The sequence below is a fragment of the Hippoglossus hippoglossus genome, chromosome 22 (assembly GCF_009819705.1).
Source record: "Hippoglossus hippoglossus isolate fHipHip1 chromosome 22, fHipHip1.pri, whole genome shotgun sequence".
Lineage (NCBI taxonomy): Eukaryota > Metazoa > Chordata > Actinopteri > Pleuronectiformes > Pleuronectidae > Hippoglossus > Hippoglossus hippoglossus.
The window spans coordinates 14,191,588-14,252,535 of NC_047172.1; the positions used below are offsets into that span (position 1 = coordinate 14,191,588).

Below are 60,948 nucleotides of genomic sequence, written 5' to 3' on the forward strand. Positions count from 1 at the left end.
GGCAGGGCCGCTTGGCTGAGCTCTGCCACTCCAGCAGTTCTGCCAAATAATATCAGCTGATATCAGCGATCAATACCGCCCCCAACCAGAAGAGTGTCAAATAAGATATATCCAAAAGAGGAACAAAAATCAATACGGGAACTCCTCCCGGTGCAGAAACAGCATTTAGCAATAGTGTCCACAGAGCAGTGCTTTTATAAGTCATGTGTCAGCTCCTACATATGTTATCAGAGATCTATAGCAATCTCTGTATCCATATGCATGAAGCTGTGGCAACACCTGGGCGTGGGACAGTCACCGGGCCTCTGCTGTCCCAGCTGCAGCCACGTCAGCCCGAGAAGAGGGACGGGCCCGCCGGTCTAGCAGATGGCAGAGTGGGCTTTGAAAAGCCATGGCCCTGAACGAGCCCCAGGCAGCCCCAGAGGCCAGCGCTCAGCCAAAGCTCCACATGAAGCAAGCCAGGAAGGACATTAAGTGGATAATAGTTAATAGTGAACCAGGTCATTTACTATCATGTGCGTACTTTATGGAGCACGACCGCCACTCCTGTGTGCAGAGGGGGCTGTGGCTGAGCGCAGGTTTAACTTTTAGATGCAGATAAAACTGCTAAATGATCACGCACAGCCATTTGCATACTGTCACACTCTTGGATAAACATTGTGCAATACCTCAGGTGATTTAATAGCTTGTTGTTAGCTTGATGAGAAAGCACATTAGCGGGCATGTTGTTCTTTCGGTCATATGACTGGCCTCATAATAAGGCCTCACTCATTTCAACATTTTCCATCCTGGAAGTTATTGCCCCTCTCCCTCGCAGGGCCCAGCGCCATGTGATGTGTCTCTCCACTATGGTTAAGTATAGATGAAGAGATAGCCTCTTTAATATCCAGGAGCTCATTTCACAGTGGCTGGCAGGTCACAGCATGATGACAGCTAAACAAGCCAGCCTACAGGATGGAACATAAGTCACACAGAGCACGAGGGCCGAGGCCTTCCCCTTTCCTGCAGCGCACAGAGGACGCAAAACACTCAAGACAGATTGTTATTAAGATGCAGTTAGTGGGGAAAACATACATGCATTTGTGATTGCCTCTGGTAAACATGTTGAAATGAAGATTCATTCAATTGCTTAAAACAATGGGCATGCAGGTCCGAAATGCAAATGGCCTCCACCAGCCGATGTGCTTTCTTCAGTCGGAATGCTTTGTCTTCTTCAGCCCCAGTGATGGACTTTGTCAGTGGCAGATGCAAAGCAGCCATATCTGGGGCTACATAATAGGATTCCCTTGTCTGCATTGTATTTTCTCTGAAAAGTGAATTAGGATATCTCTTTTCGTCACAAAGTGAAATAATGTATCCAACGGATGCATTTAAAACCCTTTAACCACTTTGTGCTGCACTCATAATTGGATTTTAACAGCAGGTTCCTTCAAACATGCAGCCATCACCATCTCCAATATTGGATTTTTCATATACTTCTACTCATGAAGCCCTGTGTTTTTTTATTTCCCTTGCTGTTGAAATGACATGGATTTTAATCAGCCAATGCACAAAATGTCTGACTGCACTGGAGTCATTAAACCTGCGTGCATCTCTGCAGACACATGCACACATTCTACTGACTAGCCTATTAGGGAGATGGAAGATTATGGCCTAAATGAAGCCATTAGTTACGCAAACCTAATGATCATCTTATTTTCATGTATAATTCTGATCCATTTCCCTCGCTCAAGGCAAATATTTCTTCCCTCAAATGATTTTGCTGGAACTGAGCAAAAACAACAGCAGCATCAACAACAAAAACAACATCAGGAGCCTTAATGAAAGCAGCGGAGGCACAGGCACTCAGGCGATTGCATCCATTACCCCTCTCTACTATATGGACCCCTTCTTAGGGATTACCCCTGGTTCCAGAGAGGTTGATTATTAGATGCTCGCAAAGGTTTCGTTTGAATCGCCCCAGTTAAACGAGAAATTGCAGGCTGAGGAGAGAGGCTAATAACAGTTATTAACCCCGTGCGGGCGGCGGTATAAAAGAGCGCCACAATAACGAGGTGCACCACCAAGGTTTGAGGCGCAGCGCAGCTAGCACACCCCCGAGGAGAAGCTAACTTATTAAAATAATGAATTAGCCGACCAGATTACTGCAGCCTGCGGCAAAGGCAATTATCCCCCTCCAAATCCCTGGACAGGGCTCCCTAGCGCCACCATAAAACAAGTGCTCAGAAAGCAGGAGCCCTCCGCTCCACACAAATGAATAGGCTGTTAATTAGGATCTCTCCCGCTGCGGGTAGCCTTCCCACCGCCATAACAGAAACCACTTCCACAACAGGGAGGAGGGGAGGGAGGAATGGAGGGGGAGACTAAATGAGTATATGATAGCAAAAGATAGTGAAATATGGAAAGAGTGAGAGGGAGTGAGAAAAAGTGAGACTGCAAAGAGTTTAAATGTGGGGAAAAAACGGATTGAATGACAACACAAGAGCTGGAAAGATTAGCAGACACACAGAGTTAGTGGCAGTGAGCTCTGTGTGAGGCCTCATCGGAAACGAGCTCGGAGCATTCAGTCCCTGCCCAGTGCTGCACGAGCTGCTAAACACTTGTACTCGGTCAGGTCCTGAGAGTTGATATGGCCACAGGGTCAGCGCCCTTCATCAGTAACTAATCTGCTGCGTTCAGTAGGTCTCACAAACCCAAACTTAATAGTTGACATTCAATTTCTAATATTAGAGTAAAACTCTTCCTTGTGAAGCATAGGGGTTGTCAGTCCAGAGTTGGTCAAGGATGGAAGTGAAGTAGGCCAATGGCCACCCTGAAAAAAAAAGCCCCCATACTGTACACCATGACATATATACAGCCCCTAATGGTTATAAATACTAAAGAATCACATGGTTGACATCATGAACCAAATCTGGCCACCTTCTTCTGTCACCTTCCAACTCCACATTAGTAGAAATTACAAAGTTTTGAAGGCTGGACTCACCTTGTCCTGCATAGCTCGACTCACATATAGCAGCACAGTCAAAGTGGAAACTGTGCCAAAGGGATCACTGCTGCACACATTGTAGTTCAGCCACACATTTAGTTTTATTCCTTCGTGCACTTCAGTTGTAAAGTCAGTGTGCAAGAGTCATTTATAGACTCAGGCTTGATCAGAATTCAGTTTTTCACCACGGGTCCAGACAAAGGTGTAGTCTATATTCAGAGGGGGGGTGTTAGCCCTGGCACCTCAAAGTAAGAAGGTTAACGGTTGGAATCCCAGCTTGGCTTCCACAGTCAGAAGACATTCAGATTGGGTTTCGGTTGATCAGAGTGTGAGTGTCTATAGGTGTGAATGTGACTGGGAATGCCCTGTGATACACTGGTGTACCACGCCTCTTGCCCAATGTCAGATGGGATTGGCTCCAATCCGCAACACCCAAAGGATAACTGGTGTAGATAATGGTTGGATGGATGTTAATTCAATCCCCAGATAGCATACGGATGGGAATATGAGCCTAAAGTGGCCCACTTGTAAAATTACAAATGTGGCCCAAATATCCCAAAACAAATGTGGGCATTTTTTGGCAAACATGCGATGCTCTGGAATTGGGATGTGAACTTAAAATAGTCCATGTGGTAAATGGTGAAAATGGCGCAAATATCACAAAACCGATACGGCCCACTTTTGGCACCTTTGGTTGACATGCAGTATTGCTATGGTGGCCCAGATCTGGCAAACAGGAGCGGACCGCACAAGTGCCGTTATTCCATTTGGTATGTGGACTGGATGTGGGCCAATTCTGGGCCAAAACAATTATGCTATATTGCTCCGAAAAAACTATTAACTCCCTTTGGATTTTTTATGTTTTCAAGCAGTTTAGTAGGAAAGAACATTGGGTTGTTATATAAATATGATCTTCCATGTCAGTTCCTGGGCATATTCCACCACCAGCTTTATTCAGAAAACTCTGCTGTATTTACACTACAGTGAGGTGAGTTGGTATTTCCAGCATGTATGTTTACAGTTCAAAACTGAAACATTATGTATTAATGGTTTGCAAAGCATACTCTTTATAGAGTGACTGGCTCCCAAGAGGACGATTTTATAGTCACACAGATATGCAGGGCACGAAACAAGACATTATGCCGGTGTACTGTATGAATATGCCTGCAAGCATTGACATGAATGCAATTTCATGTAATTTGAATGCCTTTCATGAGGCAAGGACTCTTTTGAACTGTCTTAAAAAGCTCATCCACCACGGTAGCTGCCAGTGGCCCTGGGTACAGAGGAGTCATGTCGACAGGCCCAATTAATGATGGGGCGTCTGAGAGTGAATGAATGAGGAGCTTTGAGAGGATTCCTCCACCTTAAATCCCCCTGTGCTGCTGCTCCCAGACTGCCTGTGAAGAACAATCAAACGGCAGCAACCCCCTCCTATTTATCACTTTAAGACATTAGCCAGACATGGGCCTGAATATTAACCAGCTCCTTTTCCAGGAGAGTTCCACACCAAAGGCTGCGTGTGGCAACATACATTTTTAATCACAGGGGAAAACGAGGCCTCTCAATCGCTCTCATCTATTACTGTGTGCTTAACGCTGCTCTTTTTTTTTTTCTTTCTCCGGGGCTCTCAAAACAGGAAACAAGCTATCATCGCTGTTGCTCTCTCCTTGTCGTTTCAGCTTAATTTTTAAAAATATATTAAACATTTATTAAACCTGCATTGATCAGAATTGTATACCCAGTTTCATTTAGAGGTATCTTGATGGATCACAGTGCATCCTTATCTGCGTCAAATTGTTTGTAAAGCGTAATCTAAGTCTGTCGGGGGCTATCTCGACCATGTTGACAGAGTTCATTTCAATGGGTTGACTGTGTGTCTTCCTGTGTAGGACAACCGGGCTGAGGCAGCGGAGCGTGAGCCGAGCTTCCACAGCTTAATTGGAGTCATGTTCTCCAGAGCCTGGAGCTGCTCCTCTCCCTGCTCTGGCCTCTCTGCTGCTGGGCCTGTGGTGGGAGCAGGAAGGGTAGGGCGCGGGTGCCAGGCAAGCGGGGAGATGATCTGCTCACCCCATCCTCTCCCTCTGGGCCCCTCCCACTGTGACACATGGCACCCTGGTAACAAGGTCACTCCACTGCTGTGGCACCACAGGGGTATGGCTGGCCTTATTATCAGGAGAGAAGACATTATTAAGAGGAATCTAAAGGAGAGTCTGATTTCCAATCACATTTATTCACGCAAGACGACAAGGTTCTCCATATCCAGGAGCGTTCTTCCTAAGTTTGTTAAGGGTAAAAATTCAATTTAAAGACATTAGATATGCAAATGGATACTATGAGAAAACCTTAAACATATTTTACCCCTTGATAAAATCATAATGGATCATAAAAGTATGTCTGTGTAAGAACAGTGCATTTTTCACATTTGGTTGCCGTATAATAAAATCTTTTTTAATCATTATTCACTCTATACTCGATATCCCATGATCGCAAAACTAAAACACAATATTAGAAATTCTCAATTGAAGCCTTGTGTCTTCTGAGTTTGACACGACAAGCGTTGCACATCTGGTTTTGTCGATTTTCTGTCAGTCTTCTCTGCAGATCCTCTCATGACTCTCTCAGGTTGGTTGGAGTCCGTCCCTGGACAGACATTTCCAGGTCCCTCCAGAGCTGTCCAATTGAGTTCAAGTTAGTGTTCTGGCTGGGTCACTTGAGGACACTGAGTTAAACTACTCCTGCACTGATTGGCTGTGAGCTTATGGTCACTTTCCTGTTCATCATTGAACCTTCAACTCAGTCTCAGTCTGAGGGTCTGTGGACCAGGTTTTCATCAAGGCTATCTCCAGACATGCCGCTCAGAATGGAGACCTTGGTTTCACTAGTCCAGAGAATCTTGTTTCTCACAGTTTATTGCTTTCATGTGCTTTCATGTGTCTTTCACTGAATAGAGATATCTGACCACTATGCCTTGAAGCCCAGATCGGTGTAGTGATGGTTGTCCTTCTGGAAAGCTGCCTGCAGAGATGCACTGAAGTCCAGACATTTTCCTGGACTTTTCTGGAGGGGTTGTATGTGAGTCCAGAACCATGTGAATCAGGCATTTTTCTGAAATTTTCCTGCCAGCCCTAAAAACCCATATGAGAATGCAGTAGGTAACTGTCCTGAAATTCACAGGGAGCCAGTTGGCGTGTTGATTTCTAATGCAAAACTGAAAGAAAAAAAAACAAAGAATACAAATGAAAAAGAGGAGCCATACATGCAGAAGATGCAGACGAAGATGTCGACTTATAAAGACAAAAATATTCAGGAGCCTTTCAAGAACCGACGCCAATGTCGATGTGCTGTAAACAAAAACACATATTCCTCTAGAAATGTTCCTGTTGTCGTGAACGGGGAGAATCTCCTGCTGCTTTCTTCATACGTGAAAGGCAAACTCTGGAAAATATTCTAACCCAATTTTCTGGGCATTTTCCTGACTTCCTGTCTGAAAGCAGCTGAAGTTTTCCCATCCACACACATCATCTCTGAGGCTAAGCCGGAGTCACCATCTGGTTTTTGCTCACCCCAAGCATAATGCAGACATGACATTTGGATTATGTATGTATTGTGTGATTTTAATAACATAACATCCTTGTTAAAGAACTAATGCCCAATAAGCACAATACTGCAGATCTCTTCAAAGCGTGAATGATTGTTCTATAAAGGCTGTTTTACGGTTAGAAGAGAAGTAATGCACTTTGCCTCGTGGTTAACAACTTAAAAAGCCTTATTAGCAGATTTTCTTCCATGGTCTATTCTTCATTTGTTTAGGTAATCACTTATTATTCACTCTTTAGTGAGGAAATTACAGAAAGCGGTTAAATGAGGTACACCATGCATGGGCTGGCACTGCTCTGCCACCATTTATCAATCTCAATCTCCCTCAGTGGGAGAAAGTGAAAACTGAGGAAAGTCATTTTGTGCCCAATGAAAGTTTTCCTCAGGAAATTTTTCCTTCCATTAAGAATCAAATTAAGCACTGGACCAGTGCTTTTCAAAATGCCCACCCCCTCAAAACACACACACATGCACACACACACACACACACGTCTAATTTGTGATTTATTATGTTGCTGATGTGGAAGGAACATTGGTGTGCTGTTGAGTGAGAAGTGGTTTATCCACTCTACACTTTGTACAGTAGTCTGACTGTGTGTGTGTGTGCATGCGTGTGTGTGTGTCACAGAGGGGGGGTTAAGCAGCGCATGCAACCATCATTCACTGCTGTGGGTCAGCCGTGACACGTGACAGCAGGTGACCAGTGTCAGACAGGAAAGGTCACCGGCCTGCAGTCTGCTTGGCTCTCCCAGTTTACACAGATTAAAGAGTCCTGCAGACAACCAGGCTCAAATTTGACTCTAAGAGACAGATTATGTTCTTCTCATGCCGTTAGGGAACTGTTGTGGGCCGAGCAGAGATATTTGGACCGGCTGAATGCGCAAGCTCACTTAGCTGGGTTTCGCCTGATGTGTTTTCTCGGTCCAGCTCTCCTCTGTCTGTGTTTCACCGTCTTCACTGTCCCCTTTTCTCCAGAACTTAGCCAGCGTTTTTCTCCCTGGCTCACGGGTCTGTATGGACCCTGATGACAGTGAAGTCTGGAGGCAATGGTTTTGAACATCTTTCAATGCTGGCCACTCCCTGTGGGATGCCTGTGACTTGAAGGCACCACCTTATTTGTCTAATGTGCGGTGATGCACATTTGACATTCACCTGTGCATGCTTGTGTGTGTGTTTGTCTGTGTGTGTGTGTGTGTTTGCGTGGACCTTATTTTTGTGTTCACAGGTCCATTAGTGAAATAGATTAAATGCATTGTTCCTTTTTCATCTGTGCATCGCCTCAGGGGTGTTTTTTCCTTGATTGCATTACAATCACAGTAAGCATTTCCTCATTAGTGGTGAGCATGTTTTAATTTCTTATTTTAGCCTGGGAATTTCACACATTCACATGCATGAATTGGTGTGAGCACAAGTCGTATGACCACAGTTCTTTTTTTAAAATCATTTTAGGTCAAATGTTTTGTTTTAATTTTTTAAAGGGAGGATAAAATCTGCCGGATGAAGATTAGCTATGAAGTTTAACGTGGGAAAACCTTTATACCAACCCCTCTATTGTGGGGAAAAAAGGGCATTGATAGGAAAGCAGATAGAGCTGATCAATAAGAAGTGCAGTTTTCTCCCTAGGCCTTCTTTCATATCTCTCTCTTGTTTGTGTTTTGAAGGGGTCGGGGGTTGGGTCTGGTAAAAGTGGTGGCGTGGGCGGGCTTCTGCCCCTTTATCAATCAGGATTTTAATTACACACGTCTAGGGCGACAGCTAGATTAGAAACCAATCGACGCTATCGGCCACAAAATCTAATTACTGTTTATTGACAGATAAGGGCAGGCCCCCTTCACTTTTCCAAATAAGATAAACCTCCCCCCTCGTACACAATGAAGAGCAGCTCATACTGTCCATGAAAGACTCTATGATAAGTAAACCCCCGTCAGAGAATTCCTCCATGCTTATGGAGAGACGTTAGCTCTATGGACTTCTCTGTTGACACAGGATCAGAGCGAGGGGGCCAAATGGGACCCCCCTTTTAAACTGTATAAGCTCTGTAATAGTAGAAGCAGTGGTGGATCTAGGAATCTGAATCAGGGGCCATAAAGGGGCCACAATTTACACAGGGTCCAATTATATGTCAAACATCCATACATAATTCCTGATTCAGTGAGGTGGACATTTAAGTAATTCCTTCAAAAAAGCTTGGACAGTAAAAAGCTTTAAATACATTCTCATATTTATTATTAGTATTGTTGGTAAGTGATTAGTTTATTTAAAAAAAAAAGAGGATTGACAGGATGTGGGCACTTCAAGGGCCAATCAGATTTCAGCTGGGGCCAATGCCCCCCTGGCCCCACCCCTTGATCTGCCCTTGCGTAGAAGCTTTTTGTTAATACAGCCAATCAGACCTGATATTTATTCAACACTTATTGCAGAAATTGTAGCGCTTGTCTCTGTAACCTTTAACCTCCTGTTTCATAAACTCTAGTTACTCCTTTTCTGGTTAGTAACCCATAAATAAGCAGGGTTTTAATGATGAGTAATGAGTGACCCTTGACCCCACACAGGTGATACATCCCCTCTTTTGTTGACACCTCTCCCCAGAGGACGCTCCATCCTCTCCGTGCTCAACGTCTTCCTCTCTCCCGCCTAAGAACCCCCCCCCGCCACACGCTCACCCTCGCCCGACGCCATCCACCGCTTTGCAGCCTCCGTCACCGTGCAATGCACTTTGCCTTTAAAGCCGAGAATCTGCCTCAGGTAAATATGGAGTAAATGATTGGATTATTGTTCTTTCATTTGGCTGTGTAGTAATGGCTGGATTATAAACATTGCAGAGTATAGATTTCCTGTCAGATCCTATGAATCAGACATCCTTATCTCATTTCCAGACTGCCGCTCCACCCAGCGCTGCCATCTCCCAGCCAGGGAGTCTGTGAGAGCGTGTGGAAGCCATGGACGTGTGTATACACACACACACACACACAAACACACACACACAAACATAAACAGACAGACAACAAGACAAGCACTCACAGTTCCACACACACACACACACACACACACACACACACACATAGATGTAGAGAGAGAGAGAGAGAGAGAGAGAGACAGAGGGACTGTTGTCACCCAGCATAGCACAGGCACTCCAAAGTCCATTCGAAGATTTCAAAAACCACTTAGGCCCCCTGTCCATATTTGTTAAGCAAGTAAATCTAAGGGCCACGGTGCACTGAATTCAAAGAGAGAGGAGAGACAGCAAAGTAGAGAGCATGAGAGAGACGGAGAGGGGGAAAGGGAGAAAGATGTCTCCTAAATGAAATTTCGGTGAGGGTGGGATGGAGGGCGGTTGACAGCAGGTGGAGGGAGAGGGGCCTCAGACCCTCTGATCGGGTTTGAATCGTGCAAAGAAAAATGTTTGGGTTTGAATTATGCAGCATTTGTGAGCAGGACTGGAGATTGATGCCTGATTCCTCTGATGCCGGGACGTCATATATCAGTGGTTGTGTTTGATATGTTTCCTGTTTTTTACTCTCCCGCTCCACTCTCTCTCTGCCTCTTCACTAAATTTCTTTTCACTGGATTACCAGCATTGTAATTGGGTTAGGGACCAGCAACCGCTGCACAGACATGCTTTTGTGGGGAATCCATCAAAACTCGCTGCACAAACTGTGGAAAGTCATGAAAACAACACACGCTAAACTGGTATTAGGGACCATGTTTACCCGTATGTAATTTATTCTTAAATTAAAAACACACACATGTGAATCAGAGTTTGAGGTTTTTATTATTTCTGAATGAAAAGTGCTTGAGCTTGATGGTTCCAGCCCGGTGCACAGGTCATTTCACCATCAAAGTAGTAAGGCAAGAGAAATCTGCTCTTATAAGCCACAGCGTTGTCGGCCATTATCATAATTTATGTGATGGTGACATTCAGAAAACCATAAGACATCTGAGAGGGATCATCAGTGGATTTCAATATTCAAATGTAGGAAGGTGTTTTTGTGGCTCATACATGCACTGACAGTGAATTACCTCCACCAAGGACGTTATGTTTGCCTGTTACTGAGCAGATTACATAAAAACTACTGGAAGGAATTACTACTTGGTGGAAGGATGTGTTATGGGTCAGGGAAGAACCCATTAAATGTTGGTGGGGATCGGGATCACAGGTGAATCCAGGATTTTTGTTCCACTTTTTGAACCATGCTTTTTTCAACATTTTCCTTGACTGTAATTGATATTTAAAAAAAAAGAAAACCAGGCATATTTAGAGAACCGATATCTATGAGTGTGTGAAATTTGGTGCAGCTTGATTGACTTTAAGGGGACTGTAGGGCCTTGGTGGAGGTGTGTGCTCTACCCAGTGCCCTTTATAGTTTTCAGATCTGTTGGAACTAGAGTATCGACTAATCAACAATTTTAGTTGATAGTTTTTCTGCCGGCTATTTTCTTGATTAGCTGACTCATCGTTTTGTGAAAATAGTGAAAAATGTCTTATAATTTCCAAACCAGCATTGTTCAAATTGCTTGTTTTATCTGATCAACAGCCGGATATTTGGTTTACGATGATTAAAAAAAAAAAAACTTAGAAGCAACAACTCAGGAATATTTTGCACTTTTCCTTAATCAGAAGTGCATAAAGTAAAAAAACGTAAGTGTAGAATCTGAAACAAAGTTGTACGTCTCCATAAATCCACTCTCCTGCTTATTAGCAATCATAGTTCCAGGCTATATCTCAGTGACATTGCACATTAGAGCCTTCCATCTCATGGCTCCCACGTTTACGAGAGGATTGTTTATGTTAGCCAATAAAAATTCACAGGTGAATTCTTAAACCTGGGCGATATTCTCCTTCACGTCACAGTCTGGATAATCTTCCTGTGGGCTGCTGGGAGCCGCTCGCTGGTAGTTAATACACCTAACAGAGGGAACTGAACAGCACCGCTGTTGTCATTCCTTCGTGCAGAAGCACTGTGCCATTACATTTATAGATTTTCCCTCTGATGGGATAATTTGGTCTTTATATCTCCCACAAATGAAGTGATCCTCGGTGCTCCTCGCGCAGCTCAAAGTGCAGGTCCCGTTCTCAAATACAGTTAATTGCATTCGAAAAGAATCAATGATACTTTCACGGTGACAATATCATTCTTTTAATGTCACTTAATTTCCTCAGTGAAATGATTACATCAATAGCCTGGAACCCATTTCTATCTTTCAGCATGAATTAATCTATTAAGGACAATAATTACACGTTTGTAATGGATAGGGTTTTTTTTTTTGTGCTCACAAGTAAATGCAGCTGAGTCTCCATTGTGCGGCCGACTGCTGCTGGCACTGTCCTGACTGTCATTCATTCAGTTTATGAATTACACTATCACCCGGGGAAATAAATAAATAAAAGGTGCCTGTGCTGCAGCTCCTTGGTGGCCTTGTTGTGAGAGAGCCCTCCCTCTAGTGGAGGTGATAGAGCTGGTTGCTGCTGTCAGCTCTGCCTCTCAGCTGAGGCAGGGCAGGCAGAGATGGAACATTGAATGTGTGGAAGATAAACTCTTATGAGACAGAGCAGAACTAAATATACATATATATCAACAACTTAATTGTGTTCAACCTGCTACTGCTGGGAAAATGTGAATTTAAATGTTACATGTTGATGTGGAGATGTGATTTTCTTTTGCCATGACACTGACAAAATAGGGCCAGGATATCCCCAGGGGTCATGCATGAGGAGGGGACCACCAACAAGTGTGATTAGCATGTATAACAGGCATCGATCATGCTTCACTCTAACATGGTGACTGCATCCACAGGATGATTTCCACATGAACTGAAAAGCAGATCCGGTGGAGTTGGTGAAGTTTGTGAACTCCTGTGTTACGTGATACAGTGATCTGTGCTGCAGACGCGACGCTGCCCATTGTCCTGTTATTTATTCATCAACAGTGGAAACCAGGCGACTGCTGCAGGAGTTCAGCCCTTTAGTTTGTCTCCAACACTCACCTCTCACACAGGAACACGTTCCCAGCTGACGGACGCATCCAGAGGCAAAGTAAACCGCATTCAGAGCCTCTAATGGAGCTCAATAGACTTGTGTAGGAAATAAAGGACATGCAGCTTGAACTGATATCGAGAGTTTCCTCTTTGGAGTTCCTTTATTAGCCTGACAGAAAATAATAAAGTCGAAAAATTACCAAAAAATTATTTACGCACGAAATTCGATGTTATTTTATAATTCATTGAAGTCATAACAAGCCAAAGTTGTTTTTTGTATCAGGCTTCTATTCACTCCCCTCTTCGAATCACTCTTGACCCCGCTCACCCGGGTCCTGCAGCCGGTGGAGGTGTTTGCTTTACGCACAGGGCGCGCGCCGGAGGAGGAGTTGACAGTGGGGCTGCGGGTGTGTGACAGTGGAGCGGCGCGCTCAGACGCACAGAGACGCACCAGGAACACCACTGACACCACTGACACCACCGACAGCACCACCACCAAGTCCACCACCAGCAGCAGCAGCCACAACCTGGAGACACCACCGCCTCACACCGCTGTGCTCAGCCGGGGATGTGACATGACTTGTCCGAGTGAGTACACCACGCATCCATCATCACCCCCTCACACGCTCCACGCACATTTTACATGTTGTCGCTGTTTTTAAACGAAGCTTTTACGCACCTGTAGCTGTACTTTAATATTGCGTACATGTGCACGCGGTTCAGCTCCGACCGAGGCATGTGCGATTGTGCACGCGGACGTGCAACTCTGTACATCTTCCTGTGGGAATAGTGACTGAATTACGTGATCGATCTGACCATTACTGTTTGCATGAAAAGGTTAAATGTGGCCCACGGAGTTTTAAGGCCCGCGTCTGTTTATTCTCAGAGAAATTCTCAGGTTGAAGTAAATATTAAAAGTGTAAATGTGAAGATGCTGTGTGAGGAGCTCGCTCAAATTCTCTCAGGCCAAACATGTTTACATCCTCAGACCTCAGTTACATTCAGGATAAAATCATTCAAAGCACTATTATCTTCATTAAAACATCAGTAATCTGAGGTTTCCTGTCGCTCAGCTGCCTCAGAATTAGTTAAACTTCATCTTCATGTAAATCCTGGTTGGTGTGTGTCTTTAGTTTCACCAGTCTCACATATAAACAATGTTCAAATCTCTGCAGGTGGTATCCGCTTGTAGCTACTTTACTTTTAAAGTGACTATTTTCTTCTATTTTATAAAGTCAATTCACTATTTCAAGTTTTCTAATTGCACCACAGGACATTTAAACACACGCATGCACGTGCAGTGTGAATAAAATGCAGATACATTTAAAGCCACAAAACCAGAAATGTCAAATCATTAAAACAACCTAAAAGTGATAATTAACGTGTGACAGTAAAGCTGGATCAACACAGACTTTTTCTTTCTGGTCGTCATGTTGCACTAACTTTGTCACGCCACGTGTGATCGAGTGTTGGCCCAGCGCAGCCCTATTCTTTATTTGTATCAGATCACTTCCTGTCAAATCAACTGTCACACGCCGTGATTTTTTTTTTTCTTTTCATAACTGAGCTGATAAGGAACAACGATAACAGCAGCAGCAGCAGCAGCAGCAGCAGTGTGGTCTTTCATAGCTCACAAACATCTACATGGTGTGTGTCAGAGGAAATCCTGCACGGGGGAGGCCGAAGGAAAGAATATGCAGAAATGTGATTTATCAAGTGCGAGCAGTTATCAACATGGAGGGACGTGTAGAGGAGAGATACTGCAGGTGTCATGAGAGAGTATCACCTCTTTTAGGTGTGTTGCTGCATTGTTGGATCAGCTGTTACTATGACTAGATGACACGATTCACAGTAAATAAGGGATTATTTAATTGAAGTATTGAAATATTTTAAAAAGTTTGGGTTCTTATAACTCCAATAAATAGCTTTGAATTTGAATTAGTATTTATACTGACGTTTACTCATATTTGTAATCGAGAACAATATAAAGTACGGCGTATACATATTTTTTCTTCTTTCCATTTGCTCCACCTTCTGCGCAGTGTTGATTTGAAGTCTGAGAGCCGGGCTTGATAGTTGATTTAACTCCTCTTTAAGGAATTAACCTGACAGGTGTTTGAGTCAGATTCTCATTTATTTAGTCGTTTGTTTTTGCCTGAGAAAAGAGAGCAGATGCTGTGTGATCTGTGCCACAGTGGAGGCACTATTGCTGCACATCAATAGGCCTGTGATGATCAATAGGGATTGCGTGATGTTTTTGCATTGATTATAGAAACGTGAGCCCATGAATGGAACCGGATTCCTCTCCGGGGGTTATACAGTTCCTGTTCAGCAGAGAAAACTGGAGAGCAGCACAGCGACATATATAACACACCGGGCTTTTTTTTCCCTTCTCCTTGCATTACTCTGCTGGTAGACCTCAACTCCTCCTCACTCACTCATGTTTTTTAGCCAAGTGGCTGATGAGGACGGTTGTCAGGCACCTCGTGAGTTTCTGAGAAGTGGGCAAGCCGCTGTTCCCCCACCGCTCGACTCAGCCAAGTGTCGGCCATTGTCGGGCCGCTGGTTTCTCCAGTAAGATGCCATGGTAAGCTCCGCTCTTATAATGTGGGGATACAGTAACACGGAGACCCTCACTGACTGTGAAATGGTATCTGCATTCTCGGCATTCTTACTGGGCTTGATCAACAGTGAAACACAGGCGCTTCTAAAGCCGGGGTTAGAGGAAGACAGGGCTGGATTTTCCGCTGCTTTAGAGGCATGATGGGCTTCCAGAATTTGAGTTATGGCTTGAGATCATCTCTCACAGGTGGTGAAAGGTTCACAATGGTCCCTCACATGTAGCACGCGCAAATGGAGCTAGTGACACAGCTCAATAAATACATTTACTGTCCTCGATGCTCTGAAAGCTATTGGTTTTCTTCTCTCTTTTTTTTTTTCCTGAAAGTGAAGTGCTGCAGATGAGTGCTTGCAGGAGAGGCTGGTGTCGGATTTTACTTTATGACGTGTTTTTATAACAGCACAGGAAACATTTTGCTATCTTTAAATACATATTGTGGAGTTTTTTTCCCCTCTTTTTAAAAATCTTTATTGTCAAGTTGTGGGATGTCAGCTGCTTGGTGAAGTTCTCTGCTGTTATTTGTGTGAAGTAAAATTGCTTTGGATTTCCACAGGCTTTAATACAAACAGCATATTAATGCAAGTTTACAAAGAAAGATGTGACTGAGTGCATTTCTTTCTAAAATAAAAAAAATACAATGTCCCTCACAAGTAGACACAGAGAAAATATTTATTTAACTTTCTTATTATTTTACAAAAGCTGGCATTGACAGATTCCCAATGATAATCTTTGTTTAAATTAGAGTTTAAATATTTTTTGCATCCACAATTGTACATTTGATTTTTATTTAATTGAGATGTGAAACTTTGTGTGCTCACTCTTCTCCCAGCTGCATCGCTGCATGTTGTTCATGTGATAGGTTGTTTTGTCTGTGTGTGTTAGCCGTGTGTCTGTGTGTGTGTGCGCGTGCGTGCGTGCGTGTTTTTGTGCGTTGCATGTTTGGATCCCTCCTCCCTGGTGCTCCGCCGGCCCCTCTGTCGCTTTAAGTCCTGCCCCTCGGAGCCAGCCAACAGCAGCTGTTCCATATTCATCAAGCCCTTGAGTCTTAAAGAGCCCCATCCCGACCATGGAAAGAGTCATTCTTCTCGCTCGCACTCTCATGCTCTCTCCATCTTAGCGCTCATCCCGCTGCCTGCCTGCCTGCCTGCCTGCCTGCCTGCGCTGCTCTCTCTCTCTCTCTTTCTCTCTCTCTCGCTCTCTCTCCCTCTCACCCCCCTTTACCTCTCTGTCTATCTGTCCCTCCCCCCTCTTCACTCTCTCCCTCTCTCCCTCCGTCATACACACGCATTCACTTACAGACACTCAGACACACACTTTTTCCTCTCTTACCCACGCATATATACATAAACACACACGCTCACACACATGCTTACGCACACGCGCGCCCACTCAATCCATCAGACTCCAGCATACCTGTGCAGGCTGGGGGGGTGCGGTGCCGGAGGGGCTGTTGGGCAGCGTTCTTGTCTCTGAGGGTGCTCTGCTGTCATTTGGGAGAAGAAGCCGGTCTCAATTGTTTTCTCTTTCCTCTTCCTCTCATTCCTGGAATGCTAAAACTGGACTGATGGACATTTCAGAACTTTGTCTTCCAGACCCTCTCAGCTATCATAACCAGTAGGTGCAACTCCTTTTCCTTCCTTCACTCCTCATTTTAACCGCTCTGTTGCAATGTACTTTTGTTCCTTCTTCTTCTTCCCCGTCTTTCCTCTTCTCTTCTCTTAATCCCTTTTTTAATCCTCACCTGCTCCTCTTATTCTTGTTTTGTGTTCCTTGAACCCTACCAGTCTAGTCACTTAACTTTTCCCCGTCTTAGCAGTGTGTACTTTTCTTTTTCTGTCTTCCTCGTTCATTCACCCTCTCACTTTCTTAAACTTTCTCCTGATCATTGTTTTAAGGGCTTTTGAATCATGTAGGTCTTTAACAGTACAGAGCAACAGGGCAGGTGCTACTGTGAGTGTGTGTGTGTGTGTGTGTGTGTAGGTTTATTTTGTGAATCCATCATGTACGCCAGTCTTTACAAATCTTATTCACAGCATGGCAGATTGATTTAGTGTGTAATTTTCTTTTTACCTAAAGAATTTTTGGGGTATCTGTCTGGTCGTGTTAGGGGCTTGTTTGCTGATGGCTTTGTTCCTATAGAGGTGGCCGCCTGGGGAGAAGGGGAATCATATTTTAAGGAGATGAGATTAATGGGAGTCCGTGGAATTGGAGAGGATGAATTACACACTGTGATATGTGCAGCCAGGGAAAGACAAATAAAAGGAGCCTCTAGCCTCAGCAGGTCTGTCCCAAGCAGACAGCGGCGCGCGAGGCTGCTGGGACAGTCTGGGCTTACGCCACACTACAACGTGATAAATCCATCAATACCTTATATTTGTTTTAACAGAAATTATATCAAAGTTGTGAGAAAAATTTAATTTGTATTCTTATTGAAAGCTGTTTGAATGTATTTACTTCAACGCCTGTAATGTGTGTATTTTCATACACGTATTAATGTATGAAAAACCAAGACTTTAACACAAGGCTTGTGTTGCAATACAAGGATATTTTATTATATCGGTCTTTGATGTTTTATATAGATATTAATGATAAAGTGTTATGAATGCCGAAATTCTGAAAACCAGTCAGATGTATTTAGATAATTAAATATTTTCATCCACTGAAGGGTTTGCTTAGAAATGTCTAGAAATTTGTTCCATATTACACACTTAATACTTTTTTACATAAATGACAAATTGTGTACTTTCAACTAGTCTTTTCATGTTTTCAATATTATCCAATTCCGTCATAATTAAGCAATTTTAAAGAAATAGAGCCAGTGAAAATAATTCAGTGTAAAGTTGTTGAGCTGAATTCTGCATGTGTGTATTGTTTTACTGCACCGCCTTGTTCACAGAACTTCTTTACATTGAGCTTTAATCACTGCCAATATAAAAGAATCATCATCTAAACATTTTAATATTTTAGACCTACATGTAAGAATCTCCTTTGTGTCTTTGTCTAATATGTATTTACAAGTTTTACTTTTCTCTCAGTTGCTCCTTAATATAAATTTATACAAACAGCAGAAACAAAGTGGAGATCACTGCAACACGTCAGGTGCATAAGTTCAAGTGTGTTTATATTTTTCAGTGTAACATATCTTTAAATTTAAAGACAAACTTTATATTTATATTTAATTCTTAGCTATAAGCAGTTATTTGCACCACCCCAAGCATTTATGTAAAATAAACACAATAATCGTTTGGTTTTAGGATAAATTAAGCTATTTCATTTTCCAGTTATTTCCCCTGCAAATGCAGTTTCCATCAAATACAGAATCATATTAATTAAAATGAGGAGAAAGGCATTTAAACATTGACACATTCTCTGTGTTGTAAAATCATTTGTTTAAAACATGTTTCAGTTTGAGTTGACATTTCTACATAGTAATTTCTTCAGTAATATATTTCAATTAATGCTCTGCTAATATTAGTCACTTGTTACCCAAATAATACAGTTTTAATATTATAATTGTATTATAATTTCTAAACCCCCCTAACATTTATATTGCAATGGAAACAAGTAAAATGTAAAATAACAATGAAAAGAGCTCTGTCCTATGTGTTCAATGTGTAACTTATAATTAAATGTATTGTGTTTTTATTTCTGGTCAAATGTGGATCTGGGGGAATATTTTTCCCACCTCCTAAACAAAAAATCTCTCATAACAGCTTATGTAGAAATGATCACAGTGAATTAGTGTTTCCTGTTTACTCGGTAACTACCAGTTATTTGTGGGATTCCTCCGGCCTTGGCCCGGGTGTGCTGCTCACTTTGCCTCAGCAGTGGCTCTCCTCTGCTGATTGTGCAGCAGTGTTTGCAGCCATTCAGGGCTGGACGTGGCCGTGATGCTCGGGTGAGAGGATTATGAAGACTGTACGTGCTCCGTGTAATTAGCACAGCGCTGTTGTGGAATCGTCACTGTGTAAACTCCGCAGACTGACCTGAGGGCATCGCTACAGTCTGGGAATCCGACTGAAACAGAATAGAGAGACACACTCGCCTTGTCTCTTTGCAAACGGACAGTATTTAGAAATGCGTGTGCATGGAAGTGATTACCAAAGAGACACTGTGTTTGCTCAAATTTCGTACATTACCATTTATATGTGCCCCATTGCAACTCGCCTTTTTATTTACTCCTCGGCTCATGGAGCCAGACGAGTCGTTCACTGTACGAGTTTGACAAGCTTATTGTTCATCTTGTGTTGCAGTAGCTGTTTGTGCCACTCAGAAGTGAGCCACTGCTGAGGACTGTCAGTTCAGATTCCTCCGTGCTCGCTTGAAAACACACACACACACTCATGCGCGCGGTCTGAGCGGCAGCGAATTGAGATGTGACTTGTTTCTTCTCCTAAATGTTCCATCAACAACCTTAAAGCCCCGGGCAGAGCCACTGCTGTAAACTCACCACCCCACCCAGTTTCCCCTTCGTGAAATAAGGGCTTTAATGTATTTCTTTTCAGAGAAGGAGAAAGAAGTTATCGCACAATGATGAATTAGATTTCAATTTATTTGACTTCATTCCCAGCTTGCTGCATTAGAGGCCTGAAAACACCCCATCCAGCAGTCCGTCCGCCTGATTCTTATTAGGTTTCAGAAAACAAGGCGAGGGAATTGCATTAGTGTATCTTAAGTTAAAAGCTCTTTGCTCTTTGACCAAGTGTTTCATTGTTATTGGGTTAATCAGATTTTTGCTGTCTTCATGGAGATGCTATCGCAGGCTAGAGGCAGTGGTGGGTAACCAAAGCAGCCGCGCACAGACACTATCCAGATGGGATCAGCTTACGGTAATTTGGTTTCAGAATACATTACCAGAAGAGGCTCCTGGCCGAGAATGGCCACCCCCGCTACGAGCCAGGAGCCGGTGGCCTCTGTGGCTGCAGTGACCGGCCAAACCACCTGTCCCACTCCCACATACATCTCCCATGAGCTTTCAGGAGGTGTTGGGATGTGTGGCACTTTACTGAAGAAAACCAAATGTTTTGAAATTCTATTATATCTGTCATCCAATTCTAAATCCCTCTTCCTTATACCAACAGGGCTTTGTTGTCCAATTCATTAGAGAGATTCCTGAGTCCACTGGCCACGCTGGAGCCCTCTCATTTCTGGTATCTAGTATCATTACTTTCACTGTAAATATGTCACTCAGCTCAGGCTGAGCGGGGGGGAGGGGGGGAGGGGGGAGCATGTTGTCCCTCTCCAGGCCAAATGGGGGATGCAGAGTATATTGACACTCTCTGGATGTTCACTATTCTGTGGCTGCAGAGCTTTCAGGGTTCATGCTTGTTGTTAGCACTGAGGCTGAGCTGCCACATCAGACCCCGCCCCCGGGTGATTTATCACCCAGGTCAATAATTGGGGGAAAAAAGAAAAAGAAAAGCATGCAATATTAATTATATCATCAATTCATCTGAAATTCTGTGTATAAAATCTGTGTTGAAATAGTCACATTGCAAGTATGTTTCTGTTCATAACATCCAACATGGCACAAGTATCATTGCAGAAAATTTTAGAAGATTTTACTGTTAAAACATTCTGTCCTGAGACGCCATCGGATGTTTGGCCTCAGCTACCGAACCTATTCCACGGCATCCACCTGCACAGAACAACCACCGACCGTCACCGCACACGCGCGTCCCTCCCGATTCCTTGTCCATGTTAACCTTGGACACCTCCACCGCAGTGTGAGAATCTGTTTAAAAATAACCAGGTCCATTAGTCAAGAAGGATAATGCTAGCCTACGTGGGCTCTCATGCCCTTGTGGCAGCAGAGTGCTATCACTGACACGGTGCGTCAGCACTTCTTCCTGTTGCTCCACATTGAAGGGCTCCTCTTCATTTACACACACACACGTACACACACATGCATACACACACACACACCATAGAGCATAGAAGTTCAGAAAAATAACTGAGTCAAGAAAAGAGCTGTTATCATGATAATGCACTTGACAAAAAGCTGTAAACTGTAGTGGAGAAGTAAATGAGTTTCAAGAAGTCATCAAACTGAGAACTCTAAAAGTAAAGTTGGATGTGTTTACTGAATCGTTCGTGTTTCATAACCATTATTATTTTTGTGACGTCTATTCTGACTCATAAAATCTCTTTGGAGTAAATTTCTGGTCCATTAGTTCACACTCGGTAAGAAAATGGGATGTAGGTGGGTAACTATATGGGTGTTTATCAGTGAAGGCTATTGGTATTGAGCGGCCAGTTGTTTGAAGGTTATGTTTCGGAGCAGTAATTGAAATGCAAAATAACATTAGGATCGATGGTTAGCTTTGTTTATTTATGAAATCAATATTGAAACCCTCCGTCACCGTGGCAGCTCTGATTCCCACTGACAGCTTCACCAAGTCTCGTCTGCGTGGCACCGCTCAGCCTCGCACTCATTACAGCTTTCACACCAAGCTTTGTTTAAAAATGAAATAAATCATCACTCCTTGTGGGAAGCTGCGATCTAGTGTTTCAGGCTTGTATGTTTAAACACACAATCTGTAGTTTATAAAAAAAGATGTGTGCAAAGACTTAGCGAGAGAGAGAACAGGCGAAAGGCAGAGAGATAGTACTACGATTGCTCTCCCCTGATTTGCCCAAGGGAAGTAGATGTGACCAATAACAGCCATTAACATAGGCGTGTGCACAAAGCCAGCCATCACAGGCCTAGTTCCTCTTTGCTGAACAGCCGTCTCTATTGACGTTTCTCTCGATCCATGTCTAATATGCACCGCTCGTATGACAGAAATAACCCCAAATTACATTTTACATGACACAAACACTAAATCTTGTGCTTTAGAATATTTTTTTTCTAGGAATCATAACGTGAATCATAACTCACGTGGAATTTGCATTTCAAGACTTCACTTAATTCTTGCTTTACACACGATACAAGATAGGCTTTTGAGTCCGTTTTAATTCAGGATCAATATTTTAACGTGCTTGGTTCCAAATCCTCCAGCAATTCGACTACGACAGTTAAATACAATATATGTTAAGACATAAATAGGAGAAATGGCTTGGCTCTGACTCTCCATTACAGAAAACGATTAGAGAAAATGCTCATTAGACACTAACTGCGCTTGTCTCATTTCTTCTATTGGGGATGTTTCACTTAACTACTATAGTAGCCTCATCAGATTTTGTTAGTTCAAAGAGAGTGTGTGTGTGTGTGTGTGTGTGTGTGTGTGTGTGTGTGTGTGTGTGTGTGTGTGTGTGTGTGTGTGTGTGTGTGTGTGTGTGTGTGTGTGTGTGTGTGTGTGTGTGTGTGTGTGTGTGTGTGTCAGCGCATGCCTTCCTGCTTCCCTGCCTTTAAACTATACAACTTATTGCTTAGGTGCGTGTTTGTTGGTCACATTAAAAACGCCTCCTTATGAGTGCCCCCCCCTACAGCACTAAGTGAGATGGAATGGTCACATCGAGTGGCTGCTTGTTGAACCTGCCACTTGGAGCCTCCCTCCCTCCCTCGCTTCCTCCCTCCCCCGCTTCCTCCCAGTGCGTCCGCTGACACCAGACGTTGTGTGAACATGTATGTTTAGATGCCCCCCCCCCTCTCCCCAACCCCCCCGCCACCCTGAAAGGAGATGCATTAATTCAGGAAATACTCCCAAAGTTTAATTATTCCTGAATGGTGTGGTGGTGGATACCAGCGTATAAATCAGTTAGGCCCACCCGCCTTTTTATTACCAGCACTATTTATGGCAAATGCTGGAAGAGATGAGCCTGTAAAAAGCCGGAGGCTACGGCTGTGACTGTGTTAGACGGCGTCGGAGCAATAGTGTTTTCAGCAACGTCAATTCATTTTGCTGCCGCTTGAGTAATGTGTCTAAAACAACATTTTAAATGTGGGAAATGAAGTCCGATTTTGAACTTGATGATCATGCTGTATCATGCATGTTATTTTAAACTCAGCGCTGTGCCCTGATCAAACACTGAGTGTGAGCCTGCACCAATATTTACACACGTGATTGTGTTTGAATTATCCCGGACACCTGATAAACCTGCTAATTTTGGCCTGTTAATTCAGACTTTTATATATATATTTGTGTGTGTGTGTGTTTGTCTGTTTATATTTGGCTCTTCCTCATGATGAAGAGGATAATTTATGGAGCTCTTTGTTTTAAGCAGGTAGAGTCACCCCCCCCCCCCCTAAACAAGACCAGCCTATCAGAAGAAGATTAATGAAGTAATTTCATGCATGGCTCTATGTCTCCGTCCCCCTGTACGCACAGTCACTGTGTCTAAACCTGTGATTTACACTGGACTGTGTTAAATAGCCTTAACCCTTTATAATAATATGTCTCTCTTTGTTGTGATACACACACACTGCAAAAAAAACACAATCAGGAATATCCTTCCTCTGACCAGTCTCTTGGATCTTTGAGAGATCCTGAACATTTCTAGTGAACATTTTTTTTTTTTTTTTTTGCTCACGTTTCCTATTTTATAATCTCTCCGTGTTTATTTTACACAAGAAACCTACTGAGAGTATGTGAGAGGTGTTGATATCTGCTGGTTTTCCACATCATTTATGGCAGCTAAACAAAACTTCACCTGAAAAACCTTAAAAAAACAAAACCTTTATGAATTATTCCTGCAGTGTTAAACTGTGATGGTCAGTTAACATTGATAAGTTTTAATAAACAATGAATACTGACTTTTTAACCATTCAAATACCATAAGTAATGTTTAAAGTAAAAAGTTAAACCGTCAGAAATTTTATTTTTTGAAAACCTTATCTCTGTCCGTTTTGGACAGAGAAAGAACAGACACAGGGACAACAGACAGGGTCGTCAAAGGGTAAATAAAATGCCTAATGTAAAATAAGAAAAGAGGTGAAGCTAGGTTACATTGCATCATCGAGACTTGTGAGTCCTGTGCGTTCATGATTGTCTCTTGAAATCCTAGAGGTCCTTGTGTTTCCACACATTCGTCTCCATTCCGTTGGTCTTAGTGCGGACGACGATACTACAACATTTTCCAAGAAACAACAAGAAATTAGAACATTTTGAACTAAAAACATCCACCACCTGTGCCTCGGGTTTCAGGAGAATGTATTGTGATATCGGCGCCAGTATCACTAATGTATCACACAGCACCAGGTTGTGTCTGATGTCATTACGCACACCGGTCGTCTTAATGTCACAAGCTCTGCAGGAGAATTTTAAGACACTAAAATGTCTATAATCAGAAACACTTTTTTTCTCCCAGCACTGGACTATAATTACTTTTTCTACTTATCACGAGCCATTGTAAATTCGTGTTGTTAAATTATACCATGGTCTTACCTCATAATGGATGTAATGGAAACTAATCTTTTCTAATGAAAAGGCCGAATTAGAAATTTGATCCCAAATGTGCTGCTCGACAGGCTGGACTTATCACCGAAGCTCTTTTTTTACATATACAGTGGGATGAGCTGTCCAGTTCTGCAGGGAGCTTCCCCACTGGGTCTGTGGGAGATTAACTCTTTACGCTCTGCAGTCGGAAATTTAAGGCGTTTTCAGACACGAACTCTGGAAAATTTCCCACACAATTGGGTCCGGAGTTTCTCTGGAGTTTGCCCTTCACACCTGAATAACGCAGCAGGAGATTCTCAGCACAGACACGTTCACAACACCACAGAAGCGCAGTTTACAGTACATCAACACTGGCGTCGACCCTTATCACAAAAAGCTCTCTGTCGCGTGTCAGAAACACCATCAACCCTCCCACTTGCTTGCGGTGAATCCTCCGGAGGATCTCCTGCGGTTTTCTCACATGTGCTCATTCTGGCATTTTCTACTGGGGGGTGGCAGGGGAAACTCCGGAGAAAGTCCTGCAGCCGCTCACTCACATTTGCGTTCTCACATACAGCCCCTCCGGAGAATGTCCGAAGATTATCCAGAGTTCACTGCAGGTCTGAAAGCAGCTTCTCACATCCCCCACTGACGGTAGCTCTATCATGAGCCATTTGTCTCTCCCAACATCCTGAACTCAGCCCCTTTATAAGAACTGGATCTGCCCAGTGCGGCCCAGACAGTTTACGTCAGACAAACAGCAGCGCCTGTATCACAAGAGGCCCTCGCTTTCCTTCCAGCAGCATCTCCAGCACAGGAAGGAGCGGGGGGGGGCGAGATCAATAGATGTGATCTGCTTCTTGGCCAGCGCTATCTTGTGGTGCCGCTGGAGCACGGGCTCATGTTGTTGTAGTGGAGTGAGCTCATGGCTTTATAAAGACTTCAGTGACATCGCTGTGGTGCAGCTAAATATAATCCTCTTCTGGAGACTGAAAAACTTAATTGCCCGAGCCGCAGAGCAGCGCGGTCGCCCCCCCAGTGGTAACCCTGCACGAGCCCCTAGCCTATGGACTATTGATCCGGGGCTCTCGCTCTCCATCGGTACGATAAACACGCTCTGTCTGTCTCCCCTCTCTCCGCCCCCGCATGTATCACTTACTTTCTCTTTTCCTGTTTTTCTGTCTCCTCAACTTCCCTTTTGTTTGCCTCCATAGATCTGCACGTCATAAATCTCTGTCAGCTTCTCCTGAGTGTCTCGCATATCCGTTAATAAAGAGGCGCCTCCCCTGCCTTCAGGTCCACCCCCTCTGCTCCGTCCTCTCGCTGCCAGAGCAGGACTAATGAATGAGAAACTCCAAAATTAGGGGCCTCTCCCTCGTAGATTAGAATGGGTCCCCATGGAGTGCCGGGCTTGCCTCCAACCAAACCACAGCCGTCAACCAACCCCCCCCTACACAGACACACATACACCATATTTTCATATTCTGTCTGCAACACAAACTCAGACCTATGAGCTCATAAGTCCATGCAGCGTTCGTACAGACACACATACATTTTGCCCCAAGAGTCTTTTGGCCCCAGAGTCCCCTGATGGTCATTAACCTGGAAACCGTTGGACACAGAGGAGTCCTCCACATTTCAAGTGTGTTTTGGAATCTCCATTTCCCTACTTTCTCCCAAGGGCCACCCCAACTCCCCTCCCTGAGCTCCCAGTGCCTTTTCATTTACATTATCCCCTGTGAGAACCCACACCGAGCACCCTTGGTGGCGTACAATCATCGGTGTATTACTTAGTTTGGGCTGTGCACATTTTCAGCATGCGTCTCCTCCGCTCTCCCAAATATGAGTCCCTGGCTGCGTGTCGGAGCAGTAAGAGGTGGCAGTGGCCCCTGGAGGAGAGGTCAGCGTGGCAGCTGCCAGTGGTTTGTGGCTGTGGCGGCGAGGCTGAGCCGGGCTGAGAGGAGGTCTGTCAGGAGCTAATTGAGTTCGTCCTACCAGCGCTGACTCTGGGGCCAGTGGCTTATCAGGCCACATCGCCTGGGGCCCTCCAGACAGATCTGCCCCTACTGGGGCATCTGATATCACCATCACCCTGCCTGCCTGCAGATGTCAACCCCCACTCCCACCGCCCCTTTTCCCCTTCCACTTGCCCAGTCTGATCAGGTAGCAGGGATGTGACACTCGGGGATGAGGTTAGCAAATGTTAGAAAATGATGTTTTTTGGCATCTGGTGGCCTTGAGAGGTAAAAGGACATCAGGAATTTACTCAGTGTTTGAGCTCAGCGGCTATGTAGGTTTGTGAAATACACATAAAAAAGGGAGCGCACCGTAGAGAACAGCTAAGGCTCCCCTCAAGCAGGAAGCTCTCAGCAGGAAAACGTACAAATTGGCTCAATTAGATCCTGAATGTTCCGCATTCTTATACGACACAGTCACATGACGATCAGAGTCTTGCTGGCAGGCGAGGGAAGTCTCGAGACGCGAGGAAAGCGCTCTCCTCCTCGGTTCTCCCCTCAAAGTCGAGGAACAGCAAGTGTGAGATGAGCTGCCAGATCATTAGTCCAGCTAATCCTGGTCACAGCAGCACCGGTGGAATGATATTAGGGATCTGAAATGCTGTTAGGAGGGCTGGTCGGAATCAGATTAAAACCAAACTGTGCGGTGTGCCTTTGTGGGCCCATAACCCACTACTCAGCATGAATTTTGATCGGTACAAAGGGAACAAAAGGAGGAGGAACAGAGAGGGGGAGTAAAGGAGGGAGCGAGGGGAGGGATACTGTATCTTAGACGAGCGCTGCTCCTTTGGTCGGCCAGGCAGCAGAATTTGAAAAGCTCTTACCTTGAGGAAGGAAGTGCGACAGAGAGAACTATAGATTTTACAGCGTCAAGTCTCAGTTAGTTCAGCAGACCCTTTCCGGTCTGCTCTGTCTGTGTAGCACACAAGCTAATTAGCACCTGCCCCACATATTGAATTATTTATCAGGACCATTGCTGCTGTCAAACTATTTAATGTTCGTAATTCATTTTCTTATACAATTGTATTTATAGATTTAAATTGGACCTGTCCCATTAGAGATTACGAATATTTATAGAAATATTTTTGATTAATACGGCAGGTTCAAGTGGTTAGTATTCCCTCAGTATCATTAATCAATATATGCAGCCTTGTTAAAAACATAAGCATAGCAGTGGTATGATGTGTCATAGCAGAATGAGTTAAGGGGATTCTAGCCAGCACATGTATTATAAATGACCACATTGAGCTGGAGGAGAAACAGTTAAGACACTTATGCAATTATGCTAAGTGTCACCCTGAGGATGGCCTTTGAACCGGGGTTAAGCTTACTCTGAATTTGTGAAATAAAAGCTAAATGGAGCCATCTTGTGCTCCTGCGTTTTAATATATAGCCTTTAATAAGCCAAGTGCAGGTGCCCTATCGCACAGGTGCACATATCCATCTGAAACCGAGAACATAAAGCAGATGAACACAGAGCCGCGCGTTAATTTATGGGGATGCAATCTGCATTCATTATCACGAGCGGCAAGTTCTATTTCAGAGAGGCATGAAATTGATTCACTTTTTCAATTTTCTGTCTGCAAGGACATTTAAGAGTACAAGTGGGTCATTTTTTAAAACAGCAAATCTGACTAAAGTCCCACAATGTCATCGCTAATAGTCACATATTTTACGTTTTGTTTGAATTGAGAGGAACTGAAGGATAAGTGTGTCGGACGGCGTTTTTTGTCCCGCGGAGTGGTAGTTGTGTATCAGTTTTATATAGCGGAGGCTTTATATCGTAAGAAGAATTCCAGGAGTACTCAGGCAAAGGGCTTATTCCACAAGGTCAACGGTTTTAACAGGGGGCATTTTTTATTATTTATTTTAGCAGTTAACCTTTTTGTGAATTTCCAGAAGTGGTAGGCACCTGGAGCTCCGATGAATATACATGACAGCAGGGAAGGAAACGCGGGAATGAGATTTAATTTGACACGCTGACCCCCATCTCCACGGGCCTGGAAGCCAGGGTGAGAAAATAAGGTTGACCCACTGACCCCTGGGCCTGAACCCCTCCGTCACCCACCCTCACAATTAAATCAGCCTCAGAGAGCAGGAGGTAGTGCGGCAGACCAATAGGGGACACAGCGGAGGCCTCTCGTCCCCGGTTTCCTCTGAAGCACGCTGAGACAGGCAGCTATCGCCCAGCCCGATAGATCCAGAGAGGGGACATCCCCCCTCTCTCAGAGCTGACGGTAAACTGACATGTCAAATATGTAAACATTACCATTAGTTGGCAATATGCTAATGGAACTAATGTGCTAAGGCATAACTTGGGCTGTCTAGCTGCCACTCACTGGGAGCCCGCGTGTCTGTATTTGCATAAGCCATGCAAGGCTCAATTTTGTTAATGCAGGCAAGTGCAGGTGACCTTTCACCCCTTCCCTGGTACCCAATGCAAAGGGGTGTGTGTGTATGTAAGTGTGTGACCTCGCCTTGACCCAAGGAGGTCACCGTGTCCACACGGCATCCCCAATACATCGAGTTATCCATCTCCTCAGTCCACCGCTTCGCTTCACTTTATTTACAGACAGGAAAATGAGCTGGACGTGTCCAGGCTAAGTTTTTCTGCCCCTCGTCGCAATTTCAAGTTAAAGGTTACAGAGCAAGAATGAAATAGATTTATATGGAAGGCTTCAGAGTGCATTTTGTGGCCACAGCCAAACGGCTGCACTTTAGTCTGCACGCGTTACAGCATCGGATTGCATGTACTCCAAAATACAGTTATTAGGCAGACAGTGAAAAAGTCAATATCTTGCCATCCTGATTCCTTTTGGTTGACTGCTGACTCAAGGAGACAAGCCAAGGTCCACCTTGCTCTCTAAACTATGGAGATGCCCCCATGGTGATGCGCTCTTTGTGTCTGCACCTTGTGTGTGTGTGTGTTTGTTATATTTGAGTGCTCCCTCTCTCTTCTTCTTCCCTCTATCCCTCCCGCACTCACATTTTCTCTCGCTTTGCTTTCTCTCTGCCTGTGTGTGTGGATGTGTGTGACTGTGTGTGTGTGGATGTGTGTATTTGTACACTGAAGCACGTTTGCAGCTGCCATGGTGTGTGGCTAATGAGGCACTTACAGTAGGACCCTCCCCCCTGGTTCACTTGTTTATGAGGAAGGTTAGGAACAGAAAATTGGAAAGACTTAAATATAGATACAGGACAATAGTAGATGTGAAATACGTTTAAATCTGATTATTAATAAATTATTACCGCTTGGCCAAACGAAACCTGTGTAAACTCTGCCATCTTTTCTACAGTAGAAGTTGCATATTTATATTCAGAAACACACTTTATTTGATTGTATTTGAAAAAGATTTAAGCATGAAATCAAAGTGTTTGAGATCTACTCTAGAAGAACAGTTGAACTGTGTAGCTGAATATAAAGTATAAGTATGTTCAAATACATCTTATTTTAAAACCTAGAACATTTAACATAATGTCTAGTTAAAGGAAAGGAGCATTTGTGTTGTAACTGTTGTTGGCTGCCACATAAAAACGTTTTTCTGTCACTCACCTGATTGATGAGATTCATTTGTACGATTTGAAGACCTCTGCTAATCCTCCTCCTCGTCTCCTCCTCCCTCTCCCCTCTCCCCTCTGTGTCTCACCCCTTACCTCACCCAGGCTGCTGAATAGAATGGCCGCTGATGACCGGCACCTACCCTCCAGCTGTGGGTCTTACATCAAGACGGAGCCGTCCAGTCCCTCCTCGGTCATCGACACGGTCAGCCACCACAGCCCCAGTGGCAACTCGGACGCCAGCGGCGGCTATGTCAGCACTATGAATAACCACTCCAACGGCCTGGACTCTCCACCTATGTTCACCCCCAGCGGACTCGGGGCTGGCACCTGCCGCAAGCGCTATGACGACTGCTCCAGCACCATCATGGAGGACTCGTCCATAAAGTGCGAATACATGTTGAACTCCCTCCCCAAGAGGCTGTGCCTGGTCTGTGGAGATATAGCCTCGGGGTATCACTATGGGGTGGCCTCCTGTGAGGCCTGCAAAGCCTTTTTTAAAAGGACAATACAAGGTATTTTCCCCTCCTCTCACCACCTCCCAACAAACACTCAATACCAGTTATTCAAATCCCATGTCGCCGCATCACCAGACACAAAAACAGCCTCGGTACAAGCCACCTTTGGCCCCACAACACTGGAACGATTCACTATGTAAAAAAATCATTGGAGTGTGCAAGATGTTTTCTCTGCTCCTGAGACCAGAAACATCATAAAAAAAATCTTGTACTTGTATTTCCGTACAATGAATAAATCTAATATGAAAGGAACATTAAAAACATGCAAAACTTATCTATTATCAAAATAACTGCATTTTAAAAAGATCTGTTTCACGCTGACTTAAACGAAAACAGAAACCAAGGAATAATATGACATGGACAGACGACTAGTGAGTTATGATGACATCATCTGTCGTGGTTGCGGTGTCCTGATAGACATGACATCATCACTCAGAGGTCAGATTTTGTGGAGTGTAGGGACTGTTTGGGGGGGCTTAGAGAATGTTGCTTTATTATCCCTGTCCTGTCTATATGTGTGTGTGTGTGTGTGCACGCCTGGGGACTATGGGTGCGATGGCTATCTGCGAGTCATGATGTATCACAGCTTCTCATTAGAGAGGCAATGAAAGGCCCCCCCGCTGTGAAACTGTGCACTCCGCTCCAGATTAATCAGGAAGACGGAGATTTTGTTGAGCCTTGAAAAAAAAAATCCTCACAACAGTCACAGCTGCTCAGGTCCAAGCCCTGCTGGTGGAGCACATGCAAAAAAAAAAACTAGATAAAATAGGTAAGATGAGCCAGAGGGTCGGGTTACGGTGAAATGAGATGAGTAAGGTGGAAGAAAAAAGTAGGAACTTGATATTGTAACCGAGTGAGTATCCGCTGCTTTCAGTATATTTTTAATCAACACTATAATTTTATTGGAGAGCAGAGTGTCCGTCTAGATGTGAGGTGTTGATTTTGGACGTTGCAGCCATATCAGCTTTAGACAGTCTATGTACCTTTTGCAGGCAAACAAAAGCATTAGGCCAAAATCCTCGCCTGTTTACCCATGCTGCATCAGCAATCCTGTCTATTGACAAAAGATGAACATTTTCTCTCAAGTAACATAACTGGGCTTTTGTCCGCTGACTAAAGTACACTGACGGCAAATAATGGAACAGAAAAGAGGGCACCGGGGGAAGAAAGAGGCGTCTCTTAAGTGGAGCAATGGCCCAAAACAATTAAGAGCGAAGGTACATGGAGGGAAAAAAATGAAAGCTCCTCTTTTCTCCCCCCTCACTTTGCATTGTCGATTTGAAATCCCTCTCTTTCTCTTCTTGGAGGGCTGCCTGTAATGAGCTAATCTGCCGTCGTTTGTCCGAGCCACAGGAGTTTTGTCAATAACAATCAGCGTTTGGAAAGTGTAATTAAGGCCGAGGCTTTTCATTAGGAAGAAGGGAGGGGGCCGTCTCCAGGGACAGGCATGCCAATTAGAAACTCAGGCACGCGTCGCCGGGTAATTTCAGGGAAAGGAGGGAAGAAAAAAAAACAGGACTTCTTTAGATTGGAGAGGGACCCTGCTGCTCTTTCAGAGGAGAGGAGGAGAGGCTTAATGGCATAATAATCAGACAGGGGTCCCAAGCAGAGGAGGCAGGAGGACGGAGGGACTTTTTTTTTGGGGGGGGGGGGGGGGAGTGGAAGCCTTCCGAAATGATAAAAAGAAACGCACGCTGGATCGCTGGAGGAAAATGGAGGAGGTAAATAGCGGGGATGTATAGCCCTTGAAAGAATGAGAGGGTGCCGCTGATGAGAACTGATTAATTAAAGGAATAACGAGGCAGCTCAAGGGTGGAGTGTGAGACGACCCTCCCTAATGAGGAGAAAACAAAGGAGCTGTCTTTTCCAGCCCTTTATCACATTGTTCCATAGCACTTAGGGCAAACTAAGCCCAGTTAATGTTAACCATGGACATGACACATTTGTTATCACCTTGAGTAACTGTGCCTTTTCCTCTCGTAGCAGCAAATTCTCAATAGGAAAATTTGTATTTGTTTTTTAAAGATATCATTTGTTTTTTGTATCTAAAATATATTTTACAATTTAAGGCATTTATTATCTGAAGCCCCGTTTCCACTGGGCAAAAACCCACATGTAGCTTTTATCTGCACTCCCGGGTCAGATGACTCTGCAGTAGACACAGGATTTAAAAGGCTCCGATCGGCAAGTGATGGAAAACGTGACACCCAGGTGAATGCGCTAATTTGGCAAGACAGCGAGGCGAGAGAGTTTACGGTGCATTCGTGACATCGAACATGACTCACTGGGGGAAAAAAACTGAAGGCAAACTCCTCTACCGGCAATGGGAATGGAGTCATTTGTCTTTTTTAGCAGGTTACCTGTGTTAAATAACCCTCTCTGTAAAAGAGTGGAGCGTAATCGTCGTTGTCTTTGCACCCGCTTCGATTCCCTCTCCGGCCACACGTCCTCAGATAATCCCTCCACATTTTTCCATAGAATCCATCTTGTGTCACCTGCTCAGCCATTGAAAAGCCCCCTGAACTCTTTCGTGGACACGGTTACATTAGTCAAGGCCGGGTCCAAATTAATGTCTACCTGGATCTCCATCTGTCCCAGAAACACCCCCACCCTTTTTCTGCAGTGCTCCCTAATCACCCACCTATCCTCCCCATCACTGTCCTCACGTGGCCCACCAATCAAAATCATAAATCTCTTATTGAACCGTGTTTTTCTTCTCGTTTTGAACCCGAGTGTAAAATTGCCCCGAAAAACCAACTGAACTCGGTGGCCCTCTTTTTATATGAAGTAATAGACCTTGACAGTAAGCCTGTAAAAGTCAGTTTAGATTTTGATGAGAAATACCTGCCATTTTACTGTAATTTACTTACAAGACCTGACTTTCCCCCTCTGTGCCCTGGCATGGGTCCTGAAAAGCCATAAAATAGATTGAGACAGATACTTATCAAGAGAAGAAGGAGGGAAATCTTTTTCTTCTGCCTTCACTCCGTAATGTTATTGGTAACCATACCGTAACCTCTCTAAAGACGGATCAACCCGAGAATGGCCCTCGGGTTAAAGGGGTTCACGCCAGTATGCTTCATTTCTGAAAGTGAAACACACACAATGCTATTACTCTCTGAGCTACGAGTCCAGACATCATTTCTGAACGGTAAAATGAAACGTTTCAGTCTATTGTAACCAGAAATCCCTTTTTAAATCACTGCGTACATGTCCCTCTGTATCGAGACGTACATTAGATAGATCGTTTCTTATCCTGTTCAGAGGCACAAGCACACGGTTCAGTTTAGTTCAGTTCTCTCAGTTAAGTTCATTCCAGGAAGGAAAAAAATCATTAAATATGTAACTTTAAATAACTTTAATTACATTTTTATTTAACAAGAACATTAAAGGGCTAATCGGTAATTACCCAAATAAATTGCAGGCGTATTTAGCATGTAGCATAAATGAAATGAAAACTTTGACATATTGACGACCGACCATAAATGAAATTATAGGCTTGTTACTCCAAACATTACTGATGCAAACAAACATTTAACAGGATCAGATAATAAACTAAAGTAAATTTAGCTCTTCTGTGGTGTCAATCAGATCAGAGCAAATTCTAATCCAACGAAGTGGGACTTACTCTATGTATATGAACACTAAATCTCTCTCATATATATATATATATATATATATATATATATATATGTGTAGCGTTGACAAATGAGGTAGCCCTCCCCTCACTCTGCATTGAGCTATGAGAAGCCCCCTCTGACAGAACACCAGACGCACAGGGGGCTCGACAGGACAGGTGGACACAGTAGCACAGCGGTGTGTGAGTTTGTTGTGTGTGTCTGCCATGTGCAATAACAATGGGCTGACTCCTGTCTCAGTTAGCCACCAGGTGTGGTGTAGAGAACCCCCCCCCCCCCACCACCGCCCATAAACAAAACATCCTCAGGGACGCACAGGGTCAACTGCGGTCAAAACCACAACATAACACACACGTGCAGTCGCGATTTGCTGGGTTTTTGAAATGATATACCATAGGGATTTAAGTTAAAACAAAACAAAAATTTAATTCTCAATCAAACTCCATGTTTTATAAATATATTTAGTCCTTTACATCCTGCTGATTGGTTCGTGAATAATGTGAACACTAACCAAAAAGGCCTCCATGAATTGATTCCATCGCAGGGGCCGCTGCTGATTATCCCTCCCGCCAGCATATGGGAAATGGGTTAGGATTATTATGGTCTGGTTCTGCTACGACAACAGAGAGAGCAGACAGAGGAAAGACAATCAGGGCTCATCAGCCGACTCCCTCACACCTTTATTTACCCCAATCCCGACGAGATGAGGAGAATTAGCATAATGATTTCTAACCCAGATATAAGGAGGAATTTCTAATTATTTATAACATCTTGGGAGCCTCCGCTTGATCTGTCCAATAATGTTAACATAATTGCATAAGTTGTCAAAGGGTGTTGGAGGGCTAGTGGAGGGACGCCGGTGGAATATTACGCAGCCCTGTGTTTCTCCGTACAGGAAGATGGAGTGAGGGTCAGAGAAGTGGAGCAGCTGCAGGATGTTGGTGTGCTGTGTGGATTTGTGTCTGTCAGACTGAAAAATGAAAAAATACAAACGGACATGTTGCATGTGTGCGTTTCGGGAAATATATTGTTTTACCTGCATGTATTTGAGTGGAAGGAGAAAAAGCTGTATTTTGGGAATTATGATGATTAAATTACCTTTTTACATGGCTCAATAATCCGTTTCTGTCAGATACCGACAAAGGCATAAACCCGGGGTTCAAAGAAAAGTTTAGAAAAATACCAATGTCAAATGCTTTAAAGCTGAAAGCCCTTTCAGGAGGAGGAGGCTGAAGGAACCATTACACTGAAACCCTTTATTGAAAACCCCCCGAATACAGTAAAATGCAGGGAGTCGCACAGAAGCGGAGGAGGTGCCTCACACATCCTGTCCCTCTACAGCTAATGCTAGAGTAGAGCAGAACCGACTCTTTTATTGTGCAGCAATGAAACTCTTTCATTGCTCCGTCCTGGAATCAGACGCTGCACTTGAATAATGCATTAGGCCTCTTGCCTGTACACTATGTAAATAGTCAACAATGGGCAACAGTGGTAACAACAGGTTTGGGTCTGCTGCAGTATTATGTAAAGTGGTCGGGGGCAGCGTGCGTGTGGCTCTCCAGCCCGCTATTGAGTCCGCGGCAGGCCCCTCTGAGCGCAGGGGGACACGTCCTGCGCCCCGGGGCCCGGAGGGGACACGCGCAGAATTAATGAGGCCAATTTAGTGCTGGACCAGGATGGGGTCTACTTATGGGTCCTGGAGGACTATAGGAGCTTTGCCTCCAACCACCCCCCCACCCCCCCACCCCCCCACCCCCCTCCACCACCAAACTTTACCTCTTACCCCAGCTCCTCCTCCTGCTGTAGCCCCCAGGAAGGTTCTGTACTCGCTGGAGGACGCCCGAGCCACCTTCACACCGCAGAAATGGATTCTTTAGGAATCCGGATGATTAACAAGTGGCCGTGCTTGGTTAGCAAAAGATGATTTATTGTAGAGCATGCGATGGCAAACAGAGTACACACTGGTGTTTGTTAAACCACCGGCAGGGCCCAATTTAGCACTGGGTTCCCTTTAGTGCCAGAAAAATTGCCTCTACACAACCAATATTTAAAAATGTTCACAACATTTTGCTTTGAATTTTACTGCTCTAGGCCCTCATCGAATTTTGCGGGTGCTAACCTGGTTTTCTTCTTCTTCTTCTTGTTCTCAGGTAACATAGAATACAGCTGTCCCGCCACAAACGAGTGTGAGATCACGAAACGAAGACGCAAATCATGTCAGGCCTGTCGCTTCATGAAATGCCTCAAAGTGGGGATGCTCAAAGAAGGTAAGAAGAGTAAGAACATTTTTTATTATTCCTGCATCCACAAGATACACATAACAGCACTGTATGTATTATATATATTATTTTTGGTATAAAAAACACATTTATGCAAAAACAAAACCTCCATTCATGTGATAAGGGGAATAGTGGAATACTACGACATCACACACTCATGATGCTTTTATTTCCGAGCGAGAGATTTGCACGCAGACACCGGTTCTCGGCCGCTCTGTCCTCCCCCTCCTACCTACACAGCAGTAAATAATTTGCAGTTGAGCTGGGGACAGAAATATGCTGAATAGGTTGATCCCGCGGTCTGAGTAATAGAAATGTAACAGTATTCCGCCTGGAAGGGCTCAGGCCGGGTCCCTGAGCACACACAGTCTCAGCTCTCCCCGGCATATTGATCCACTAAATGTTTTCCGAACATCTCAGCTCTCTTCCTGTGGATGCTTTTTTTCCCCTTTTTAAGTCACACCAGCAGGGAATTCAGCGACAATTAAACATGCTTCCGATGGATTTGTCTGGCTGGGGCTCACACCCCCCACCACCCACCCTTCCTATATTGCAGACTTAGACGGAGCTCCCTGAGACCCCGAGGCTCGGCTGCTCTTCTGGGGGGGGGGGGGGGGGGGGCACCTATCCGTTCCCTCTTATCCCATTGTATTAGTGAGTGTGCTCTCACCTGCCTCTCTTTCACTCTCTGTAGCTCTTCCTCACTTGTTGGTGGCTCCAAGAAGCGCCAGACAAATGAATAATGAAAGATATGTGGCTCGGGGGGGTGAAGTGACAGTGTTGTATTTATTCAAGCCTCCTCTGGGAGCAGCTTAGGGATTCTGTAAGGAAAGATGTTATTCTTTTTTTTTTTTCTTCCTTTCCTCAAGTGCTGATGAGTGTGGGTCAGGTGGTGCTTCTGCAAAGTGTGATCGTCCCTCATAGTTATATAAATACGAGCAGATAGAAGATGTAACCATGAATGAAATTCTGCAAAAACCATACATTTTTCAATTCCCTGTCAGTCTCTTTAGAGTTTATATATATATATATATATATATTCCACCATTATCCTTCCTATTATTCATCGGAGAGCGGGATTTATAGATGCATATATATCCTTTTGCCACCTGAAGCCGGAGTCATAGCCTGTATGGATCTCCACACAGTAACAGAATCCCCTGGACTGCATGCAGCCAGATAAAGCCTCAGTGCCAGAAAGACAGAGTAATCGCATTACTATCTGATGAAAAATTTATGCCAATATATCATCTTGGTGAATAGGAGACTACAAAAATATGTAGCCGTGGCTATAAATGAATGACCAGTGTCAGGTCAGAGTTAAAAGAGTGTCAAACTCAAATATGCAGACTTCGGCTAAGCCCGAGGTTATAATGCACACTTCTGTGTGTTCAGCACATTGCCAGAATAAGAATGGCCCTCCTCTTTTACATAGCGACCGTCATCGCCAACCTCTGCAACTATTGTCACAGACTGATTGAAGCCTTGTGCAGGTGCCGCCGGAGATCGTGATTCCTCTCACAAATGATTAAACGCGCTCGTCACGATCAAACGGAAGGGATGCGAGGTGCAGTTTTGCGTCAGCTCAGCCACGAGGCAGTGTCACCGGGGTAAAATGGAAAGAGAGAGACACGTGGTCTGTGGCCACTGTAAGCTCCATGAAGCCGTCGGCTCAACGCCATGCTCGGGCCCCGGGTGTGGAGATGGTCACCGCTCATGTGACTGAGGTTGCAACTTACTTTCATTACTGCAGAAAGGTCACATTGTATCTGAATGGAAAGTCGCCTAATTATAACTCCCCAGCTCCAACAAAGTACAGTGCTGCCCCCCAATGAAACAGACCTTTCAATCCATCACTATATCTCAACAATATTGTGCAAATTTAGAGGAAGGGGTGGATATTTCTAATTTTACACTTCAAACGATGAAGTCATAGAAGCAGGTGTAGGGAAAATGCTCCCAGAAGATCAGCAGTCTAATTACAGGAGAGCTGCCTAAACCCTGTGTTGAGTCGCTGTACTTTCCCTCGACTGTATAAAGGAGGAAGTGATCAATAGAAGAATCAAATGTCGGGGGGGCAACAGGTTTTTCCTCTGATCAATGGAAACGGATCCGAGCTTAGAGCGAGAGAGAAGACAAGATACTATTGAGAGATTACATTGACATCATTCAGTGGCAGTTGCTCCCTGCGCCGACTTCCCCCCCCCCCCCCCCCCCCCCCCGCTCAGTCACACACAGAAGCGTCCACATACGCAAACAGACCCAGAAAGAAAATATTTTTTTTGTTGTAAATTAGATAAATATTTTTGGCTGGACTGACCATGGTCCAGTTTTACATCGCAGACTGACTGATAAGAGTTGAGTCCATGTTGAAGTTGGACAGCCGACTGCCTCATGATTGACTGAAGTTCCACTGATAGTTGCCAGTTTCATAGTTGGATGATCCTTTTTTTTTATTAGATTTCAGGCTGCCAACTGGCCAGTGACCACGATGAAAATTAACCTCTTGGCATATTGACAGTGTTGATATTAATATGCACCGTCCCTGAAAAATACATTTTTGTCGCTACATTTACCGACTTCTCACACCTCTTTCCCTTTTATTTTTTCAAAAAAGCTCTTAGTGACCAATTAACCATATTTTTGGACTAAGACAGTTTTTGAAAGACATCATTACGCTCAGTGGAGCGCATACACTTCCGTCAGGGCTCAACAGCCACCTTAAATTCAATTAAGCTGCACCAAATTACACACACTCTTAGATATCAGTTCCCTAAATGATGCCTAATTCTTTTTTTTCTTTTTTTTATCCAAATACATGAATTATTCCCTGGGAAAATGGGGAAAAAGTAGAAATATTTGGCAATGTTCCTGGATCCAGATATATGCACCTTACCCATACCCTTCCACCCAGTTTCATGGGAATCCGTCCAGTTGTTTTTATGTAATCTTGCTTTCAAACAAACAAAACAGGCTGAAAGCATAAGGAGAATTTTAACAGGGCAGTGCAGCAGCTCGGAAATAGTTTGGAAATGACTGTTGGGTTATATTTGATTCTTAATTGGCCTCGTTTCAGTCACTTATATCATACATACAAGTGACGACAGCCTCATTGAGAATTTTACTGTACTCAAATGGTAAAATACTTTATATGTGAGCACAGAGAGTCGGACCGAATCAAACAGATAAAGAGCTGAAACCAGCTGACACAAGGCAGAAAGCAAAACGACGAGATGCATCATGAATATGCTGCTAAGACTAATGTGGTTTCACAACTTCTCACATGGACACCTCACATGGTTCAGTCATATATAAGAATTTGACCTCGTCTAGTTCTGCACACGTCTGTTGCCTTGACTACGGACAATATATTGTGTCCTCACAGTGTAACAGTGCTTTGTGTGAAGGTAGAACATGGCGACAGTCGTGTACATTCACTCAACAAAGAAGCAAAGTGTGTTAGTGCTGATATACAATACACCTCTCATTGTCCAGCAGACATGGCATGCAGAGAACCACCACGTCCCACAATAGCCCCATTACAGTCGCATACACAACATACAGAACATGCATGCAAACCACACCACGCTCACATGTATGGTTCCTGAAATACTAGACATGTAAATGGGCACGTGTGTCACAGGCCGTCTGTTAAAAGAGCCTCCAGGATGTAACAATGACAATAGTAAGATAGTAATAAAGAAGCTTCTGCTGATAAAAGTCTCAACTTGAAATGTTGACTTCTTTTCATTACTTAAATCTAAAAACAATTAGCAGTATGAGCAGGGGATGTCAGCTCAATAGGGATGATGTAGCTAACCTGTAAATGGAGTATGTGACGAGGGTGTCACTATGGCAGCCCCTGAGGGTCAGCAGATTGGGAGGGGGCGCAGAGGCCTGACAGTTTTTCCGCTACCCTCGCTCATCACCACTCGTGATTAAAAATGCTGCAACACACTTACAAGCATGCAAAGCTGGCAACGGGGGCTCTTTGAAATAGTGCTGATGGCAGTTTAACAGGGCGGCTTCCTTGAAAGGCAAGGTTCACCATGCCTTGCCATGTGGCCTTCTGATTTTCCCAGCTAAAAAAGGGTCCGCCTAAGCCCCCCTTGGCATTGCCAACCATCCCAGACATCCTGACACTTTCCCCCAGGGAGAGACACCCAGAACAGGTGAGCGACTCAAAATAAGGGCCCCTAGCACGGCCGACCTCACAAAGTGAGTGAAGACAGGCTCTTCTGTAGGAGTGTGCTCGGAAGGGGATTATTATTGTTTTTGGAGAGAAAGAAGAGCCCCAGGTCAGCTGGCCCCAGCCCCCACCCCGAGGCCTTGGCTAATCCGTGCACAAATGCCAGCCGCCTTGGCCAAAAGCCCTCTCCCCCAGCACACTGCTTTGAAGAGATGATACCCGAGCTCACCCGCCGCTACCCTTGCTTCACTGTGTAGTAGGCCATAAAACAGCGAGATGACTTTAGATGAAATGGTACTCAACCCTTTTCACACATTCAGAACACACCTACTGTTTACTCTGGAAGAAGCGCAACACACCGGTCACTTAAAGCTTCGGGTGTCACCAAAGGGACATATGAACCTCACAAAGGCTCCTATAAAGTCCTGGACTTAGTGCCTGACAGCGCGAGTGAATGAATCCCTCTAGCTGCTCTTAATCACTCTCTTCCCCTCTCTGCCTGTGTCTGGCCCGGTCGGACAGTAAAATGAGACAGGTTAGTGCCAGGCTTTAATTCCTGTCAGCATCTGTTAATTATGGCCAGGACTGCTCTAATTAAAAGAGGCACCCATCTACCTTGATCGCTGGCTTTACACCGGCTGACACAGCCACATGACTCAGGCAGCCGAGAGGGTCGCGGGGAGCAGAAGCGCAGCCACCTGGCAGCGGCCGAGCTCATCGGGAGAGTGTCGGAAGAAAGTTTAGAAAGTGGTGACATCAGGTTTGACAGCGAGAGGAATTTTTCCGTGCCAGCAGACGTAACGGCAACATGTGCGCTGAACTGAAAAGTTCGTAAGCACTTAAACCTGAGCAGCGAATGCAGGGAGGTGAACACCATTCTCGAGACGCCTTCACAGTGGAAAAAGGATTTCTCGATATGATACACATAAAGTTGAAATTGTCATCGTGTGGGATTGTGCGTGGGTGTGTGTGTGTAAAGCACAGGTTGTTGCTATCAGATGATTCCCCCCAGTGCCTGCTGGGAAGGTTGGGGCTCTGTTGGGAATCGGGGGTAATTAGGTTAGTGGGTTGTCAGTGTCAGGAAATTGAAAGACAATCCTAATCAGATTTGTGTTTCCAGGGAATCAAATAATTTATATAAGCAGACAAAATCTCTATTCTACAGTTGCATGATAATAATACAGTTTGCTGGACACCCCCCTCCTCACCACACTCTCAGTTTTGGTAAAAGGAGCCATGCGAGATAAAAGTAATTTTTGCATAAATCCCCTGTTTGTTGAATAAAGGCCAGCGTTTCCAACAGACATCATCTGATTTCCCTTTTCCGCACTGGGCGACCTCCAATCGCCATGCATGGGACACATCCAAACTCATCCTCTCCAAGAGCACTCGCTGACGGACAAATTGTATTAGGCTCATTTGCGGTGGCTATACAATGCCCGGGTTTGACACCGTCCTCCCTGTTATAAAGTGATGAAATCATCAAGGAAGTGCTCTGGCTGCTGGGTGTTGTTCGCTCAGAGGACGCGCAGGGGGCTGACAAATTAACTCCACCACCACCGCGAGCATTTCATTGAACCTTTTCTCCTCCACCCTTTAGTATTAAATTTGTTTTGGGTGTGTGTGTGTGTGTGGTGGGTGGTGGGAGGGGGGGTTGCATTATGCATACAAGGTAAATTGAAGGGATTCTCCCTCTTGACAGGATTAAGATATCAGGGATATTTAGGCTGCACGGTCACAGTGACACTCAACGGGGCAGGATATAAATGTTTGCATACAATTACATTAAATAACCAAATACCTGCCCGGTGGTATCAAATAAATAGAAGAGTGTAGATGAAATATTTTAACTATGTTGAAAATTAATAGAATAGAAAAGACATCCAAATGGAAACATCCTTATCAAATAATGAGATAATAAATAACTTATGTTATGATGAGGTCGGTTTGACATTTACAGTATCAGTGTGGAACCTGGGCCCCTAGGTGTGGCCGGGGGTGATAAGGCCTCGGTGCTCCTCCAGTGAAAGAGGGGTGAAATAAGGGTCTTTTATGGGAAAGCAATACCTAGTTATCTATCTGCTGTATGACAGTGGGTGTTTTGTACAGTGTGTGTGGGGACTGTGTCTTTGCTTGTAGGCTGGTAAAGTTTCTTTTTTCCGGATCCCGACAAGCACACACCTGAGACCGCTCTCTCTCTCTCTTACACACACACACACACACACACACACACAGACACGCAAGGAAGCATGTAGCTGGCAGCTAATTAGTATGCTGTCTGCCTCGACCAAAAACCTAAATAATTAGAAGGCCAGTCTGTGAGATCATTGACCCTGCGTTAAATATTCATATGTTTAGACCTGCTCTGGGCTCAGCTGTGTCACAGTAGACCAGCCAGGCATGGACCACATATGGGAAGGCAGCCGCGCCTCTGACACATTCGCACACACACACACACACACACACACACACACACACACACACACACACACACACACACACACACACACACACACACACACACACACACACACACACACACACACTGATGCACCTATGCAGTCCTTTTACAATGCTTACATACAAGCTACAGACAAGCGCGGTCACTCCCACCACAGCTTTTACACATCATCTAATACTATGTTGGGGTGCATGTACATATGGAGGATTTATTTTGCATATACTTGTGTTTTTTTACTGCTGTAAAAATCTTGAATAATTCACAACTTTTCATTTCCATGTATTTTATAAAAGAATGCACAACTCCTCATTTATCGTCCTTTTGTCATCTCGCTTCGCAGGGGTTCGTCTGGACCGCGTGCGAGGAGGCAGACAGAAGTACAAGCGGAGGTTGGACACAGAAAACAACCCGTACCTGGGTTTGACGCTCCCCCCTCCCACCAAAAAGCCTCGTGAGTACTGCTCTGTCACTTGCCCGTTGTCTCCCTCCTCCTTCTCCCTCTGTCAGGCCAGCGCGCAGGTAAAACTGAGACAACCGAGACTAAATCCAGGGCCGGACTCATGCTTCCCTGTCTCTCCCATGTGTGGACAGTGGACAGATTTTAAACGACGACGAATACTAGTGTTTTCAAACATATGCCTTGTACTGGCATGCATTCAGTAGGGAGACGAGCTTTCACTTGGTTCCAGTCATTAGTTTGCATCATGAGAAATAGAAAGAAATAGTCAAAGTGAGGCCACCAACAATGAACAGGATATTTCACCGATGTACAATTCTTTGTTATCAGTGCGATGCATCTTTGTGCTTCGCTGAGCTCTGCTGTGATTCGACCTCTGACCCCTGCTTTGCTTTGACATCTCCCCCCTCCTTCCTCCTCCTATCCTCAGTCACAAAGATAGTGTCTCACCTGTTGGTGGCGGAGCCGGAGAAGATCTATGCCATGCCTGACCCCACCATGCCCGAGAGCGACATCAAGGCTCTGACCACGCTGTGCGACCTGGCTGACCGCGAGCTGGTGGTCATCATCGGCTGGGCTAAACACATCCCAGGTATAACGCAATTATTTTTCCTCCATTATCTTCTTTTTTCAGTCTTATTTTGAGGTACTTTCATCCCTTTTTTGAAATATTTTTCTATCTTTCTCTACCTCCTGTCTCACACACACCCAAAAAACCTGCACACACACACACAGATAATTAATGGCAGCAGCTCATACAGCCTCGGGGGGTGTGGAGGTTGGTGGTGGTGCAAAATGGACGTAGCTGCGAAAGGAACAAATCAATAGAGTGCATCTAAAAATCCCTGCATTGAATGGAGAGGGGGGAACACACCCGGTGCCAATGTATGCTGTAATCACCAGGGAGATTTAGAGCAAAGTTGGGGACCTGCCCAGTCAAACAAGACATCATATCACACACACACACACACACACACATATGGACACACACGAGCACACACACACACGTTGAATTATTGATGGGCATAATCGTGTTTCTTCCTTGCCCCATAGACATTCTGATAAACGAGGTGTTAGGTTATGAGAGGCCGTTGAAGTGAGGATGCACTGCCTCGCGTCGGCACAGGTTTTGCTCCCTTCGAGAGTTTTCCTCTGATTTTGACGGAGAACACGTTGTTTAGCCGCTCCTTTATTTTTTTTTCTGCAACCGAGGCAGATTCTCCTTGATCTCGTGCTTGACCCCCATAACTCTATAACATTACAGTGCTGCAGGCGTGGAGGGGGAAACAAACTAAATGAATGTGTCCCTCAGCGGCACCTCCATAACCTCATCTTCTCATCAGCATAACTTGGGACAGGCAGACAGCTGTCAGCGTGCATGGGATGTGCCACATCGCTACAGCACTGATGCACACACTGGCTCTGTGGTGTGTGCATACTGGAGCATCATAACAGTTAATTTAGGAGATAAATCCACAGATTCACATGTTCGTTTATTTTCCAGTAAAGGGAAGTGGACTCCAGCTGACCTCAGACAGGTGCATTTTGTTCTGAAAAGGTATTAGAGGCACTTCTCAGAAGGAGGGGTATTAATCGGGTACAGATCTGATAGTAAGGAGATTAGAGATGGATATGCTCGCAGGCCCTGGCTTCAGCCGTGGCCCCTTACGCGTCTAAACTGTTTGGATCACTCCTCGCAGACCCTGCATGGTCAGCACACTGAGAGTTTAACCAAGGAGCTTACTCAGGACTGGATCACCACTGACCCGATAACACACTCTCATCGTTGTGACCCAAAAATTAGAGCGGCGACGCACACGTGAACACAAACACTGCCACATTCCCATGTTGGCTCCTGAGGGTAGATTGTATGCAGGCATGGTGGTATAACTCAGGACGACACACACACACACACAAACACACACATACATACACAGGAGAAAGAAAGTCTTATCTTTTTTATTTTATTGTGGAAAAAAATAGGAGGAGGCTTAATCGCCTGAATGTGAAAATGGTACACAACATTAGACATTTATAAAAAATTTAAATTGGTCTTCATTAACAAACTCTTGACACACTGTTTATATACACTGGGTTGAAAGTTTTCAGCTTGTATCCTGGAGTGCGTCATCATTTTAAGATGTGTACACTCTAACTCGGATTTTATGTGTCATCGTGCTGAAGCTCCGTTAATCAGATTATACTAACACGTATTGTACAGTGGACTGATCCATAATGTTAATGGGATTTGCCCCATCAGACTGCGGCAGGGAACTTGTCATTCCGAATGTGTCGATAATGATCATATAACCCAAGATGCGGGGGCAGTAAGCCTGCTCCAACGGGGAGCGAGTACCTTGTACCCAACAGTTGCTCTGCACCTGCAAGTCGATGCAGTTTAAGTAGATTATTCTGGTCTGTACAAACACAGACACTCAGATGCTTGTGCTGTTGTTTTATGTTTGGTCACATTTTAACTTTTATACAAGAATCACACATATACCTCTTAGATCAAAAAAGACAGTGACAGAATAAAGACTTCCACTCCAGCGAGAGTGCCTGGTTTGTGCCGGTCCCTCTGGTGGTGTCTGTATTAGGACAGTGGGTGTCCTCTGGCCATGAAATGGCTGCATAATTGAGTTGTACATGGCTGAACCTGATCAGAGACGGTTCACTGGTTGAGCGAGACTCCGTGCACTAACACTCCATGCACCAACGGTACCCCAGGGCGGCCTACCATGCTCCGTTCCTACCATATTTCTCCCTGCGTCCGCTCCGGGACAAGAAAGGAATGGAGGTATAAAACTGCTGATTGCATTCTGATAGATTTTTGCAGCCTTAGGCAAAGGAATTAAAAAGATTAACAGTTCATTATGAACTAGACCACATTGATTAGGGCCATTGACAGATGGGCCAATAACTAGAGTCCAAACGTAACAATTTAAATGTCACGAAAATTGGCACTTACCTTCTCCCAATTGATTTTTAAATTTCCCCTATTCTAAGCTAACATTTGAAAATGTGTTTGAAAGTGGCATAATATGGAGTCGAGTGGCCCTATTGAGTTTTAATTGGAGGGCAATAGGAGGACATCAAAGCTCTGTCATTAGCGTAGATGGTGTCTTTGCCGCACAGGGTCCAATGTCATCTTTGTCATCCCGGCCCTCTTTAGCATACCATGAAAGGTCGGCTTGCATACGTGAAGTGCTTTATCGGTTGTACAGGATTTTTTGAAAATGATTTAAAATGAAATGAAAACACAGTTAATCAATCAGATCAGGTGCACTTGTTAGTTTAATGAGGTAGACATTGAAGGCTGCTGTCACTTATCAAGAGCCTTTTCACAGGTTTCGCCATCGCCAGGCTGCGGCCTCGCCCTCGTTCTGAGTCTGCGTTTGATTAATTGATAATCGCTGCGGAGCTTTTGGACACGAGTGTGACTGCTCCAAATAGCACCATGAAGCAGTCTAACACGGCTGTTGCCTGGGGGGCAGGGTCATTAGGAGCAGTGGTAGGGGGATGCTGACAGATGGCTTGTTGCTCCTAAGGTGCTAACAACCTTTGACACACATAGCAGTGCACTGTCCACCCCTCTGGCCCCCTTCCATCCCATAAAGCTGCATTTCACTCTGTCCGAGAGGTTTAGGGAGGAACTGAGTGTTCTGACAGCTCCGGTACACCCGACCCTGTTTACCACCTTGACACTGTCGCCTTCCTCAGGAGTGACAGAACGTCGGCGTGACCCCTGAAGCCCTTCGCCCACCCCGCGTCCCTTCCCACCCGCAGTGGGAATGTCATGTGTTCATATGTAAAAACTGCCGCGCATGCTGCTTATTCAAGAGGTGCTTGTCGTTTGGTGTTTGCCAGCTTCCACCGCAGCTTCCCAGGCCCGAGTGTTTTCATCTGGGAATTCTCTGAAGGGTGAGGGGCCAAGCAAACATTGACACTCTGCTGCTGCTGCCGCCGCTCCTACACAATAAAACATATTTTTGCTCTGGCATGTCACCGCTAGAATGTAAAATATTTAAACAACATTGTAATTTATACTGTGTCAGACACTCCTTTTTGTTTATAGTGCTGAGAAATTAATTTCCTACATCCTTCTCTTGTGTCGCTACATTTTTGGGTATTAGATGCCGACCAGATTAATCTAATGAAACAGGATTGGTTGCATTGTTCTCTTCATTACTGGTGTTTTGGGAATATTCATCATCTGCGCGTTATTGGATTCCAGCTCATCAGCTCCGCGGTTGACAGACAGCCGCCTGCCGCGTTAGCTGTTAGCATCGGAGGCAGCGATGTTAAAAAGAGATCGCACCTCGTGTACGTTGTCGTGTTTGTGTCAGCTCAACCCTCCACCGTAATCACCCACCCGCCTGCCCATCAGCCCACCCTCCTCCAGCCCCCTCCGGGCTCCTGTTTTCTCTTTGCCATTAAATTGTGAAATCTACTTACTGTGTTGCCAGCCTGATCCCACTCAAGCTGCGTAATCTCCTTGTAATAGAGTGTGAATACTGCCCAGCAATAAATCAGCACCTCATCAGTGCACTATATTAAATATAGACACCAACAGACAGCTCTTAGTATATTCAATTTACCCTCTGACGTAGGCTTCAACACAGGAGATAAAGATAGATTGAACAATCAGGTGGATGCTGAGGCCCCGGACCCGGGCAGGAGAGCGGGAAGACGGCGGAGAGGCTGCGGGGAGATTGAGATGGGGGCGTATCGGCGACAGACAGGCAGTCAGGAGTGTGCACGGCCGGGAAGGGGTCATTTGCCAGGCAGGGTGGGGGGAGGGCTTTGTTTAGTTACTGTGACGCATGAGCAGGTACATACAGCATCACGATTATATATGTGTACACTGTTGATATTGTGAATCTGTAGAAAATTCATAGAAATACTAAAAACGCATCCTCACGCGTTGAACTTTCCACAATATTTGATTTAAATTGCTCTGCAGGAAATCTTTAATGCTGATGTGCCTTTAAGTGATCGGCGGCAGTGCACCATCCCTCATTAAGCAATGTTGCTTGATGGCAGCGGAGATAAATTATGTGTAATTACGGCAATGATTAAAGCCTGATTCGCGCTGGCCTTTGCGGCTAAACAAGAGATATGTAACAGTCAGTGTAGGGCGGTGGGACCCTGGGGAGGGCTAAAGACTTCTCCGCTCGGGTCACAAGGTCACAGGGTCCAGATTAAAACAAGGGGATTACTGTATTTGACGTTATTCAACCTAATAACGTTCACAGGCTACTGGTCAAATCGCCCATTCCCCAGCTACTTACAAAGGGATAATGGGCTGGTTATCACGTCCAAAGTCGGCAGATAGCTGTCTCTCTCTGCGAGTGAGCGCTGGAGCTGAAGAAAAAAAAAACAAGATTCATTTTCAGTCTTCAACCTCTTTTTTTTTTTTTTTTTTAATCGTTTAGTTTGTATTGACACGATTTTGTTTGCTATAAAAACTCCCGATGTGTCATTAAAATCATCATCCAGAGGAAGCTGGAGCTGTTTGTGAGTTACATGTGGCTGGACGACTCCAGGTCACATTATTTATGTCAAGCACAGCAATTTATTACCCAGCAGCTATTGATTGGGTCCTCCTGATGCTGTCATGTAAATTCAAGAAGAATCATGGTCGGCAGCTGCAAGCCACACACACAGAAGCACACAATAACACACACATACACACAAAGAAGCACACAAACAAGCCTGTGCGCACACTCGCCATTATAAAGCTGCTCTAAATTGCCATTCATTGCCGTACTGGTTATAGATCTTACACTGTGGCGTGCCGCTCTGTCAGATCACAGGAATCTATACAATGAAAAGTGCACACGTTCTTTTCCGTCTAATATTAAAAGCTTTGATACAGAATAATCTCGTGATCATTCGGTTCAGTTTGAGGTTAGAAAAGGGGAAAAAGAGACGTGCTGAACCTCTGGGGTCCTGTTAGGGGCAGTTTTACTCCAACTGGAGCCCGGAGAGCACTTGACTTGGCTGAGGTGAGATTGCCTCTGGGCAGAAGTCTTCAGGGCCTGCTTGTCCTTCTGATAGCTGGCCATGATAGATCAGCCCCCGTCCAGGCAGAATTACTCTCTTTCCTCTTTCTATCTCTCTCTTCCTATTCCGCTCATTCTGCGGCCCCCCTTTTCTCTCTCTTTCTCTTATCTCGCTCCTCTCTGGCCCATATCTTCTCTTCTCTTTTATCCCCCATTTCTCTCTCTCTCTCTCTCTCTCTCCCTCTTGCCATCTTTTTTCCCCTCCTCTCTCTCTCCCTCCCTCCCTCCCTCCCTCCCTCTGTCTGCTCCGTTGTCTGATTGAGGCTGAGTTACGAGGGGGCTGCAGCTGGAGGGGGCCACCGTGCCTCGTAATTACATCTCTTTTTATTACCCGTGCTAATGGCCCTCGGGGAGAGGGAAACAATAATAAATTAATAGAATATGAACTCCAGCTCAACAGAAATCTCCAGCATTTCATTTTGGACCGTCCCATGATCTGGCAGATGAAACGGCGTGCTGATTAATCTCTACGAGGGGTTTGGAGCAGCCGTCTGTGGGTTCGGGCTGCCCCCTCCTGCCAACAGCCGAGGGCTTTTGGGGAGATAAAGGAAGAGATGATAGTTTTGGCTTCTGTTGCTGGTCTTCAGTTGGTCTTGTTTCCACCCTCTGAGCTATGAATGATGGTGTTGATGCAGTTAGTGGTCAGCTGGGCTCTCGGTCGTCTATATATCTTTTTCTCCCTCTGTCTTGATTGAACTGGATTTCAGTCGTTTGCATGCAGGTCGAAACATCTTGGAATTTGAAAATCCTTTTAAGAAACAAATGCATGATGTTTTTTATATAAGTGGGATGCTTACATCAAAGTGAACAAAGAAAAACTCTGCATGGTTATTATCTCTGTATCCCCGCCACAAAGACCTTTAGACAGATATCTGCCGGTGCACTCAGCAGTGGAGTGGAAAAGGCCCTTCAAGTGCGCAGACAGGCCTGTCTGATTTGGTCAATATTGTGTCATGTTTGGTCAAACCCCGCCAAGGCAGTGGGCTGGAAATGAAGATGTAAATATTGATATTTCATTAGAGGAAATCACCCACTCCGAAGGCACTTAACCGGGCCACCTTCAGAGTGTGGCGGCCGGAGCGCCGCGTGACCTGCGGAGTCGGGAAGTCACTTCATTACTCGATTAAATTGAGTGGAAAAAGGCGAGGCAACGACACGAGATCCCATTTGGAGCGATAATTTAGGCCCTGAAGAGAGGGGATGGAGCAGGGGGAAAAACACTACCTCTCCATCTCACAACACTGGATTAAATTCAAGGACTTTTAGCGTCAAAGGTAATTGTAGGCTGCTGGGCTGCATGTGTGCATATGGCTGAGAGGTGTCTGCCGTATCAGAACAACTCTAAAGCCTCCCCAACGAGCCCTGAACAAGGCCTTCACACGGGCTGTCACATTGGGAGCAGCGCTTTAGTTCCGCTTCACTCCTCCTTGGCATTAAAAGGCTCGACAAAGCCTCGCCTGTGATTGCGATGCCAACCTGATGCGGCAATCAAGACCGCGTCCGCGCTTGCATGACAATTTCCCTCCGGCCAGTCCACATTCTGTCCAACTTAATGGCCACGTATGCAGACAAGGAAATAACACAACAGAATTTTAAGGTGCCACCCGGATACGGGTAATGGCGCGGGCCTCCGCAAAATATGGCTTATTGCCTCCGCTGATAATAGTTAAGTGTTGTGAGTGCTTTCGGCAGTTTGCTGCGCTGTGTCTAATTTGGGCTCTTCAGACCTCTGACCGGTCCAGTCGGGCACCGGCACCTTTCTGTTCGCACTCTATTCTACTGACTATTGATTCCCCTTCAAAACGTGAAGGCCCTCACATTCTGATCACAATCTGTTAATTAATGTATCCTCCAGCTCTTCCCCTGCAGTGGTCATCACCACGATAAGGGTAATTGAACACTCTGGTACCACTCTCGCTGGCTCTTCTTTTCTCTCTCACTCTCTCTCTCTCTCTCGCTCTCTCGCTCTCTCTCGCTCTCTCTCTCGCTCTCTCTGTCTCTGTCCTGCTTCTTTTTTAACTTTCTCTCACGCTTCCTCACCATGTCTTTTATTCTCCTCACCCTGCACGTGTGTGTGTGTGTGTGTGTGTGTGTGTGTGTGTGTGTGTGTGTGTGTGTGTGTGTGTGTGTGTGTGTGTGTGTGTGTGTGTGTGTGTGTGTGTGTGTGTGTGTGTGTGTGTGTGTGTGTGTGTGTGTGTGTGTGTGTGTGTGTGTGTGTTCATGGTGTCCTGGCAGGAGAAGATAAACATCAGGCTGGTGGCTGTACCCCAGTGAGATCATTTATATTTAAGCGGAAGCGCGGGGCATGTGCGTGCGAGAGAGTGTGTGTGTGTGTGTTTGTTTGTGTGGTGAGCAGCCCTGGTCAATACTGTAATCTATCGCCTCTTAATCACGCAATGGCAGGTAGCGTGGCAACACCAAAACTTGTGAAAGCAATCATATTAATCAGTGGCGTAACAGAAGAGCCTAATACGCTGTCAGAGAATGGGCCGCCTGCAGGCACACAGTGCAGCGCGGGGGGGATGTGGGAGATGAAGGGGGGGAAAAGTGGAAGCTGAGTATGTGTATGTCCGTGTGTGTGTGTGTGGGGGGGGGGGGGGGGTTCGTGCAATTTATTGACAGCTGAAGGATAGCACGAAGGGAAAAACTGGTATGAGACATAGCTATCTGGCTATCTGCACCTCACGCTCTGCCTTTACCGTCTCTAATTTGTTTGAGTTTCTCAGCTCATCTTTGGGGGATCTAGCGGTTTGTTTTATTTGATGTTCTATTCTGAGCACATGTAGAGGTGTTGAAGGGGAAATGACAGCGGTTCGATGCCACCGAGCCAATTTCAGCTCATCCAGCTGCTGTTGTTGGAGAATGAGACCCGGGGTTTAAGCAGGTCTTCGGGCTGGGCTTGAACCACGTGAACCCAGCAGCTCTTATATATGTGTGTTTGTGAGCGAGCGTGTGCTTGTGTGTACTTTTATGTGTATGGATTTATGTGCATACATATATGTGTCACGATCCACATGTGCGTCTTGTTTGTTTTCCTGGTCGACACGTTTGTGTATCCGAGCACGTCCATGTATGCGTGGGTCTGTGTGTGTGTGTGTGTGTGTGTGTGTGTGTGCGCGTCCCCTCGTCACCTCCTCCCGCTACACAGTGCATGTCATGTCCTCAACCCCTCCAATGAGAATGTGTCTCGGTGCTAATCCCCCTCACACCAATAGAAGTGTGACAGGATACAAGGGGGTAACCACATGGCTTTGTGTATCCCGGACCTTTGCACCGATTTACTGTGCTCACTTACAGTAAAGCCCACTCAAGTGCTCTGACACAGGCTTCAAAGAGGACCTTCCACTGTGCATTTAAAATTAAACACCTCTCGCTGACATGGGCCTCATCGTGTACTCCAGGCTGCCGCGCCGCAGGACTTTATTTTTTTCGGGGTTCACATATCAACTTAAAGTGATGTTTGATTCACTTTTTAAAACTTTACAACAAAGGAAGACTTCTGACTGAACCATGGAAGCTGCACTATTTCACTTTTTTACTCTTCTTCGAGCATTTAAAGGTTCATTTATTTTTGCAACTTCACGTCCCGTCTTCTCACACTTTTCTCCTCTGTCCCTCCAGGCTTCTCTGCTCTGTCGCTGGGAGACCAGATGAGCCTACTGCAGAGCGCCTGGATGGAGATCCTCATCCTCAGCATCGTGTTCCGCTCGCTGCCGTACGAGGACGAGCTGGTGTACGCCGAGGACTACATCATGGACGAGGAGCACTCGCGGCTGACGGGCCTGCTCGACCTCTACGTGTCCATCCTGCAGCTGGTCCGCAAATACAAGAAGCTCAAGGTGGAGAAGGAGGAGTTTGTCACCCTCAAGGCCATCGCTCTCGCCAACTCAGGTGGGATTTGTTGCGCTCACTGACGCATCAGAAATTACATCCAAGTGCCATGATATTTGATTGAAGTAAATATCGTGTGCATTTTGATAAAGACATCATTTTACATAAGAAACAGAACAACCCAAATGATTTTAGGTTTGTAGGTTTGGATAAATATTTTAATTTATCAAGTGAAATCAAACACTGTTATATTTTATTATTTAAGCATTGCATGATAACGTATAAATTGTCAAAAAATATATATATCTTTAGTGTGATTTAGCAAAAGCCCTCATAACCTAATAAATAACACATTTATAAAAAATATATTTGACTCCACACTTAGTCACTATTAGAGGCACAAACCGTCTTTTGTTTTGAATATTAGACAAAATCTATGTTGTTGCTGCATTATCTATAAAGATGATTTGAGTTACTTTGTTAAAGAATTTTCTAAAATACTTCATAATTCCACTGTATTTTTCTACATAATAAATTACCAGAACTACTAATAATAAAATACATTTTGTATTAGCTTAGTATAACATATATGTCAATCACAAAATAATTTATTATAGCATAAAGTTGTTTGAAAAATATGTTTTCAGGATTAATTCAGCCCCAAAATAAAATGCGCTTTTGACCAAAAATCTACCAATAAAGAGAAAGTAAGAAAGAAAAAAAAGAATTAAGCATTTTGTAGTGTAATAACAATTTACTATTATACATTGCATGGACATTAGAACTTAATTTGTTAAAAGTCAGAAATCAGTTTTACCGAGATTTTCTTCAGGTTTATTATTCACTCCGAATATTTCACTGTGTCCTGACTGGCCCTCTGAGTAATGCACGCTGCATAGTGTAATATCCAGACGCAGCAGGGTTCTGTCTAACAGAGTTTTCAGAAATGACATTTCCTCGTTTTTCAGGAGTTTCTCGGTGTAACCTTTAGTGTGGAGCTCGAGATGGAGAGATGGAGAGGAGATAAGGGCAGTGCAGGAGACAGAGGGCTGGAGGATTGAGCTTTTTTTAATTGAACACCTTCCGTGTTGTGGTATTTCTCCGGCGCTCCCTCTCCCCCTCTCTTTCTCTATCTCCATAACAGTAGCTGGAGGGCACAGCAGCCACGGGAGATAAATTTAGCATTTCATTAGGAGCACAGGGGCTGTCAATAAAATGTGTTAAGTCGAATGGAATGAGTATCAGGGAGTGATAGGCCTCGTTTGTTCCGATGCGGAGACGCCACGCCGCTATTGACAGGCTGCTTTTGAGGAGGCACAACCTGTCCCGCTCTGATCAATGCACGCCTGGGTCACCGGGCCGCTCTCTCCCTTGTTTTGTCCGGGGCTGAAAAATGAAAATGCTGATGGTGGGGCTTTGCTTTCAGACAACAGAGCTCTGGTCGGGGAGGTGGGGCTGTGGGAGAGGGGAGAGATGGGGGTCGAGGGAGGAGGAGGTGGAGCAGGAGGAGGAGGAGGAGGGTGTCCGGAACGTTAGAACAAGGTCTCTGGGAGATCACTCTCCCGGGAGCCCCTCTGTCTGACAGCTGTGAAAATTCATAGCGATTGATTTTGTAATTAGCAGTTTATCAATCGGATCGACGTGGGCTCACTGATGGATTGCGAGGAAATTGTTTCTTCAGAGTTGTTTTTTTTAAGTCTACCCCTCCTCCAAGGGCTACAAGCGGAGCGCTCGCTGGCTCCTGCCCTCCTTTCCCTCCCATCTGTTGAGATGTCTTTATCTCCCTTTTTATTTTCTCCTCTTTCTCCCCCCCCCCCGTCACTGCAAAACATTTCATCACAGCACAGTTCCAATCAGGTTTATTGCTAAACTGTGCGCGTGTTTGCGAACGTGATAAACAGAATAAAATATTAGATTGATTTGTAAAAAAAAAAAAAATGCAGCTTGTTCGGTTGTGAATTCAGCCTCCATGAAAAGAACAAGAGATAATTATGTCACACCACATCCTCATCTGAGTTTTTTTCTCTATTTTTTGCCTTTTGTTCTTTCCATCCTCCCCCTCTCCCCTCCCTCCCTCTCTCCCGCGTTCACTTTACAAAACGACCTACTTCATTTTACCACTGTGGATTTGAAAACCGTCAGGGTGAGAAATGTCTCAAGGTCTTGGGAATACAGTTGTTCCAGTCAATGAATTTGGGGCGAAGTCTGAAATCTGTTTTGCCTTTTATTGTCCCGCGTGGTAAAATATGCACCGCCAAGGTGAGACGAGTCAGGCAGCCAATGACATGCTGCCTCTGGAGTGCCAGACACCAGTTAACCAGTGTGAGAAAGCGCAACACCCCTGGACCGAGAGAGAGAGAGAGGGAGAGAGAGAGAGAGAGAGAGAGCGGGAGCAAAGCAGCAGAGAAAACAGAGGCAGAGAAAAGCAAGAATGAGAGTGGAGGGCTGTAACATGATGTACAGAAGGAACGGAACAAAACAATGGCACTGTAGAGAAACGCTATAGAAGCCAGACTGAAACTAAAGACTGCTCCAAGACAGGAGAGGAGGAATAGATCTGGGTAGGCTGAAGACTGAGAGAGTCATAGGCTGTGTCCGAAATCACTCACTAATCACTATATAGTCCACTATATGGTGAGTTTCCCATTTTGTTTAGTGAAGTTTTTTATACCGGATGTAGTGCAGTCATTGTTTATAATAATGCATCATGTAAAATGGTGTACAACTGATGGTCAATAACTGACCAATATCTACCATCATGCATTGCGCTCATGGTGGAGAGACGAGGAGAGAGGAGCGTAAATACGAGCAGCGCATCACAGCATAAACTGTGGGAAATAGTTTTTTTTGATGATGATGAGATGACCATTTAATATGTTTTTTTACCTTAAAGTATTAATACTAAGTGAGATCAGATACATATACTATATAAACATGTATTTTCTACGAACCGCTTACAATTTCACCTGTTTATACAGGTTAGCACTCTATATGTCTGATTTTTCATAAAGATTGTGGAAAGATTATGAATTACGCCAATGTTAATGTAAGTAAAAAATAAATTGTGATTAGTCCCTTGATCTGGATCCACACCAAAATGTATTGGTTTCTTCTTTAGGTCATGCAGCAGGAACATTTAAATTTGCCTCTTCTCATCCCTATATTTACATTTCCTGGATTTGTTGTTGAATAAATTAACATTTCTCGCCCCCTTGTCTGTGATGGTCAGAAATTCCTTTGAGGGAGAAGCAAAGGAATTAATTGAAAGGAAGTGTTGAATTCATCTCAGACTTGTTTACAGCGTCCAATTCTCTAATGGAGCCCCCTCTTTTTTTCTCCTCTTTGTTTTTTTGTTCTAAAGCAATGTGTCCTTTGGAATGGAGAGGTGTTTAATGTGTACTTACTCAGCAGAGATTGGGTGCTATTCATGCCATTGTTACTGGAGGATAACATTGATTTTCAGTCTCGCTGGTCAAGGGCCATATGAATATCCTGCCCAGTCCACCAAAGAACAAATATATAAATAAATAAAGTAAAGCAGATGTTCTGTTTTTATGATCTATTCTTTATCTTGTCAGGCTGTGAGTTATGTTTATAATGTCTTCCATACCTTGCTGCTACTGACGGAGCAGTAAAGATCAATCATGAGATTTAATTTTGTTTTAGAAAAATCCATTTCCCATCACTCCTGTTATATTACCAGTGTCTCAAAGTGCAAACTATATTTCTCACAAGTTACTTTTTCCGCCCTTTTTTTTACAAATTTGAAAACCCATCAATCCTCACAATCCTTTTTTTCTGTCCTCTCGTCCAGACTCTATGCACATAGAGGACATGGAGGCGGTCCAGAAGCTCCAGGACGCCCTCCATGAGGCCCTGCAGGACTACGAGAGCAGCCAGCACCAGGAGGACCCGCGGCGGGCAGGCAAGCTGCTCATGACCCTGCCCCTGCTGCGGCAGACGGCCACCAAGGCTGTGCAGCACTTTTACAGCATCAAAGTGCAGGGCAAGGTTCCCATGCACAAACTCTTCCTGGAGATGCTGGAGGCCAAGGTCTGATCGGAGGGTGGCTGATTGGCCATGGCAACAGAGGAGGGCTGCGTTGGCGATACAGAGAGTGACTTGAACCGAGGCTGAGGGTCCTCAGGAGAGGGGGACCCCCACTGACTGAGACTGTCCTCTCTCGCTCCCCCTCCTGGAACCCTGGGGCACTAAATAAAAAAGAAGAAATGCAAAACGTGGTTATTAGTATAAATATAAAAAGGATGCAGATTAATTTAAAATATATAAGAAATACTATGTACAGTAATAATTTTTTGGGTTTTTGTTAATTGTTAGTGGTCATGCTGTATATGAAGAAGGACCCCTCTGCCCCTCAGCGTCTTCAGAATAAGTAGTTGCCAGTTCTTGATAGAGACAAGTTTTCTTTTTGTTTTCAGAAAACAAAAGTTGTTTAAATTTGTTCAGGCAGCAAAGTTGTCAACAACCATAAACAGACTCAGTTGTCTCCCAGTTGTGTTTTCGCCTGGACCCGACCAGGACCATGTATATATTTATTAATGGAAGACTGAGTGTACAGATCAAAGTCTGGTGAACTTGGTGGCCATTTTCTCTTGTTCTCCTACTGGATAAAAAAAAAAAGATGAACTAAAATTGTTACTTAAATGTGAACTCTTATCAGTTTAAATGTCCTTGGATATACCTCTCCAGAGCAGTGAGCCGTGTGGTCTTTGTGGATCCTTCTCAGACTGGAAGACTTGCTGGTCCCATGTTTAGCTGAACTAGCGTAGGCAGGTACAATATTCAGTCGAATTATTCTGTAGTAACTCAGCAATAACGGGGCTGTGTGGGGAAGCTGAGCTTGACCTCCTATCTCTCATGTGCTTTTCAATGCTGCTGTTGCTAAAAGACCATGCCTGTATATCTCAGTCCCACCAGTGGGACACACCACTGTACCACTGATGCACACCAGTGTTTCTCCTCCCCTCTCCCCTCCTGTAGTGGTTTGTGTCAGTGCTGTTTATGCAACCCATTGAACCCCAAATTTGGTCATTGCATCTTGGCATGCGAACAGATGACCTGATTCGGGTTAGGTGAAAGATGATCAGCGGGTTTGGTGTGGCAGTATCAAAGGATTTATGCCGAGTGGCAGGAGTCCAGGAGATTCCATGTTCAAACAATCAGAGGTCCATATGTCAGCCGCTCTATTTTGGGCTCTTTTAAGCCTGTGGCAGAGTCATCCTGCACACAGGGAGCAAGGTGCCCAGCATCTGCTCTCACCATTTTAGACACCTCCCATCTTTTAATAGCTGTGCCTGCATTTATAGAGCTTCAACCAAACGGAGGTAAATAGCAGGTGCAGGGCCGGAGTGGTGGCACTTCACACTGGGTTTATTTTTAACCCGGCAGGAGGTGGTTGTCTGCGCAGCCTCCCAGGAGTACAGTAGACACGTGGAACACTTCTTCTTGACCTCATGTTGACACAGTGGGCGGAGCAGAGTAACACCTTTCCCTCCGGTCTGGAGGCGGGCAGGCATCTGTGAGGAGAGCTCGGGATGCCCAAGAATGCACATGTGAATAGCTATGCAAGAAACAAAGTGTCAGCATGCATGCTTCGTAGGGTAACAGCAACCCGACAGCGTGTCAGTACAAGGTGTGATCTCTGGTGGGAGAACAAGATGTTGCGCTCCCTTCTCCCTGTGTTTAGCTGCGTGTCCATGACGCCAGGTGTGAGTAATACGTTAGTCCAGTCCAGCAGAGCTGCCGCTCATCTCCATGTGAGGGAGGATGTGTCGGAGGTGAATACTTATACTACTGAAAGATTTTATGTGATGTGATAAATTGTGGCACTGTTGCAACAATATGATACTGTGATCAAAAGAATCCCTAACATTGCAGTAGGGTAGGATTGCCGCCATTCTCCAGATATCAGTGGCTAGCACTGATCCAGCGACGGCATGCTTTTTTTTACAGCAGCCTGACTGGCCAAGCAATGGAGGATGTTTACCCACTCCAGCACCCAATCATCTTTACTTGAACCGCTGTCCAGTTAACAAGCTCCACTGTAGACGGTGACAATATAACTTCAGTTATTTTACTGTTGTGCAATACAACAGGGACCAATTCTGACTGAAACCATGCTGAAAAGCATGCTTTTACTTAGATTTGGGAGAATTTGTACGCTACTAACTAACACAGCATTCTAAAGCCCTCTAATTTCAAACATGTATCCCGTATATCAGAAGAGGAACTATATTTGATTTGCTTAGCTGACAAAAACTCTTTTGTGCTTGTTTCAATAAAAGTGCAGTATAAATTAAAACTTTTGCAGAAAATCTTTACAACTAGTATTTTATAGTGTCCCAAATGATCATCCATAAGAATCATAATAACGGGAGTCATCTCATCTTCCTGTTTCTTTTTACATAGCAAGGTGGCACTGTGTTAAGTAAAAGATAACATGTCTTACATTACAATCTGTGTCGAAGTGTATAAATGTATCAGCGTCAATACAGTAGGTTGCCGAAATACCATTGAAAATAAAGTATGCAGCACCCTGCTGACTACTACCTCATTATCATATTGTCAATATTTCTCTGATTCAACACTTTCTGCTCTTTATCAACTTCACATGTCTGTGACATTCAGTACCTGAGCCATCCATGTTTTTATCAGACAAACGTCCCCCCCAGTGCTCCTGCCAAAATGTTTGTAATCGTAGTTTCTGATCTTCCTGTTTGTCCTTCATAGACCTGTTTGTAAAGGTAAAGCATGCTTCACGTCGACCACGTGACTTGGCCATTGGTGGGTGTGACCCCCATTTTGGTTACTAAGCGGGTATGTGTTTTTATGAGCATCAGTGTGTCAGAATTGGTCCCTTGATGATAAATTGCAGACAGGGGCAGGTGACTGATTTCCTGCTTCTGTGCTCTGAGTATTTATGGTGTGAAATATATCATTTGGCAATGGTGTACATTGATATCTCTGATGGTTGAATCACCAATATCTGTGTAACTTTTATGTTTTGATTTTCAAAAAGGTAAAGGATCAACAAATTAAATACTCCCTGAACTCTGACTCGTCTGTGTTATGACTAAAATGTGTAGTAAAACTTGATGAAAACTTTTCTATACAGCCAATACACACCAGTAATCTAGATCAGTTTTTTTAAGACTTGCAGTTTTCCTGAGTTGCGAAAGCACTGAACGCCATTTTCTATATAAAACTGGCAACTGACATAACAACTTTATTGAATCAATCACACAGTTGGCAAAACTTTGAACACTGTTCATCTTGTTAGACACACTTTGCAAATCTGATTCACCCATTTTACAAAACTAAACACATTCTCATTTGCTAAACACAACTAACTGTTGTCATCGTTAATACACCACCACTCAAAAATGAGCACACGCGTGTCAAACGAGGTTATTTTAGG

The 60,948-nt window shown here is 44.6% G+C and overlaps 1 protein-coding gene across 7 annotated transcripts; it reads left to right on the plus strand.

Moving 5' to 3' along the window:
- The first annotated feature begins 12,994 nt into the window (after window positions 1–12,994).
- Window positions 12,995–60,581, plus strand: esrrb (estrogen-related receptor beta). Of its 7 annotated transcripts, XM_034576872.1 has the most exons (9): window positions 12,995–13,150; window positions 16,760–16,796; window positions 20,264–20,332; window positions 30,178–30,587; window positions 36,379–36,504; window positions 43,498–43,608; window positions 44,045–44,206; window positions 53,301–53,570; window positions 57,325–60,581. In XM_034576872.1, exons 1-9 carry the CDS (start codon window positions 13,138–13,140, stop codon window positions 57,567–57,569), a joined length of 1,443 nt encoding a protein of 480 aa, XP_034432763.1. In that variant the 5' UTR covers window positions 12,995–13,137; the 3' UTR covers window positions 57,570–60,581. The 7 variants fall into 7 exon arrangements, with proteins under 7 accessions (XP_034432763.1, XP_034432767.1, XP_034432768.1 ...); XM_034576876.1 differs by lacking the exon at window positions 20,264–20,332; XM_034576877.1 differs by lacking the exon at window positions 16,760–16,796.
- Window positions 60,582–60,948: the final 367 nt, after the last annotated feature.

Excerpts from the sequence above, each read along its gene's own strand:
- esrrb (XM_034576872.1), top strand. Across the intron at positions 20,333-30,177 it reads CTGGAGCCCTCTCATTTCTG|GCTGCTGAATAGAATGGCCG; the intron begins GTATCTAGTATC and ends TACCTCACCCAG. Across the intron at positions 36,505-43,497 it reads GCTCAAAGAAGGTAAGAAGA|GGGTTCGTCTGGACCGCGTG; the intron begins GTAAGAACATTT and ends CTCGCTTCGCAG.